Source organism: Erigeron canadensis, chromosome 3 (genome assembly GCF_010389155.1).
Source record: "Erigeron canadensis isolate Cc75 chromosome 3, C_canadensis_v1, whole genome shotgun sequence".
Taxonomy (NCBI): domain Eukaryota; kingdom Viridiplantae; phylum Streptophyta; class Magnoliopsida; order Asterales; family Asteraceae; genus Erigeron; species Erigeron canadensis.
The window spans coordinates 25,784,134-25,855,532 of NC_057763.1; the positions used below are offsets into that span (position 1 = coordinate 25,784,134).

General features: G+C 31.9%; 8 protein-coding genes, 1 long non-coding RNA gene and 1 other non-coding gene across 10 annotated transcripts; 3 read left to right on the forward strand and 7 right to left on the reverse strand.

Moving 5' to 3' along the window:
* Nucleotides 1–8,882: 8,882 nt before the first annotated feature.
* Nucleotides 8,883–14,352, reverse strand: LOC122590911 (kinesin-like protein KIN-14Q). The gene is made up of 12 exons (XM_043763087.1): nt 14,285–14,352; nt 13,819–13,923; nt 12,907–13,728; nt 12,245–12,326; nt 11,495–11,767; nt 11,278–11,384; nt 10,721–10,899; nt 10,480–10,626; nt 10,165–10,400; nt 9,625–9,836; nt 9,246–9,385; nt 8,883–9,155 (listed from the first exon to the last, which is right to left on the reverse strand). Exons 1-12 carry the CDS (start codon nt 14,333–14,335, stop codon nt 9,059–9,061), a joined length of 2,451 nt encoding a protein of 816 aa, XP_043619022.1. The 5' UTR covers nt 14,336–14,352; the 3' UTR covers nt 8,883–9,058.
* Nucleotides 14,353–15,265: 913 nt separating this feature from the next.
* Nucleotides 15,266–16,292, reverse strand: LOC122591760 (kinesin-like protein KIN-14Q). Its single transcript, XM_043764004.1, has 2 exons — nt 16,182–16,292; nt 15,266–15,444 (listed from the first exon to the last, which is right to left on the reverse strand). The coding sequence occupies exons 1-2, from the start codon at nt 16,279–16,281 to the stop codon at nt 15,266–15,268; spliced, it is 279 nt and encodes a 92-aa protein (XP_043619939.1). The 5' UTR covers nt 16,282–16,292.
* Nucleotides 16,293–23,114: 6,822 nt separating this feature from the next.
* On the forward strand, nt 23,115–27,412 carry LOC122590910. The gene is made up of 4 exons (XM_043763086.1): nt 23,115–23,175; nt 23,896–26,074; nt 26,156–26,959; nt 27,075–27,412. Exons 2-4 carry the CDS (start codon nt 23,939–23,941, stop codon nt 27,120–27,122), a joined length of 2,988 nt encoding a protein of 995 aa, XP_043619021.1. The 5' UTR covers nt 23,115–23,175; nt 23,896–23,938; the 3' UTR covers nt 27,123–27,412.
* Nucleotides 27,413–29,478: 2,066 nt separating this feature from the next.
* Nucleotides 29,479–29,640, forward strand: LOC122594722. Its single transcript, XR_006323084.1, has one exon. It is a non-coding gene; the product is annotated as a U1 spliceosomal RNA (small nuclear RNA).
* A 1,064-nt stretch (nt 29,641–30,704) lies between these two features.
* On the reverse strand, nt 30,705–33,004 carry LOC122594108 (pentatricopeptide repeat-containing protein At2g15630, mitochondrial). Its single transcript, XM_043766580.1, has one exon. It carries the CDS (start codon nt 32,962–32,964, stop codon nt 31,120–31,122), a length of 1,845 nt encoding a protein of 614 aa, XP_043622515.1. The 5' UTR covers nt 32,965–33,004; the 3' UTR covers nt 30,705–31,119.
* Nucleotides 33,005–34,142: 1,138 nt separating this feature from the next.
* LOC122593131 (protein DEHYDRATION-INDUCED 19 homolog 3) lies at nt 34,143–39,218 on the reverse strand. The gene is made up of 5 exons (XM_043765489.1): nt 38,851–39,218; nt 38,207–38,367; nt 37,488–37,565; nt 36,856–37,109; nt 34,143–34,524 (listed from the first exon to the last, which is right to left on the reverse strand). The coding sequence occupies exons 1-5, from the start codon at nt 38,933–38,935 to the stop codon at nt 34,413–34,415; spliced, it is 690 nt and encodes a 229-aa protein (XP_043621424.1). The 5' UTR covers nt 38,936–39,218; the 3' UTR covers nt 34,143–34,412.
* Nucleotides 39,219–41,684: 2,466 nt separating this feature from the next.
* On the reverse strand, nt 41,685–45,388 carry LOC122592912 (exonuclease DPD1, chloroplastic/mitochondrial). Its single transcript, XM_043765244.1, has 4 exons — nt 45,298–45,388; nt 43,329–43,969; nt 42,473–42,678; nt 41,685–42,001 (listed from the first exon to the last, which is right to left on the reverse strand). Exons 2-4 carry the CDS (start codon nt 43,898–43,900, stop codon nt 41,772–41,774), a joined length of 1,008 nt encoding a protein of 335 aa, XP_043621179.1. The 5' UTR covers nt 43,901–43,969; nt 45,298–45,388; the 3' UTR covers nt 41,685–41,771.
* Nucleotides 45,389–47,099: 1,711 nt separating this feature from the next.
* Nucleotides 47,100–48,146, forward strand: LOC122594586. Its single transcript, XR_006323038.1, has 2 exons — nt 47,100–47,357; nt 47,818–48,146. It is a non-coding gene; the product is annotated as an uncharacterized LOC122594586 (long non-coding RNA).
* A 1,593-nt stretch (nt 48,147–49,739) lies between these two features.
* Nucleotides 49,740–50,960, reverse strand: LOC122594584 (shewanella-like protein phosphatase 2). The gene has a single exon (XM_043767023.1). The coding sequence runs from the start codon at nt 50,953–50,955 to the stop codon at nt 49,810–49,812; it is 1,146 nt and encodes a 381-aa protein (XP_043622958.1). The 5' UTR covers nt 50,956–50,960; the 3' UTR covers nt 49,740–49,809.
* Nucleotides 50,961–52,921: 1,961 nt separating this feature from the next.
* LOC122594585 (GATA transcription factor 15-like) lies at nt 52,922–54,240 on the reverse strand. The gene is made up of 3 exons (XM_043767024.1): nt 54,012–54,240; nt 53,836–53,937; nt 52,922–53,530 (listed from the first exon to the last, which is right to left on the reverse strand). The coding sequence occupies exons 2-3, from the start codon at nt 53,929–53,931 to the stop codon at nt 53,168–53,170; spliced, it is 459 nt and encodes a 152-aa protein (XP_043622959.1). The 5' UTR covers nt 53,932–53,937; nt 54,012–54,240; the 3' UTR covers nt 52,922–53,167.
* Between the last annotated feature and the right edge of the window lie 17,159 nt (nt 54,241–71,399).

The following is a 71,399-nucleotide window of genomic DNA, read 5'->3' on the forward strand; positions in this document are numbered from 1 at the left end:
TTGGATTTTTCTTTTAAAAAACTAAAGTCCTTGTTATTATTAGTAGGTAAGATTGTGAGTTTGCTTAAAAAATCTTTTAAAAACAATTTTCTTTTATTTAAAAGAGACAGTTTCCGCGCGTTGCAGCGGTGAGATAGTGGGAGTGATAGGTCAAGTCATAGATTATGATAGTTAAATGCTTTAACCATACAGATTCTGTCCTCGGATTCAAAAATAGAAAGGTAAACAAAAGAATGAGCTAGAGATTATTATATTATAAAACAAGAGAATGATTATGTTTAAAAAGTGTGCTTCTAAAGTTAATGAGTTACTCGTATTATTTAGGCTCATTAACTCTTTTTTTTTTTTCAGTGTTGTAGCTTTTTGATCAATTTATTTATATAACATGTGATAGTATAATGTATAAACTTTTAGAAATATGTTAATTAATAGTAGAAGGATAGTAGCATAAATAATGAACTCCAGTTACGAATATTTAAAGTGAGTTTCAATGTGTTATAATAAACGTCTAAAGTAATGTGTAAAAGTTATTTTCTCAATTTTTATGACCATGTTTATCTGTTTTAACATTGTTGAATTGTGTGATCGTTTTGAGAAAAACAAAAAATTTTGTTTGTTGCAAAGATTGCATGATTAGAATTGATGCAATGATACATGTGAATTATATTAAATCAAACAATATGTCAGAGTCAATCCGCAAACTAAACAATTAATTAATCATAGAACAAGTCAATTGGCCGGCCAAGAAATAGGTAAAAACAACAAATTACAAATGCCAAATAATGTGACCATCAAGTCACAATTTGAGGCCAAATCAAATCATCTTTTACGAGCTATATAGAGAAGATGAGATATAAACTCTTATAGGTAAAACTATCTACATTTCAACCTGCCTGAAATTTATATTTCTAAAAGATTTATATCTCTAACAATAAAAGGTTTTTCTACTTACCCAATCCTATTTGTTTATAAATCAATTTATTAGAGTCAAACATTTGTTTCACGGAGTATTTTTGTAATTGAAATTGAAAATATTTGTATACATGGAAATGGCACAATCGTTGTGTGTTACTTTTAAATGTAGAAAATCATGAACTTGTCTACATAACCCAGTGTGTGTATCTAAGATTATCGTGACACATTCATGTTTGTTGATAATACACTTGGAGGATATTACACATGAGGGAAAAACAAAGCTATATATTAATGTTGTAGTAGTAAAGACCACCTTATTTTTATTTTTTAAAAATTTTGATGCTATAACTGTTCTAACTCAAACATAAATGATTTTAACATCAATAAATAAGAGTTGCTCAGTTGCTCTATAATTCAATCAATCAAATCACAGTGTTTATAATTTTTTAACTGATTAATCAAAAATTTAATTTATTTCAAATTGGACATTTCTAATCTTTATCTTTAATCTAAAAAAAAAACACCCTTTAAATCATGGGAAGTGATATTACTACAACAAATCCTGCATAATACAGTTGTACATTACGTAATATAATTTGTACCTTTGTTGTAGATGGCTAATTATTATTGTATAATTATCACTACCCTTAAATCATAGATAAGTGAGTTTAAACCGTCATAAAAGGTTTTTTTTTTTTAATTTGGAGATAAAAAAAAGATATGTCATCGTCATGTAATAAATTGTTAATTACATATTTAATTCTTTCATTTTTAATCTTTTTATTTACAAACCTCATGTTTAGGTCTATTTCTTATTCTTTAGAAAAAAAAAAATAATAAAATTTACTACTATGTTAGTATTCATTTAGAAAAAATAGTTAATACTGGATTTTAAATTAAAATTTATTATATAGGAAACGATTATTTAATAATAGGCAAAAAAAAAATTTAATATATTGACACGTTTTTATTTGTAGTAAAATTTAGAAATATTTAAGATTTAATCATCAGTCATGTCAAAATTTTTTCACAAGGTTTTCTTCGAAAATTTTAAAATTCTTAACGGCATTAGGTATACTAATTCTGAATTTCAAAATCATAGATTATAGGTTATTAGTGAAACATGTCTCTTACGTTTTTGATAACCCAAATACTGTAAGTGATTTATTATTTTATTTATTCGCATTTTTTCTTTTAATAAAACAGATAGTATAATGCGGTTATAAAGTTCATATAATATTTATTAACATGTCAATATGTAACTTTAAAATAAAATATTTATATATAAAAGTTTCATAAATTTTGTTAATTTTTACATTATATGTGATAGCTTTTATATAAGGGTAAATTACACAAAAAGGTATCAAAGTTTTTTGATTTTTAAATGTAAGGTATTCTACTTTTTGTTGAGCAATAAAAGGTATCTAAATTATTAAAACTTACAAAAAAAAAAACGTTTTTTTAACGGTGGTTAACTCACCTCTTGTTAACTACTAGTATATTATTACTTAATAAAATATTTTGAGTTTATTGGATCTAAACAAATCCTATCAAAACAAACTGATCAAATTTTGGGAAGGGTATGTTCTACCTATAAAAAGAGGAAACTCAGAAAGGAGTGACAAACTCAAAATGAAGATGTCAATTAAAACAAAAAATGACGTGAGACTTTCTAAAGACAAACCTTTTATGTTAGAGTGAATGGATAAGTAATGCTTTTGAAAAAAAAATTGATATTTTGATCTATTTGATTAGTTCCATCTTATTACTTTTGAAGGGTACCAGTTCTGCTACGTATATAAGGCACTTATCGCAGTTTTAATAGTGTTTAGTTTTCAATGTATGCATTCACATTGGTTTTGATGCTAGTAATATATTTGTTGCTGCTAATGTTTACTAGTTCGGCTATGTTTTGGTTTATTGTTAATATATTTGTGATTTTGTCAATGTTAATATTTTTTTTTGCAGTCAAATTGATCAGTTTGTTTAAATAAGATTATTTTAGATTTAAATTAATATCCACTATAAAGGATTATAATCTCACATTAGTAATAGTTAACGGGATTTGAGTTAACGATTGTTTAAAAAAAGTTTGTTTTTAAAGTTTCAAGAAGTTAGATACCTTTTATTGTTAAAAAAAAAAAAGTAGGATACCTTAAATTCAAAAATCAACAAACTTTGATACATTTTTGTACAATTTACCATTTATATAAATATATTATAACTTATATAAATTCACGTAAATAGTGAAGCAGATTAATAATATATTATAACCTATATAAAGTAAATTCACGTGAATAGTGAAGCAGATTAATTAGTACCTGACTCCGCAGCTTGCTTAACTGTTTAATTTTTTATTTTTTAGTTAATGTGTTGTGTAGATATCAGCTTGCTTTATGTTTTATTTGGTTTTATTTTTTTTTTGTCATTATTTTTAAAGTGGTAATGTTTTTAATGTTTTATATTTTAATTATTAGTTATTTTATACTTGATGATTCATGGTGTTACAGTTTTTGTTCTTTTTACTTTCACCATTAAATTTTTTAGCTTATTATTTTTATCTTCAAAGTTCGCATTTTTTTATTTCACCACCAAAGTTTGTGTTCTAAGATTTACGGTGTATTGTTTAACGTCGTGTGTTTTTTGTCTAATGATAATGTTTAACATGTTAAAATTGATGACCAACATTCAAGTCTATGTCTGGTTAATTATAAAACTAGTTAACTTACATATTATATTTCTCACATTTTAAAGACCTCCCTATGTATAAATTTTTTGTTATAATCATCATGCATTACGTGTATATTTAAAACAGGCTATTTAAAATTTCACTTACATATCTAAAAGACGGTTACGCATCAAACTTTAACTTAAGTTCAACCTACTTAACATTAAACTTTTTTATCCAAAAAATATTTATAATCATTGGTTTGTTGTGACTTTTTTTTTTTTTTCTGGAATGGACTTATTATTGTCTCTATTTAATAATCAATAGTGTATGAGAATACCTTTCACAATTGCGTGACCCTTTGGATTTTGATCGTTTACCGTTATTAAAAACATTGAAAATGAATAATTTTAGTTTTGGATGAAAATTGGTTATATTACGAGAAATTGAGTAGGTAAAGTGGGGTCTAAAACGATGACGTTGCCATGTTATTTGTTGGGGACCCTATAGGCTATAGCTGTAAGAAAGCTGGATCCATATATTAATGGATTATTACACTAAAATCGCTACCCCTCTAAAACCACTTTCAAATTTCAACACAAATTGGCAAAAGCAACAATGCTTTTCAATTATCTTTTCCGTTTCTTTATTATCACAAAACAAATTTATTATTTTAAAGTGTGAATTATATTACTCGTAAATATCAAAACATTTATCATATCTTATCTTAATCGAATTCATACTAAAAAAACAAAATAAATCCTCAATTTTAATCGGTCAACAAGAAACATTTATCATCCCTAAAAGAGAAAACTCATTCAGACTATTAAATGTGAAAATTAAATATTTATAGTCACCCTAATATGCATAAGATAAGACTTGAACCTGAGACTATTTATTAAAAAAACAAATCTTATTGTCTCTAGACTATTTGGTACTCACGACCATTCATGATACCCACCTACGACCTCCTATCATTACCATCAATAGTGTAAATCAATGACACGTGTCAAGCTAACTACCCACTCGTGACTAACCTATCACACTTGCAAATAGGTTAGATAAGTAACAAGTAATAAGCTAATTACCAGTATACACCTACAACCTAGCTAGTATACACCTACAACCTAGCTACTTGCTACTGACACCCACGACTTACTTACCACAACCGTAAATTAGCTAGATGGTTTAAGGATATGTTTGGCAAAAGTAGCTGATAGCTGTAACTTTTAGTTGTAGGTGTAAGTAGTAGCTTTTAAGTAAAACTGTTATTTAGAGCTTTTATTTTTTAAAAGTACTTGGTGTAGTAATTGTAGCTACAAATTTAACACTGCATTCTTGAGTTTTTGTTTTGAAATAAAAGAAAAGAAAAGGTAAGAAAGTTGATCTTTTTGCATTCTTGAGTTTTATCTCTTATAAGAAAAGAAAGTGTAAGAAAGAAAAGGTAATGGTTTTTACCCTCAAAAACTTTCTGGCCAATATGACATGATTTGGATGGAAAATATTATTTCCCTATCCTTTCTTCCACTGTCTAATCTTATTATTTCTTTTCTTTCAAAATAAAACTCAAGAATATAGCGTAAGAGGTAGTTGTGTAACTTTTAAAGATTAATAGCTTAATCGAAAAGCAATGTTAGTAAAAGTAACGTTTCATTTTGGAGCTTACTCTTTTAAATAGAAGCTAAAGTTAATTGCATCAAACCAAAGTTTTTTAACACAATAAGAATTTTTTTGTTTAAAATTAAAAGCTAAAACTCTTTAACAGTTCCTAACTTCCTACCAAATATCATCTATATGTATCATGCCAATTACTCAACCTACCACTCACCTACCCTATACTATGTAGGGTATATGCGTATGGTATAATTATAGTTTTAAAATAATAATAATAATAATTAGTTGAAAATTTACAAAAGTAATTTATTTGATATGTATATAACCTTTCAAAAAAATTAAAAAAATAATAAAAAATAACGGACAATAAGGATATCAATCCCCACATTGATTTCGTTGGAGGCTCCACATATATTTGTAGTAGCATATTATCCAAGTTAACTGCAATTTACGAGTATATGTTATTATTTTGCGGGCCATATATGAACTCATATGCATGCTTTGTATTTTATAATTTCTATTATATTTATTTTTTATTACCAATTTGATCTATATATTAATCGTGTCGTGCGGGTCATGTCTTTGTTAGTATTTCGCAAGCCACAGTTGAAAATTTAATGACCCGAAACATTTAATTTATCAGGTTAGAGTTCGTGAATTTAAACATGCAAACCTGCGAACATCTACCAATTAAAACTTCTACATACGTAGTAACATCATATGTATGTTGTATGTATGTTGAAATTTAATAACACTGTATGATCCCATTCTTAACTGCATAATTTACTGATAAAAACACGAAAGCTATATAAACTCGAACTTGAGTAAAAATTTCAACTATATGTGGTTAAACAATGTACTATAAGGTCGCGTTTGGTTCACATAATGTTTTTGGAAGGAATTGAATCTTTCAAAAGAATCGGAATTCGAAGAAATGAAATTTGACGGAATATTTTTGATTTTTTGAAAATTCAAGTGACGGAAAGAATGAAATTCCCTCATCTATCCCCAAGGAATGGAGATTCCATCAAATGATGGAATGTTTACATTATTACGGAATGAGATTCCCCCTTCTTTGAACAACCAAACGCACTAACGAATGGAATTCAATTCTAATTCCATCAAATTCTGTGAACCAAACGCGACCTAAAATTTTAAAAACATATAAAAATAGCGTCAAGCTAAAAGCAAACAAAACAGAGCGATTCGACCAGAAATTGCTAAAAAAATTTTGGACCAATGGCATTTAAAGCAATAATGTATAGATTATAGAGAGTTGGTGGCTAAATTATTAAAAACAGAAGAGTAGGACTGTAAAAGATAAAAATAAAAGCATGAGAAAAGTTTGATGGTAAACTATAAATAGTAAAATGTTGACAAGGGAGAGAGGTGTAGTCGGCAAAATGGATCGGTAAGTTCATCGGCAACCATCGGTAAATCGGCAACACTACAACCTCTTCATCGGCAATAATCGGCTCGGCTCATCGGCACATTCAATCGGCCACATTTGGTCGATGCAAGTGAACGTTGGGTGTGTGTGCATCGAGGTAAACAAAATAAAAAAAATCATATATAATATATATATACACACACATACCGGAAAAATTGGGGGTGTATATGGATAAACTCCGGCGTGCCACCGTCATTGCGTCTACATCATCACCGTCATCATCATCATCGTCGGAAGTGGCTAAACTTCGGCGTGCCACCATCTTCCTTTTTTTTTCCTGTTTCCCGGCAAGTTTTCTAGCGAGTTTATTCTTTTTTTATTCCCGCTTCCCGGCGAGATAGATATATATGTGTAGATATAGAAGAGATATAGATAGATGTAGAATTGATGGTCACAAAGAAGAAGAAAAAAAGGGACGGTCACAAAGAAGAAGAAGAAGCAGGTGGGTGGGAAGAAAGAAAAGGGGGTTGGGTGGGAGATTAAGAAACTAACCGATCGGCACTTTTTTACCAAGTATACCCATAGTTTTGGCAAATATTGGGTACTTTTTGGTAGTTTTTGGGATTGTCACATGTCAAATTGTGATTGGTTAAAAATTTGCCAATTTACCAAAAAATTGGCATTACAACTCCCCCTAAAAGACTAATGGTAGCATATTATAAAAAATAAAAGTTAACAATTATATTAAAAACGTATCTCTGTAGCATTTGTATAAAACATAAAAAAAGAACTCGTATATTATTTCAAATGATAAAAACCAAAGGTTTGTAGCTAAAATATATGGATAATTTTATAATAATTAATATGTAAGGGGAAATGATGGGAACTAAACAGTTTCTTACTTCTTCTCATATCATCTTTTCCACTTCTTTACACGTGACCTACCCTTCCTCATGTGACTGGTGAAGATGGGAATTGCCCGCATTACAAATGGTATTTCCAATATGCAGAGTAACCCAATTTCCTTTAAATAAGGTTATAATTGTAAGGTAGCGCTTTTGTAAACAATTGGGTTGGATGTTCCAGTTGGTCCTTTTATTTTTATGTATGAAATATAAAATGGGTTTAACTTTTTTTTGAAAATAATTGGGCTGGATGGCCCAGTATTTGTGATTTATAAGTTTGTTTGCTTAGCATTTGTAGTCTCATTCAACAATAGATTACATACATTTTGTAATAACGAGTTGGGTACCCATGTAATGCAGCGGCGATGGCGGTAACAGGTGATGCTAGTGACGTGGTTATTAATCTAAAAGTAATTGACGTAAATGGTACTTTAGTTATTTTATAGTTAAGAGATGTATCTTTTGTAAATAACTATATTAAGAATATTATAGAGATTTAGATGGAAATATTAAATTAATTAATAAATGAGATAGATAGTTGGATAAATATGGGTGTAAAATTTTTTAGGGATATATTGGGAAGATTTAGTGTGAGTTAGAAAATGTGTTGAAAATTAAGGATATTTTGGGTATTTTAAAGGTAGAGAGTTGAAAAGGGAAGAGTAGTTTGTTTATTAATATAACGAGATGAGTACCCGCACAATGTGGCGGCGGTGGCGGCAACGGGAGGTGCTGGTGGGGTGATGGTAACAATGTGATTATTAATCTAAAAGTGATTGATGTAAATGTTAGTGTATTTATTTTATGATTAGCTAGGGGATGCATCTTTTGCAAATAACTTTATTAAGAGTATTATAGAGATATTAGGTGAAAATATTTAAATTAATGAATAAAGAAGATAAATAGTTTGGATAAATATGGGTGTAAAATATTTTAAGGATATATTAAGTAGATTTAGTGTGTGAGTTAAGAATGTGTTGAAAATTAAGGATATTTTTGGTATTTTAAAAGTAGAGAGTTAAAAAGAGGGGAGAGGAGTTTGTTTATTAATATAATATAGATATAGATATAGATAATAATTGTTTTTCTGTACATTATCTCATTGATAATAGGGAAAAAATGAACATAGTCGAACTTTTCTTCTAGGAACATGCCCGGTATAGCTAAGCGGCCTAAGTTCCTTTTTTTCCATAGGTTGTTTAGAAGTCGTTACTGCCTTGGCACAATCGAGCTCCTTTCAGGTTTTGTCATTTGTCTTGGTTGTTTCTCACTACTTCTTCGAGTTACTTATTAGTTTGCTACTTTTATGTTATTTAATATGCCCAATATGATTGCTTTCGTATTTGTATTTTTATTGTCAAACATGTTTCTACATGTTCATTCTCTTTGCTTTTCTATAATTACAACATTTATACAACAAAAAAAATAGACATTTCTTCATCTAAAAACCTATATAACCTTCGCCAACATCCACTAATTTTGACACAGGCATAAGTCGTGATCACCAAATCACAAAGCCATGAGATGAGACACATACATTTTACATCTGCAAAAATTAACAGCACCTTACTTGCCGACCTTCTTTTTCTTATCAAGACTAGTTGATGGCTTCCCAAACTTGGTAGCTGCTAACGCACCGGCTGCAATCTTTTTTATCGGATTCCTGATGCAAAACAAAAAAGTCGGTAAATACAAATAAAAAAAAGTTCTTTTGAACTAAAAAATGAGCGACAAATGGTTATTATGATCATACTTGCTTGGTTGCTTTGAACTTGTACTCTTGGATTTTGTTGACCCACTTTCGTCTGGATCGTCTTCTAAACCACCAGTATGCTTTCCAACCAAATCCCCGAAACCAGATTCTTTTCCACTTCTTGGTGAACTCATTGCTAACTGCATTCTCAAAAAATTCAGCATTAGCATGAATCATGTGTTACTAAAAGGTCAGGAAATCAGTTCCAAACCATTCAATATAAATGGGTTAATTGGGTTGTGTGATATTTCAAAAAGACCATAAAATACAAAAATAAGCTAAAAGATGACCGAAAAGTGTCAGCAGCTCACCAGACTGGCCCCTTACAACCCATCGTGACCTGCCCTTATACATGAAAAGATTAATGGATGTTACTCACCTGTTGCCATTGAGGGTCTCCGGATTCTTTTTTAGCTAAGGCAGCCTTCAAGTAACAAATCTGCTCTTTCAGATCCCTTGCTTCTGGAGACTTTCCACATCCACCATCAAGCATTGAAAACCTTTCAACAAATTTGAATGTGCCAAGTGTGTCTCCCGCTTTATCGATATCTGGATGTACTTGAACAAACATGAGTATCTTTGCTTGCGCTCCTAGCCAACCATAAACCAAAGAGGTAACTCAATAAGATTTCATCTAAACTTCTACGTTGCGTTGTAGCTAAAAGAGGATTTGGTCAAACGGGTTGAACAGGTTGAAAGGTACTAAAGTCTCCTTGTAGTTATATTGACTTTCTACTTGTTTTTGTAACCATAGGAAAGAAGTTAAATATTTAAATCTTTTTAAATAAGGGACATTAGGATAACTGTGGGTCAACACAATCTGCCCCGACCCATTTCAACCCGAACTGTTAAGCAACTTGCCTAACCCATCCATCATGCCACCTCTAACTTTTATAAACGAGACAATAAAAATGTGTACCTAGAGCATCTTGAAGCAACTGTGTGAGTTTACAAGCCTTGTAAGGAACACGAGAACTTTTATTGGTGAGAGCTACCAAGACATCTCCTAGGTCAGAAAGTGATTTTTTTATGTACGTTACTTCATCATTAGAATCATCTAGCTTTTCATTCCCGGCAAGGTCAACTAGATGCATGCAGCCTTTCACTTTTGTCCCGGATGTCACATCTTTCCCGAAAACATACACCGTAAGGAAACTACACAAGTATAGAATATCTTTAATCACCATAGCATAAAAGCCAATATAAGATATTCAATAGATGCTAAAGTTTTCACCTGTGTGATCGACTACTATGATCATTCACTGAACGATTCTTTTTACAAAGGTTCATTAGCTTTATAACATCATCTGTTGATGAAACTGGTACAAGATGTGCATCGGGTATATTTATCCCCTTCTTTGAGCTGCTACTGACCTCTAATGTGAAAAAGTTGTTAAGAAAAAGAACCAATATAAATCGATAATAGCTAGCTACTTTTAAAAACAAACAAGTGTAAGAGTTGATAGTAAGGATATATCTTTGTACTTTCATCTTCCACGAGGAGATCCCTGATTTCATCATTGTAAATTTCAACCATAGTGATAGAAATCTCATAGTTCATGAGGTTCTTTCGCTCTTCTGAGATGAGGAACAGATCATTTAATGCCCTGTATCCTACACCCATTGTTTCTTGTGTTAGGTCATCTGGCCCATTCTACAAACACACAAGTGAATGTATATCATAGTCATCATTCCACTTCCAATAATCAAACTTAGAGAAAGAAATTGTGACCCATTTATTCGGGTTATATTTCATCTCTAAATGTTAAAACATGTAGACTCAAAAAATTAGCTTTTTAAAGAAATGGGTCAAAAGTTGCCCAATATGTATTTTTAAATCATGATACATCTTTTTCTAAAAACTAGATCATTAGTGTTTTTAATCATATCTGATACGGTATTACATAAAGTGTGCATACTCAACCTAATCCCTAACAAAAAGTAATACTTTTTTTTTATCTATACACATTTTGAGCCATTACTCATCCTGCTTATTTTGCCACTCTAATCGAATCTTCAAAGAGTTTCTTACCAATGTGTAAGTTTTTCCAGAACCCGTTTGACCACATGCAAATATGCATACATTGAATCCATCAAGAACTGAACGTATCAATGGTTGGGTGTCCGAAAAAACCTCTTCTGCAAGACCAATAGAAACAATACCCATGCCAGTTATTAATAAGTGAAAAGACCAATCATCATAAATTCATGAACAGATTAGATAACTTAAGGGACTTTAATCTTATAACCTTGAGTCGAAGTCGGACCAAAAACTCTATTAAACATAGATGCTTTTCGACCCTCTCTTCCGGATTTTGAAGGAACAATAATTGCTACAGTCTCTTCGTCCATGTAATCCACGCTTGTTACATGATTCTCTTCTCCAGGCAAAAAGGGTCTCACTCTACAATAGACCCTGATACTTCCTTTTAAGTCCTGCACTTGATTATATAGCTTTCTATTTTCTTCTAGAACCTTCTTGTACCCGGCTGCAGCTTGGCATAAAGTTCCCACATGCTTTCCTAAAAACCAATCCTATTTTTTCAATTTGAATCCTTACTAGAGCTACGTGGCAAGATTGACGGGTTGTGTTACTGTGTGACAGGTCAATATAATTTCTAGTTGAAACACATAATTTCTCGGTATAGGTCAGAAAAGAGTCACGTAGACCCACAAAAACGAAAGTTCCCCTCTCCATTTTTTTTTCATAAATAATTAATGTGTTAGTATGATTATGAAAACCAATACTTTTACATTAATAATATGAATTTCTAAACAATAATAATAAAAGAGGTTGCATTCATCAATAATAGATTTTGAGCAACTTCCAACCAGTTGGACCTATTCGAGTTGTTCCCCTTTAGGTTAGCTTTTGTTACTTGATGTATAAAGTTGTATGAGATACATCAGAACCCAAGTTGATCCTCTCTCAAGTAAATGAGTTGAAATTGTCACCTAAATACTTACTTGGAGATCTTGTTTTATAATAAACACAGTACCTAGATTTTCAGCATCGTCTTGGCAATTCTTTTGCATCGACCGCACGTCTGTTTTTGCAGTAGAAAGGGTGCCTTGCAGCTCCTGAATGACATCAAAAGCTTCTATCAGGCATGTACACATAATAACCATTAGCTATGACTTTGGAATTAGAGCATCTAAGTTGACATGGTTTGAATATATTTTTTGTATATATTTCATATATCTAATAGTTCTTGCATAAAAAAGAAAAGACTTGGATGTCAATTAGTAGTTTCAATGATGTTAACTGTTAAATATTTCATCTTGATTTAGATCATTTTCACGAAAGGAAATTTTTCTAGTATTTTCTTGAGATACCGAAATTGTTAAATAAAGTGCAATGAATGATCATATAACGAGTTTGGCTTTGAGAGGGAAAATTCAACCAACTTACATGTAAGTGTATCTATTGGGGTAAATTTTAACCTGTAGCAGATCATTCAGAAGGTAGATTATAACAAAATGGGTCTAAAGTCACCCACAATGTCCTTAAATGCATAAAAGGTTTTAAACGATATTACTCAAAAACCAGTTTCATCATATTTGGTACACTAATTTGCGGAATAACAAGTGTTACGGGTCAACTTGGTCCCACCTTTCACCCAAATCACCCGACCCACCCATTTTGCCACCTTTATTATACCTGTAATTCTTTATCCTGTTGCTCAGTTAGCTCCTTCCGCTTTGTAGGGTTTACATTTAGTTTGTTATATTCATCCATTTTTCTTTTAAATTCCTCCTTCTTTCTAGCCCTTTCTTTTTCTCTCTTTTCTTCGTTCTCTTTTTCAATCCGCTCTTGCTCCTCCTCCTCCTTTCTAATCCTTTCTTCTTCTTCTAGAAATTCTCTCTCCCTATTAATCCGTTCTAGCTCAAATGCCGAAAGTTCCTCCTGTTTAGCCTTTTCTTTTAGTGCAAGAAGTTCTTTCTGTCTTTTTATTCGTTCTTGCTCCTTTCTCTCTTTTTCTTTTTGGGCTTTTAATTCTTTCTCTTTTTTGATACGTTCTTTTTCCTTTGCACGTCTTTCTGCAGCTTCCTTTTTAGCCTTTTCTTTTTGTGCTATCAGTTCTTGTTGTCTCTTGATGCGTTCTTGCTCCCTTGCAGCTCTTTCCTCTTCTTGCTTTCTAGCCCTTTCTTTTTCTGCTAATAATTGGTTCTCTCTATTGATGCGTTCTTGCTCCTTTGCCGCTTTCTCAGCTTCCTCCTTCTCTTTATTGATACGTTCCTGTTCCTTGATGCGTTCTTGCTCCTTGATGCTCTCTTGTTCCTTGATCCGCTCCTGCTCCTTGATGCGTTCTTGCTCTTTGATGCGCTCTTGCTCCTTTGCAGCTTTATCAGCTTCCTCCTGCTTTTTAGCCTTTTCTTGTAGTGCCAGTAATTCTTTTTCTCTATTTTTTTGTTCTTGCTCCTTAACGTAATCCTCTTTCGTAATCTTTGGCATTGATTCTTCCTTTTGATCTTTGTTCTTCTGCTGCCATCCAGGTTAACCAAATGTTATCTTTGAATCACATTGTGAATCCTTAAAATCAAAATGGAGTATTTTGGATCATGAAGGTACCTTTATAGCTTCTGTACTAGTGCTAGGAGGCTCGTCTGCAATTGGATGTACAGCCAATCTACCTTCAAATTCCTCTTTGACTTTATTCAATATATTCTCAACAATCTACACAAAAATGAAAGAAAAGATTCAAAATGTTTATAACATTGTTTTGGACCAAATAAATGCTAAAAAGGTGTGAAAATGATGATAAAAGAAACGTTGTTGCCGGAAAAATGGAGAATTGTTGTCTTGAAAATGATTTGTAGCCTGAAATTTGCCAAAATCTAGTCAAAGGTACCATATATGTACAATTTTAAAAAATTCATTGGATATACAGTTCAATAAAAAAGTACATGGTTCAACCTTGTACAAATCGAAAGGTACATTTTTATTTTTAGCCTTAAACTCTACTTTTTAGAGTAACTTTTGGATATAAACAAGTGATCTATTCTAAATAGTAGTAATGAAGTCAAAGAGAACTCACAATAGGAATGTCTTCTTCCTCTTTATCCTCAAGAAGATCACAAACAATCATGTATAGTGGCCCAGAATTACTCTGCAAATAACACATTCATTAGAGTGCCAAAGGAAATTGCATGTATCCAACTCTCAAACCATCTAGTGTATGTATCAAACTTTAATTTATTTTTCTGTTGTATGTATATGACCTCTTATAACTTGTGGACCACTGATGTGGCACCGTCTTCATGACGGTTGCCAGATAAGAAAAAATTGCTTGTTACCTGATGAAGAGGTAAACAGATACATATGATAGCAATGGACTGAAAGCTTGATATGTATAATTCATGTTTTTAAAGTTTGATGCATACAGTAGTAAGTCAAGACAAGTTTGATACACTTCATGCACTTGTTAGAAAAAGTAAACCTCTTCAATAAAGTCATTTCCCTCCCCAATTGGATCCATCATATCCAGTGACTTTTCACTCATAGATTGGGTTCTTGACATGCCAGGAATGGACGAATCTGAGTTTCTGCGAATAAATGACTTCCCGCTTGCAGATAATCTCGAAGCCCATGCAAATTTACGTGCCCCCGTTTCACAATAAGCTTTCAGGCCTAGGATAGTGTTCACCACTTTTGAAAAATCTCCCCCCTAGATATATGATTTTATATATAAAACACATTAAACTACCATTATATCTATCTATATCTATATCTATACTATATTTTATAGTTTATTTTTACATGCACTCAAGGAAATTAAGTAAAGTACCTGTTCTAAATCAGAGGGAGAGAAAGTTGGAAGGCCTAAATCTTTTATGGCAACAAGAAAGTTTGTAACATTTTCCAAGTAAGCAGCTTGAGCTTCTGAATCAGGTATATGACAAACAGCCGATGGCGCTTTCACAACCTACGTACACGATTAAACTTTATATGGTCAACCGAATGAAATAACAAAAAATGAAGAAAAAATAGACCGTGAAATTAAAAGAAAATGAGGAGCTTAATTAATTACATTAGGAACCGCATTAGGCTTAATCTTATTAAGAACATTGCAGAGGATCATTCCACTTCTTAATCCTTGCCTAAAATCTAACTCGGATGGCTCAGCTGGTAAATCTCTTGCAGCCACTACACCCACTCTTTTTCTTAGCCATGTTGCTGCATCATATCTGTCTGTTGCTGCATATATATTTCATACACCCCATCACCCATATTTTAGTTATCAACAATCAATCAATAGAAAAAACTGACGCAGAAGCATCTAAATTGATGTAGAATCATCCAAAATTTTATTTTCTTTATTATTGACTCTTTAGTTTCTTTAGTACTTAATTAAAAATGTTAAGGTTTATTGTTATAAACTTATAATTCCATCTATAATTATAAATTGGGGTCTAAGTTATGTTAGTAAGAAGCTATCAAATACAGTATATGAAAAGTCATTTTCTTCCTATCACAAGTGTGTAGTGCGTGAATTTTCCTAATTATTCTTCTTGAGTCAACGAATATTAGAATAGTTGTTCCTGGTATTTTTGTGAATGAACAGATTCAATTATTAATCAAATTTTCTGTTGCATCAAAAACATATAACATTGTATATGTCAACATATGCTTAAAATACACCCTGTAGGGCGTATCGATAAAGCTTTTATGGAGCCTACAACAAATATACTAACACAGTAACACATTAATTTACTTCTACGGGCTTGAAGCTTTCGAAACATGAAGTTCTGAGATGATTTTTTTTTCTTTTATTTGTATATAGTGTATCATAACTTGATACGATTTGGGACCTAACCCGTAGCTTTATAAATTTTACATTTGAAACACGTCTAAAAACGCGTTTTTGAACTAAAATTAATCACATAAACACAAACCATTACATGCATAATTAAACAATTAACAAAATGACTTACGATCCTCGGCATCCATCATGCATTCATAGTCAGGATCATCAATCTCTTCTGCCATTTTATTTGACAAATAATTTTCCGCCACTAAGTAATCCAAACTCATATAATCATATGTTGATTCAAGAAAGGTTTTGGAAAGGAAAAAAAAAACAAGAAAACTAACGTTGTTTTTTTGTTTTTGTTTATGAGAATAATTGTTTGGATGGACCGAAGCTTGTTCCTAGCCTCTTGTTGTAATGAAAAAAACATTGGTTGGTTTATGAATTCTCTCATTTTGCATGCCATTGTTCTTCATCGTTTTCAAGCTTTTCTTGTTACTTCCATGTGTCTAAATAGAAACTTATAAATGGAAATAGAATGATTTAAGTTTAAAAAATGGTCCATAAATATATATGTCAAACTAGCATTTGATGTTTCTATAATCTTTTTAATTTATCTTTGTGATGTTAATTAATTTTTATTTAAACAGTAAATTTGGGCTCGCGTCTTTTCATGTACCCAACTATAATTAGAAGACAATTTTTAGGAAAACTTTTTCAACTTTAAATCAATTTTGTCATTTACTCAACCTAGTTGACCCAAAGCGTCTCACACATAATTATACTCCTTTATGATACAAACTGAGAGTTTCTAATTTAATATTTTTTTTTTACTCAAAATATCTTTGGACACAAACAAAACTCTACACGCACATCATTTCCCCATTTTTCCTCCTCTGAATACACACACAAATACACATATCTCATCATAACTACCCATTGTCGTCAATCACGGCATGCAATCCATTACCACAGTAGCCATAAATCCCTAAAATTATCACCATTTAGCCGTCATAACGAGCGGGCATCCATCTAATAAATATATAATAACAACAGAATAACAATAATACTTGATAACGTTTAGGTGAGACAGATATGGGGAACACATTTAGATATTTGAAACCATTGTTTGTTGTGCTGGAGATTTTTGGTTAAACACTTACGCGCTCATTGTTGATACGAGCTTACTTGCTTAATTAGCGAGCCATGTGTTCTAAATATTTTTATCTATGTATACCAACAAACTTTGTAAAAGATGACACTTCAAGGCGAAAATTGTTAGCTTATGCTTCTTTTTTTTTGAAAGCCACTGAGTAAAGAACAACAACACGTAGAGAACATTGGCATTATAAGAGTTTAAACTTTGATTGTTTGTTAGCAATTTTTTTTTACATGGTTCAATATTGTTGATCGCTAATTGATAGAGGACCGACTAGTTAAATCCTTTGTGTAGCTAGACTATGGATTTGAAACTTACATAGATAGGTGGGTTATTTTGGGACAGATGATCGGGCTCTGGGGCTCAATGGTTCTTATTTTGTATTATTAATAAATTTTGGGACAGACTTGCAAGAGATTTTTGTGGGGTTTTCAATAGGTTTTTTGAAACTGGGAAAATAAGTAGAGGCTGCAGCTCCTCTTTTATCACTCTTGTCCAAAAAGTTAAAGATCCTGAAAGCTTATATGATTACCGACCCATTGCTTTGGTTAGTATGATTAATAAGGTTATCTCCAAAGTCCATTAATGGTATATTAGGTATTTCTTATTTTTATTTGGAAGTTTTTTATTATCTTTTTTAAAGCTAAATTTCAAAATGTATTAAAAGTTAACAAATTACATAATTAAAACTAACATTTTTTTTTGTTTTTGACAAACTTTTCCAAAGTTTTAATGGTTATGCTTATGCATATTGAAATTTCATACATAAAATCACATGATTTAAAAGTTTTGAAATTTATTAATTGTGATATATTATATTCAAACTTGTTCTTTTTCTGTGTTTACTCACATATATAATTATAGTTTACTGTACGAACCCTTTTATGAAATAGATAACAATTCAGGACGTGATCGTATATATTTTTTTATTATTCATAAATAATTATGTTAAAACAAGCTAGGGAAAATATACAATTACAGGTTTTTTTTTTTTTCCAGCATTAAGTGTTAATCGTATTAAGTAGCTGAATGTATAAATAATATATGTATTACTTTAATAAAAAAAAGTAATTAACGGTTATTTTTGTTTATTAATTAAAAAAAAACATAAAGTTTGTCTGAATGCATTAAGTTATTAATTATTAAATGTATTAAGTTAGATAAAAAAAAAAAGACCTACGTCTAATATAAATTAGAAAAATGATAGAGTATCTTACACCCCCTTATATCATTAATTAAGTTATCCAATATTTAGTTAAAAAGGGTTATAATATATATGAAATAACAATAACTTTATAAGCTTTTTGTACACATCAAAAAGAAATTTTTGAAAGAGGAAGAAAATGCATACTATCATAGAAATAGCTACATTAAGACAGAATTAAAAACTAGGGGTGATTGTGATTGTATTTTACACCCGAAATTAAGAATGTAAATAAATACAAAACGAGAGAAATATAGTCGAGCGTTGCGACAATGATGGAGGTGGCGGCGGTGGTGGTGATGTGATGGTGGCGGCAGTAGTATCGGTGACGGGTGATGGTGACGAGCGGCGGTAGTGGCGGTGGTGGCAGCGGAGATTGGCGGTGGTGGCGGTGACACCGGTGAGTAGTGAAAGTTATTGATGTAATGTGAGCTATGATGTGTGGTACATCACGCATTAGAATGTGTACATTATTAAAACTTAAAATAAATATTGAAATTTTAAGTTCAATATTGAAAATCAAAAATTAATTTGCTTTATAATATAATACAGATAGATATAAATAGGTATTTGGGGATATCTTTAGGATATTAAAAAAATTGCTTAAATATCTAAAAATAGATTTGTAGTTTGTATTATAATGGATTATAAATATAAATATAGATATATGCTTCCCTTTGTAAGGGTTGTGGTTCTATTTTTTAATAAACAACATTATAGAAAAAGAATGTGTATGTATATCCTCTTTCAAAATCGCGTGACAATCGTTACATTAGGATATATTATTTTTCATACACATTTACAAAACAGCAGCTAGATATATTTTTCCATAAATTTAAATATTAAAAATATAAAAAAAAAAATAGTTAATGTAAATGTAAAAATGTAAATAAAATCAAAATTAAGTTATGTAATTTTGAAACACCATATATTTATTTCATTAATACTACATAATAAAATGAATAACCCCCATGTTGAAAGTTATATGATGAAAAATGTCTAAACTACCATCCACACAAAAACTCCACCCTTTTCATTTGTAGTCATTCACGCACACGTAACTTCATCTCAATATCCCTCTCTCTGATTCTTTCATTTGCACCCTGCTAATGGTATCCGCTGCAACGAGCAAGTACCATGCTACTATTTTGTAATAGTTCTTCGTAAAAAAAAAAATTTGGTATTTTTTTGATCTTCTATCTTTGATGCATACCAACATCTGGAATCTCATTGATTTAATTCGAGAGATTTCGATATACAATTGGCCGTATGTTAGATTCCTAATTAGTCAATTTATGTAATATTTTAACTTATTAATTCAGGGAAAGACTCCACAGACTCGTCACTCTAAGAAGACGAACCTAAGATCTATGAGTAAAACCAGGGATCCATCAAGCAGTTAATTTTTTTATTTTTTGTAGAACAACAATTGTTAAATATGAATGACTCAAACTATAACAGTAACATATAAAATGGAATGGTGAACGGTGTTAAAAAAATTGGAACTTGTGCAATATTTTAGATAAATTTCAATTTTACTCTTTCATTTAATTCTTTATTTACATTTATTGTAATATCAATTAGTCAAAAGAATATAAAATTAACCAAATTAAATTTTCAATAATATTATTATAAATCAACAGTCAACATTATAATAATTAGTAATGTTTTACAGCTATCTCTATTACACAATTATTACGGACGTAGAATGTCGCCAACTTTAATTTTTTAACCTTGTATGTGCTAAATTATATTAAAAATTAAAAATATATATATATATACATATATATCTACCAATCTATACTCTATATTAAAGAAAATACCCCCATGTTGAAAGTTATATGGGAAAAATGTCTAAAATGCCCTCCTATGTAATATTTTCACCTACAAGGCTACAACCCTTTAAAATATTTTCACATGCACTATTCTCTTAACATTAATAATTAAATTACACTATCAATCCTTTATTTTTCTAAAATATCTTCATTAACCTTTTAAATCAATTACTTTTATATGAATTATCTACGGCACTCGACGTCGCATCCACCACCAACACTCGCCTCCACCATCACACCGTCGTCGTCACTACCACCGCCGCATCGCGCGGGTACAATGCTAGTAAACTAAAACAGGATTAACGCATTCTTTTATCAACACATGACACATTTTTTAAACGACAAGTGTCCGTTTTAGTATCCTTAATTAAATCAAATAAAAACTCTTATTTTTTTACTTAACTTAGAATATTTGTTAACTACCAATAAACATAAACATTAATTCACCTGATAATAATAAGTCATCTTAAGTCGGGGTCGGTCGGGAGTTTCGACTATGAAGTCGTTTACGTTGTGAGTTCTCATAAATTTAGATGTGTTTCAAGTTTTTTTTTTTTTTTTAAAAAACCTAAAAGATTGACATTTGTTTATTATGAAATCTTTTTACGTGCGAACTATACAGGTTTCAAGCCCAAAAAGTTTCTAATCAAATTACATAAACAAAAAATCTACTTAGTTTGTCCAAATTATTAATAATGCTAACATATATTAATCAATTTATACATCGTAGACGTATTAAATAATTCCTCCCAATGGAGGTACAATTCTTTCAAGAGGTACAATTCTTCGATCAATTTCGAAAATCACTACTTTTTAGGGTTTTAAATATGTAAAATAAACGGAGGTACAACTTTTCGATCAATTGTGAAAATCACTATTTCTTGGATTTCAAAGAGGTAAAACAATTATACTTATGTTTGATGTTAATCTACCAATAAACTAAAACTGGATTGAGATATTCTTGAAACGACACGTGGCGTAATCCTTGATCGACACATGTCCTTTTAGTTTATTTACTTTATTAAAGTAGTTTTTTTAATTGTATATAAATTCAATTTTCTTATTAGACTTAAAATTAAACTATAACTCTTAACTTATAGATACAAAACACATTATAATCTTATTTGATTGATCGTTTTCGCATTAATAAAATTGTCTCATTTTATTTCTCAATTATTCAACTCCTATCACTTATATTACTCATCTTTTATTATAATAAAACACAGTTGCTCTAGTAACTTATCGACTAATCACAACTCTCGATTTCTTAATGTTGACTTTTGTTTTCAATTTTGACTTTAATTTATCCTTTTTTTGTTTTTCATAACAAATTTACATTTTTTACCCAATAACTTCTATATAATAAATAAATAATAATAACTAATATGTATACGATACACTAATGGCTATAATTTATCCAATAAAATAATAAAAAAATTTACACTTTTTTGTTTTCCATCACAAATTTATATTTTTTACCCAATAATTTTAATACAATAAATAAATAATAATAGCTAATATATATCGGATAGAATAATAGCTAATTGTTCTATCATATATATATAGGAAAGGGGAATATAAAACTGTCCGACATCTAAGCTTAGGTGTGGAACCCCTCACATACTAATATTTTATTATTTAATGAATAAATGTATGGCCCCCATTGATTTTTATGGTTTAAAAAATTAATATGTGAGTGTCCAACGTCTAAGCTTAGGTACCTAATAGCCTTATTCCCATCCCATATATATATATATATATAATATTAGTTAAAAATAAATTAAATTTAATGTAATTATATTAAGATTTTAATAGTAATTATTGTTCTATTTTAATTTTAATATACACTAAAACATAGTTGAACTAAAAACTTATTAATCAATCATATTGATCGATTGCATTAAATTGACTCTCGCTGATATTATCATTTAGTTTTTTAGATAATTTTATTTAACTAATAAAAAGCAAATAACTAAAATATTTTTACAGTGTTATTAAAGTTGGTTTCTATCTACAAAGCCCGGTTTCATACATGAACAATTGTACGTTGGTGTATCTCGAGTTAAGTCGAGAGGGGCTTTAAGGTGTTAATACGTGACAAAGATGATAAGACAAAAAATACTACAACAAATTTCGTCTATAAATAAGTCTTTCAAATGATGAAGTATGGTATGTGTTTCCAATGTTCTTTTATTACATTTATTTTCCTTCTATTAGCTTAACATTTTTGCATTTGAATTGAACACTTAGTATCTGCTTATATCTTTAACTTTAAACTTATAAGCTTTTATGAGTTACATGTAATAATGTCTAATATTAATAATATCGTAAGTCTTGTGTCCAGTGTTTGACACAAGTCTAAAATCTAGTAATAAGTTAAAAACATGAAAACCTCAAAAAATTGAGTTTACAGTCCGAAATCACAAGGCTATTTGCCATCATCCTTTATGCTTACAAGTTACGATTTTGATGTGATTTTAAAATTTTAAAGTAAATCCAAAACTATAACTAAACATGTATTATATTTATCATTACTGTTTATTATAACTTCGCTACGATCATCAGTATACATTAACCACATTTCATACTCCCAAATCGTGCATGCATTCGAATTTCTTTACGATACAATCTATATGTCTACCGTACATCGTATGGGTATTAGGACTAATATATATATATATATATATAATATATATATATATATATATATATATTGTCGTGCAAAGTACAATTATATTCGTAATAAAATATATGTGATCATTAATTTTTTTTTAAAAACATAAATAGATAATTACTTTAGAAGAAGACAATGTTTTTGGAAGTGTGGGAAATATGTTATGCAGTTACAAATTACAAGTTGGCGTGTATATCTATGTATCTTATAAATGTATATGTATGTATATAAAGCACAACTGAAACTCATTTTCTCCCTTTCTCTGCACTTTTCTTTCATCTCTTGTTCCTCTTCTTGTTTCTGCAGGTATTATCTCCTCCTTTTTTTTTCTCTCTCTCTTTCTTTCAAACACTCACAAATTTTATTAATACTCAATCCCTAGTGTTAATTTATTTACTTATTCTGTCCCTAATTTATTGTTTATTGATCCCCTTTTCCCAATTTCCATCATTTCATTGCAAGATTCGTCCTTTTTTGTTTAAAGTTTTTCAATTTTGTTAATTTACATATGCAAGCCTCATTAATACTATTGAATTTCATTTTAGTATTGGTTAATTGGATTATAATTTGGTTTTTTATGATCTAGGGTTTTGAATTGAAATTTAGATATATTATGTTATTGCTTAAGTTTTATTGTCTTTATTCTTGATTTTGATTAATAATATATGATTGGTAATTTTTTTTTATAAAAAATAAAATTTAATTTAATGCTTATATGGTAAAAAATTTTTATAATATTGATCAAAACTGAGTTATGATATAAAAGTTTTGATTTTTTGAGCTTGGTTTATATAAAGTTTTAACCTTTTATAGAGGATTTTTTTATTTTAAAGAATACCATAAATGTGTTTCCTTTTTTTGAAGATTGGTGTGCTAATATATGTAAATTAGAGATCTTTGACAAGTATGGTGTGAATTTTTAATTTCATATGATTGCATTTACTTAATAAGAGGCTAGATCTTATATGTATATATATATATATGCTGTTATACAAATTGTGATGCATCTCTTATTGTGTTATTCAGAGTGAGAGTTGTTGGTTTGTGTTTATTTCGGGTGAAAGGTCCGATGGCAAGAGGGAGTAGGGGTGGGAATAACCGGAGAAGGGTTGAGAAAAGAGAAGAAGATTCAGAGGATTCGGATGAGGAATATAAGGTGACTGAAGATGAAGAGTCTGATGAGTCGGATGAGTGTTATTCCTTTGATGGCGAGGAATCGGAAGAGGATATATTGGATGATTTTGAAGTGTCGAGGAGAGCTGTTAGATCAAGAAATACGCGGAGGACTAGTTCAGGTAGGAAGGGGAACAGGACGGTTAAGCCTAGGAAAAAGAGAAGGATTGCTTATAAAGAAGATGATGATGATGATGATTATGATGAGGAGGAGGAGGGGGAGGAGGTTGGTGATGCAGGATTTGTGTCTTCAGGTAGGAAAGTTAACCTGGTAAAGAAGCCTACTGAAAAAAAGAGGGTTTCATATATAGAAGCAGATAATGATGATGAGGAGGAGTTGGAGGAGGAGGAGGGGGAGGAGGAAGAGGAAGATGAACATGCAGAATTTGTGTCTGCGGGTAGGAAGAGAAGTCGTAGAAATGCCCGAGAAAAGAAGAGGATTGTATATACAGAAGATGATGATGAGGAGGAGAAGGATGGTGATGAGGATGATGCAGAATTTATGTGTTTGGGTAAAAAGAGAAACCATAGAAAGAACCCCCAAGAAAAGAAGACGGCTGTATATACGGACAATGATGACAGAGATGATTATGAGGATGATGTGGAATTTGTGTGTCCTCGTAGAAAGAGAAACCATAGAAAGAATCCACGGGAAAAGAAAGTTTTATACACAGAAGATGATGAGGAGGATGACAAGGGTGGTGCAGAATTTATGTCTTTGGGTAGCAAGGGAAACCATATAACAAATGCCCCGGAAAAGAATATAGTATATGCAGATGATGATGATGATGAGGATGATGTGGAATTTATGCCTTCGGGTATACAAAGGGATGTGTATGCAGAAGATGATGATGAGGATGCCGCAGAATTTATATCTTCAGGTAGCACAAGAAACCATATAAAAAATCTGCCAGAAAATAAAAGGGTTGTATATTCAGAAGATGAGGAGGAAGAGGTGGAGGTAGAAGAGGATGCCGATGACGATGATGCAGAATTCATGTATACGGGTAGGAAGGCAGACCTGAAAAAGAATCTTCGAAAGAAGAGGAAAGTTTCGTACATGGAAGATGATGACGATGAAGATTCTGAGCTTATGACTACTATTGATAAAGAAAACCAGATGCAAGAGCCTGGAGAACAGATGATGGTTTCATATAAAGAGGAGAACCAAGAAGATGCGGATGAAAAGGATGCAGAATTTAGGTTGACTGAGAGTGATTATGTTGATGATGAAGATGATTCTGAGTTTGTGTCTACAAGTAGGAATGGAAACAGGATACCAGAACCTATAGTAACACAGATGGTTTCAGATAACGAAGATTATCAGGAAGAGGAGGAAGATGAAAAAGATGCTGAATTTAAATTAAGTGAGAGCGATTTTGTTGATGATGAAGATGAAACTCCTAAGATGAAGAAGAATGAGAAAATTAGTAGGTCTTATCCACAGAAGAAGAATGTTCGAAGAGGACAGAAAAAGAGCAAAAAGTCAAAGATTAAAAAGCCAACAAAGTCAAAACAAAGCAATTATTTGGAAAACAAACAGGCAGAAAACAAGAGACGCACACAGAGGGTAATGGCAGGATCTGATTCGGATTTTGTTAGTTCTGCATCATCGGATCACGAGTACACTATATCAGAGGAAGAAAGAGAACAGATAAGAGAAGCCGTGGTATACTGTCCAACTTTAAGACCTAAGTTAAGAAGCTCTTCTAATGGAATGCAAGAAGAACAGCCAGCACATGAACAAAGATATCCAAAAAGGAAAGGTAAAGAAAAGGTAGAAGATATGAAAGATGAAGTAGGAAAGCAAGTTTGTGGAATTTGTTTATCAGAAGAAGCAAAGAGAACTGTCAGAGGGGTGCTAAATTGTTGTCGGCATTATTTTTGTTTCTCGTGCATCATGGAATGGTCAAAGGTGGAATCCCGTTGTCCTTTATGCAAGCAACGATTTGCAACAATAACAAAAGCTGCAAAATCAGATACCGGGTTTGATTTGAGGACCGTGGTTATCTCTGTTCCCGAGTGTGATCAGGTTTGTAATATAAACGTCATCTTGCATTACTAATCTTTTTTTTTTTTTGGTACTTATATACTTTTGTATGTTTTTTTTCAGGTTTATCAACCGTCCGAAGAAGAACTAAGGGGTTACCTTGATCCATATGAAAGTGTGAGGTGTACCGAATGCCAGAATGGCGGGGATGATGCATTGATGCTTTTATGTGATATATGTGATTCGTCTGCACATACTTATTGTGTTGGTCTTGGGCGTGAGGTACCTGAAGGAAATTGGTATTGTGAGGGATGTAGACCAACTGTTTTCGGAACTCTAAGTTCACAACGTCCAACACCTCCATCAGATCGAAGATTAAGTGGTAATGCGTCAGATCTATCATCTCCGATTGCTGGAGGCTTTGATCTTAATGAGATGTATGTACCTGAAACACCATTAATACAACAAACTTATGTTCTTCCCGAGCCTATGCCTGCTCCTACCGGAACTGCAGCAACTACATTAAGGGATAGACGCAGGATACATCGCCATATACAAGATAGAATTCTAAATAATAATAGAATGAGTGATTTAGTTGCTAGATCTAGTGGAACATCGGCTGCTTCTTCTTCTTCGGGAATCAGACTATTTGGGTCTCAACTTGATCAAACTAGGGTCTCAACTCCTCAAAATGCCCATATTATGCCTTCAATGCATGATACGAGTATCATCTCTCCAAGAATGGATCAATTTGGTGTACAATTGCAGAGTTCAAATTTCGCAACTATGGATATGTCATTGCAAGATGAACATGGTGGGTCGGGTATGGGTTTTGAATCAAGATTAGGATTTCCGCAACTCCACCCGTGCACCAACAGATCAAGCATCGGGTCTGATCCATGCCCATCTCCATATGCTTGCAGAGATGTGAGTCACTTTACCTCGGTAGAGATTCATTGAAAATTTTTTACATTAATCTCATTTTAGCTTAACTTTTTCTATGTTCATCATTAATTGAGAATGAAGTTTCGTTTTCACGCAGGTTATAGGACCCTCAAGAACATCACAAGGCGGTCTTCAGGCCCCATGATAACTGCAGGCAGCTAACAACGTGCAGTGACAGTTAAATTTATGTCAATCATGAATGTCATTTTTTTTCTCATATCGGTTAGGGTTTTAGATATTTGATTGGTATTGATACAATTGGATTACCCTCCTCAACAACCCCCATAAATTCATTCTTCTGTTTATCATATAAACAAACCCCCTTTATACAGGTCAACCATTTTTATAATTTTGATGTGCAAGTCATGCAATGTAATTTGTACATTGTACCGGTTTTTGATATAATTATCATCATTATTAGTTTTATTATGGAAAGTTTGTAGTCCTAGCTCAGAAAGTAGTGGTTGTTGCAACCTTTTGGCAAAAGTTTTGTTTATTCTTACTTTATTTATTTATATTTTTTTACTTGTTGGTTGGCCATAATTGAGCAGTTGCAACAAATAATGAAATCTGTGTATAAAAATGGTTGGTTGGAATGGAAGTGACTTGTGAATGTAACAATGATTGGTGGTGAGTCTTGTATGGTCATGTTTTTAAGTTATTCTGTGCAATTGGATCTGGCATTTTGTAATGAATTATTTGTGGCCATTTGTTATATGCCTATTTGTCTATTTGCACTCAAATTCCACTGCAAGTTTAGTTGACCTTTTCCATTAGATTTTTGGCCTTCATTCCTGCCATATACTGTGGATAACTGGATATGCTAAATGTATGTAAATTCTTACACTGTAAACATCATTTCTGTATAATTTGTATAACAATGCATACTTTTAGTCAATCCAAATTCGATTTAAGTTACATCAAGTCTAGAAAATGGATTCATTGGAATAAAAATGTATTTGAGTATACAACAGTTACTTAAAATCACAAAGTAGCAAAAATCAAAAAGTAGCAAAAATGAACTATCTAAAGGATCACTTTGGTTTGAAGTTGGAATTTCCAAATCTTAAGCTTTATACCTTTCTTGATGTTTAAAATTTAGAAGAATCTTATACAAGTATGGTGTTAGGCTAGCAATAAATATAGAATATCACTAGATGATCTTTACTTCGAAGTGGGTCATATGGGTTGTCAATTCGAAATGGGTCACATGGGTAACGAGTTGTTTCGATCCAAAACCATTTTTTGACCTATTACCAAATCTGCCAACAAGTATCGTATCAAGATAAAACAATGCGATTACTGATATACAAACAACTACAATACAAATCAACTCTTATGTACTGTCATTTGGAGATAAAAGGTAACATGTATGAATAATAGGAAAGCAACATACACATGGCCACATTATTCCAAGATTGGTAGGAGGAATAACCTTCCACGAGACCACGACCCGACCAGCACATTTTGCCACCTCTACCTTCAAGTAAACTCCGGCAGTACTGGTCCTAAAACATTCTTACAAGTAACATTGCTTGTACTAGGAGCCATAATAAAACCAATCATCTGAAAATTATCGAATCCACTTGACTCGTTTAAAAACTGCTTTCATACGATGGCTGATGAGTATTTGTTTTAGTAGAGGTTTCAATGTTGGGTTCATTGTTTGTTTGAGTAGACCTTATGCCACGTTGGTGTTGGTGACATTAATGTGTAGTTGTATCGTCTCTTTTTTGCTTTTTCGGTAAACAGACAAAGTAATGTCATTGTTAAAGAGTTGAGAATTTTTAAGCTACCAATGAAATGCATAAAAGCTGAGAACGAATTAAAAAGGTAAAGAAAGGAGAAATGACATGAAACCGAGTGTTGGATAATATATCTTTCCGCCAAGCATTCCCAAAAGTGGAACATGGCTCAAATGGATTCCTCAAAACTTAAACTAAATGTGGGTGGTTCTGCCGTCGACTTAATGATATGCTATTCTTTTTGGTTCTTACTTAGATTAGATAGTAACTCAGTTTGGCAAAATCCAATTGTTACCCGACCTCATGTTTCCCCTATGCCAGTTTTGATATATCGCATGCTAAACTGACGATTTTTAATCAAGTCCGTCTATCCCAACATCATATTTTAACGTGTAAACGAACATATGTTTTAGTATTAACTGAGAGAAAATCTTTGAGAAGCAGTTTTGTCCAACAAAGTTTTAACTCTATTGAGACAAAGACAAAAGTTAGTCAAGTTTATCGTCCAAGATAGCATGGTAAAAAAAAATAATCAAGACATATTCATTCTAAAGTTTGTTGTGTAAGATAACGGGTTCAAAACGTATGATATTATTAAGTCAAAAACGAAGCACAATGATCAAAAAGAAAGAATGATGAAGTTAGGAAGAGAATGAGAAAAAAAAAAAAAGACAAGGCAGATATCCCACATCGGTAGAAGAAGTAAAGGGAAGGAAAAGAGAGTATTATAAAAAGGGAAAGAAGGGAATGGATCAAGTACTTACCTGGATGGGGTCGATGGGTGATCAAGAAGGCCCATGGCCTAGGTCAGTGACCTCCATTGCACTTAAGGAGGGGTGCTGTCCTAAGGTCGGCCCAAGTGGTCGAGCCTACATCAGAATTTGTGGCAGTGGGGGCCTGCGTTCGCGCGGCCCCTGCCCAATACTCTAGTTCAATTGTTTATTATTTGACCCATAATATCGATTTGACTAATTTTTCAAATTTCCATGATATATAGTTGGTTGCTTTTAGCTTTAAATTATCTTTTAAATACAAGAAGTATCTATATCTGATCCGTATACTAATACCCGATTAAATAGTATTTATACCAGCACAGCGGAGTTCAGTAAACATGGTCTTTTTATTTTTCTTTTATAAAAGCTGATGTTTTATTTTATAAGCTAATGACTTGAATAGTTATGCATTAAAGTTATAACGAAAGACCATATGCCCTGACAGTCTAAAAAGGGAGGAAACAGAATGTGATACACTTGATCAACCACCAACAGTAGCAGGTGACAGTAATGAAGAACAAGGACAGATAGGTAATTCATATTGTTGCCATTGATGGTTGGAAGAACTCTCCACAATCCAAAGCGAGAAGACATTGAGAGTGAAATCGTTTTAAAGATGAAACAACCGTCTATAACTCATAACGAAGGTCTACTTTCTCTCCATTGAATTTTCTGAGGTCATTAAAACTCTGTGAAACAACATACTCGCATTCCTTTTCCATATATATAAGCAGATATTTCAGTGAACTTCACTGACTTGAGAACTGAGACACCAAGATGGTGTGTCAAAAGCAAGGATGATCAGCATTAGTAAAGAGCCAACAAGGTAGATCTACTTAGGATACAACGCAGACCTGAATGAACCAATGGGTGCTGACCAAGATGGTGTGTCAAATGCAAGAAATTTTCATGCTTACACCTACCCAACTATACGATATATCCATACTTGTGCAAGTTCTAGGTAGAAATACCATCAACAAGTAGAGATTTTAAAACTTAATAGCATTGAACCATGTATCAAATGATCATTATATCATGTAACGTGTACAGTCACATTATGAAATCCATCGAACAAGATATACTGATATAGACTGAACTACAAAAGTAGTTCATGATTAAAAAAGAAAAATGTTCGATGAGCGTCAACTTATAGCAAGAACATCTTAACAAGACACAATTCTGCTAAAAAAATTGTAACTCTACCCTGAGACTTACAAGTTTACCTTAGTAAACAAATTCTTCTGCAAGGTAATAATCTTGCAGTCATGCTTTCTTTACATTCTCTTTTAAGTTTCGTACAAAAATTGCAATAACTAAAAACAAGCTAAAAATTGATTGAAATGATGATTGTTTTTTTGTCGAATATGAACTATTAACTTAAGAAAGATGGTAAGTGTTTCTACTATCTCAACATTCTCCAGCTAAATAGCTAGCAATCCTTCAGCAAGGAACATGAATGACAACTCGAATCATACATATAGTCGCTTCATCCCAAAATGTCCTCTACCCTCACCAAATTTATACCATGTAAAACATAGATATTTATTCTATACTCTAAGCTTCTTTGAAGGAAAAAAACTATCCTCCTTTTACATTTCGGGTAGTACTTATGATTCAATTATGATCAAAGATCATTTTCCAAAAACTCTTCAACATTCTGTATCCCTTCAATCAAAGGATAAAGGGTACGGTCATCAGGACTAATGCCTTCATTGACCATTTCTTTGAGGAGCGCTTGCGCACGAGGCCCCTCCTCATTATCGCAGAAACCTTGAATCAGAGCATTGTAGGTCAGTCTCGTGGGACTGAAACCTGAACTTCGCATTACATCCCTAACCATTAAGGCCTCTTCCATATCACCTCTCCTACTATACCCACTAATAAGAGTATTAAAGCTGATATAATCAGGCTTAATCCCTCTTTGTTTCATCTCATCGAAAAGCTTAATAGCTTCTTCAACTCTACCCTCCCTACAATGTCCCTGCATTAAAGTATTGTATGTCACTTCATCAGGAAAAACCTTCAGCTTATCCATCTCTTTTAAAAGTAAGACAGCCCGTTCCATATTTTTATTGGCGCAATGGCCATCGATCAATGCATTAAACATCACGATATCAGGAACAACCCCTCTTTCAATGATCTTGGCAAACAAGTTATCTGCTTCTTTCATTCTATTTCTCTTGTTCAATACGTTTATAAGAGAAGTGTAAGTTACATGTGTAGGATGAATTCCTTTACTTATCATCTCATCATGGATCTTGAAAGCCTTAATTGTATTACCCGACCTACAATATCCATTGATCAATATGTTATACGTAATGTCATCAGGAACCAATTGTTCCTTTACCATTTCTTCCATCATATCCTCAGCTGCCAACTCGTTACCTTCAAAAACTAAAGAATGAATTATAGAATTATACGTAGATACAGACGGACGTATACCCTTATTAACCATCTCATCCTTATAATGAAACGCCATTTCAAGATTCCCTTTATTACAATACCCATCTATCAAAGCGTTATAAGTCACCACACTTGGTACTAACCCGTACTCCTCCATCTTACCTAAAAGTTCCAATGCATCCTCAAATCGTCCCTCTTTACACATACCACTAACAAGTGATCCAAAACTATATGTATCCGGCTTAACACCTTTCTTTTTCATCACATCAAATACCCTCTTAGCACCATCTACATCCCTCTTCATACAATACCCATTAATTATCGTATTATAAGTAACAGCATTGGGTCTCAACCCTAACCTTTCCATATCCCCAACAAAGTCTTTCGCTTTCTTTAACTTCCCTTCTTTACACAACAAGTTAATCATTATATTATACGTAGACAAACTCAAACGTATCTCCAATTTAAACATCTCTGCAAACAAAACCCAAGCATTATCCGTAGAATCCAACCTAACAAACAAACTCAACATACTATTAAAACTCTCAATCTTCGGCACAATCCCTTTTCGTTTCATCAAGTAAAACCACTTAAACGCCTCGTCCCCTTTTTTCAACTCACACAAACCCTTAATCCACATATCAAACACTACATAACTCGATACACCTAACCGTTTACGGGCATTAACTAAACCTTCAAACATATCATTACAACTAAACCTATTTAAACTAATCACATTTTTAACAAAATCTAAAGATGGCTTAACGGAAGGTGACTTACATAAAATGACAATAGATAGACAGTAGCATTCGATATCGGTGTTATTCTGGTTGAAATATTCAGTAAGTTTGAGGACTAAGGCAGGGGATTTGTGAAGATTTTGAAGAGTGGTGCAAATTGTGGTGGGTTTCAGAGTGTCTGAAAGGTGTTTGATGAAATGCCACTGAGAAGAAATGATGGATTTGTGTAGAGATTGTGGGGTCATAAGTGGGAGGTTTTGGGGTTTGGTTTTGTGTGGTGAAAGTGAGGAAAAGAGTCTGAGATTTTGAATCTTGCAGGGTCTCATGACTGTGATATATATATAGTTATAGTTATATAGATATAGATATATAGAGACAGGAAGAGTGTTAATAAACTCTTTGTATTTTTGTTTGTTTTGGAGGGCTTCAATGGCAACTATGTTTGGATGCAAGGAAACAAGTTTTAGTTTAAGCCCTCAAAAGTAGAGTTGTAACACTTTAACTCCCTGTAACTTATGACTTTTTTATTTTATTTAAACGGAGTGTGATCTAAACCACTCGAGAAAATTGAAGTTTTTGCTAGGAGGGCAGTAATTTTGAATACCAAATGAAGTTCGTATCTAACGCGACCAAAAACAAAATTTTAAAATCAGTTTGGTTTTATTCCAATTATTATGCCACATACTGGATTTGTTAAAGCCAAATATCGTGTAAAGCTTCATTATTATATGATAAGGTTTATATGGTTAGATTTCTCTGATGTTATATCTCGACTAAATGTTCGAAAAAAACTTTGAATGTTGACCATAACACCGACAATTAATTGGAGGTGTTAGTGAACGCAATATAACTTTCAATGGCTTTGAGGCAGGTTTTCTGTGTTGTGATGCGTACAAGTAGATTTTAATACATGCATCAATCTTCCATTATTTGCAGCTACGAAATTAAAATTTACTCACTAACATGAATTTGTATTCAACTTGAAAAATCTATAATTCATGGTGAAACAAATTACGCACTATCATATTTACATCTTAACATTCAAAATATCGGTTAAGATTTAAAACAAGATGTTTAAAATAAAACAATAAAAGTGAAGTGTTTGTTTAAAATTTAAATGGGTTAACTTAGATTTAGTTAGGATGTCTCTCCCTCTATATGGCCTAATCTAAATATCTAGGCTAAAACCTGCAAGTAAAATGAATCATAGTTCACAAAAAAAGTGTCTCAACTTGATGATATGTCCTTGTTAAATTGTCAATTGTCATCATACTTGGGTGCATAAATTATTTTTGATACATTTTACATGAACAAAAAGCACCAAATGGTCAACACATACTTCTCAGAGGCTTTTCAATCCGTTCTTAAAAAAATCGATCTTAACTCGAACCTGTGTTAACACATTAACAGTTGTTCCGTCTCATGACTTAGCCCGTCCACCTCATCCATAACTCGATAGAAGCAATGCAATGACAGCCAAATTATGAAATGTGAAGATAAGAAATGAAGAAAAACATAATTTCATTCATTGTCATGAGATGAAGCAACTAAAGTATATAAATATGTATCATCAACTTACAAACGCCATCGCACCTATTATTTCTATTACTTATTTCTTTTTTTCTTTTTTTGAATAGCAATACAAGCGACTACAATTCGCAGACATAAATTACACATTTTATTGCTACATTTCACTCTCCTGATTACATGAACATATAGAACCCTCCCCCATCACAACCTTGCCTGGAAACAAGAAATCCAGTAACATCTTTCTTTACAAGCAGCCATCATCAAAAATCGTTGACAGCAACATTCCTTGCACAAATTCTGATCTTTTACTCCTCTCTTCCTTGTCTTCAATTGATAACGGAGGTGACTGAGGCTTCCTGCAACACATTTTCGCATGTTTGTTAAAAATCATATATAAAATAGCCCCGATAAAAAACCAGTAAACAATCAGATTGAAAATATCTTGCAAAAAGTCAACAATAAACAGAATACAATGATATAACAAGAAAAAAGCATAAATTTGGGGGGGAAAATTGCATCCTGCATGGTCATATCGAGCACATGAAGCCTAGAACCGGCATTAGAACTGGCATCACAGTTAATCACTCCTTGATTAATATGTTTACAGTCGATACTAACCTAGGATAACTAATAACCACAAGGCACTTTAAATTCATTTATAGGACACCCAGACATAGAATTTGTAGAATTGAGCAGTAAATTGACTAGCAAACAATCATCAATAGGAAGATAACTAACAAGATAATAATAGCCTATACTCCACCTTTCCACATAGAAGAAGATAAAGAACCATATGCACAGATAAACTCTTTTAGACATTGATTTACAGCTTACGAAAAGCGAACTACATAAAATAGCTGCAAAAGTCATGTATGGTTCACTCAATAGGAAAAAAAAAAATTTTAACCCAATACAACTAGCCAATATTAAGATACCAAAGCTAAGGTACCTAATTCTTATTTCCATGCTTCTCCAAAGCCAAAACTATCCTTCACGGGCTACTTGTTCATTAACATACATCAAGGATTTGCAATTGATCACTTACAAAATGGCTAGACTCTTTTCTATAGATGGTGTCTCTTTAAGGCTCAAAACGACAACCTATAAGGCTATAACGTATGCTAACTCTCTCAGTCATACTCTATTACGCATATGTTCAGCAAGATATTTACAAAAAAAATAAAAAATAAAAAAAAAATAACTTCAAGCATCTATTTCAGCAGGGATCCTTGTCAATCTCACTGTATTAGCAAAGCCATTAACAAAACCAACACTTCTTAGCTACTGTTACTATTTCTCTATTCAAAACACCATACCAATTAATTGCGCTTGTAAGATCTTTTAAAGGGTGCATTTAAAGACATGTAACAACATAAATGGCAATCATTTTTGGGCATACGGGTATTGAGACTCGTTTAACATTAACTCAAGAAGATGCAAATCTTTACCCTTCTTTACTTAATTGCTTATTAGAAGTCATTAATATATTGGTAACACAATATAGAGACTTAAAAAAACAGTTTAATCTAAATCCAAGTTCAAACATAGAAAAAGTAACTAAAATTGTTAAAATTCTTTCTGTTCCTTATTTCTTTTCATTTGTTGGATCGTGTTTTGCACTTAAAATTCTTTTATGCCCTTCAAAAAAAAGAAAAAAAGAAAAAGAAGCTAAGACTAATCTTCAATAGCTGAGGTACATTAATCCTATTTATCCCATATGTGATCAAGAGTTGCAAATTACATATGTCCACCTTTAAAAGATCTACCAGTGTCTACAGAACCAGCATTGTTCAATCAAACAAGGCATGAAGGTTTGCAGCACCCTAGACACAAGTATTTAATAAATAATGAACATCCCTTGCATAAATAGTTTCAAATCACAACACATTACATCATACACATGTATCTGCATGTATGATGTATACACATATATCAATTTATACATGTGTTTGCATCAGTACATATGCGTGTGTATGTATAACTATATGTATGTACATATGCACATGTTTATAATATAAATGTATATATATCTATAGCTTTCTGTATAATGCATATACACATACACAGAAGCAAACCAGTCTGATTCTAGTTAAAAGCAAAATAGAAATGATAGTACTAAGGCCTAAGGAATACAAAAATCTAGCTACAGTTATAAGTTAAGAGCATGCCTATAATTTCAGAAAGGATCCCATGTTGCCTGTTATGTCCAAAGGCTTGCACAGCTAAATTTCAACAAGGAACAAAAAAGTTTAAAAAAATAACCAAATTCCTTGACCAGTGAAACCACATGATAGTCCTCCTGGGATAATACATTCCTATTGGGTTACAATAAAAATTGTACCAACATAAATTCAATTATATCAATCATTAAACAATGTATGATATTGCTTTTCATACTAGTCTACTTTCAGAATACAAAAAAGGCCCTCACTTTCCCGTAGTATGCAAGCACAAAAAGAGAGAAGACAATCAGGTCCTACATATCTATTTAAGCAAACAGCTATCTATTTAGAGCACATCAGTTTATCGACTTAAAAAACCTCACCTCTTTATTTTATTTATTTGTTGAGAAGCAAGTGTTGCAAAGTTCAGTTCACATACACTTATAGCATAAAATAAAAAAAGATACTTAATCCCTAAAGACTGCATACATCTATAGCAAACGTGCAAAGTATCAAGTACCATACCTTTCAGATGCCTGCTCACTTGTGCTTTTAGCTACAGCAACCGATTCGGCTGAAGACTTAGACTGGGCGCTCTCCAAATCATTACCAATTGGCAAAATAAAAGATGACAGCAATGGGTCAGGTGTCGCATTCGTTGGCTGAGATAAATAAGAGGATCCTCCAAAAAGAGACTGCAAATTTCCTTCTCGTAGTTCCCTCCTTAGTAATGAAAGTGTTGATACAGAACCTTTTCGACTTTTCCTCTTTTGTTGCATGTAGGTTTCAGTTAAGGATTTCACAATTCAAAATTTCAAATTTCAAATCAGAATGCATTCTAATATAAAAACAGAAACTACACAAAATAATAGTTTTCCCACTTTTGTTGCACGCAAGTACGCAACTTTCAATCAAGGATTTTAGAATCTAAACTTCAAACGCGATATAGCATACTAATATACAGACTGAAGCTAAGAGCCTACGACAAAAAAAAAAGAAAGACTTTTCCAGACATAAAAATTAGGAAATAATTATGTTCGTCATTTCCACTTAAGTTCACCTTTTATTATCATAATTCTAACTACTTTTAGTATAAGTTAAACTACTTTAAAAAATTCTACTTAGATATGAACATAACATAAAATAGGAAAGGATATCTTAAATATGTTTCCATGCTGCAAGGTTAAATGGGCTACCATGTCTACCCCCACCCTCACCGCACAAATTGGACATACCTGCAAAATAAAGCATATGATCCACAAAAATCAGTAATTCAGTATCACAATAATATATTCTCCTGATCATAGAGGGTGTTTCGGAGTGCCTATTTCAGGTGCACATAGATCATTGCACTTTTAAAAAGCCAAAACGCAATTCGTAGTGTTTGGCTATTAGGTGAGTGATATTTGTGCTGAGTATGGATACTATGCTATAAACACTTAAAGTTATGACCACCAAAAGACCCTCATAATCAATTTCAGAATAAGGTAATTGTAGTGTAAAATATCTTTAGTCAAATATCTTTACCAAATACGGGTGCAACAAGGCAACCTTACATGGTTCAAGTTCAAGTATAAATAATGTAGAACTGCTATCGTTGGACTAATTAGCAAAGTATGTTATCATTTCAATCGAAGCTTCCCAAATAAACAATTATGATAAAAAAAAAATGAAACTTTTAACAAAGTAAAGATTTTGCTATTTTAATATGTTAGAATAAACATAAAAGCACTGTATCTAAATATTAATCTTTATTCTTACAAGGCGGTTGTTTTCATTTCTACGTGCGTTGAACATATTATACATAGCCCTTGAATAGTATAGCAAAGCACAATACATAAATAACTAAAAGAAAAGGTGTTGGTAGGTTATTTACCCCATTTTTGGAGTCAAGATGATGTTGATCATCGATATGACAACATAATCCGACAATATCGAAATAACAAGTACAAAATGGGCACGGAAATTCCTCCCTCAGCTGCTGCTGTATCTGTATATCATCATCCATCTCTACATCTTCAAACCCTAAAAACATATCTGCACATCATTTCACACCACAATTATATATTATACAGAAAAACATAATAAAGCAAAAACCTTTTAGACTTCAAATGAAAAACCCATTCAAAAACATAAAAAGCAATGATTTTTTATTATGAAAATTGAGAAACTCATGAATAAAAACATAAAAAGCAATGGTTTTTAAAACTAAAATGAAAAACCCAGAATTAAAAAGATAAAAAGCAATGATTTTTGCGACTAAAATGAATAAAAAACATATATTAAAGCATAAAAAGCAATGGTTTTTATACTTAATTCAGAGATTCATGAACAAAAACATAAAAAGTAATGATTTTTATGAATGAAACGAAAAACCCAAAAATAAAAACATAAAAAGTAATGATTTTTATGAATAAAATGAAAAACCCAAAAATAAAAAGAAATGATTTTTATGATTGAAAACATAACCAAAGATAAAGGAACGATTATTATAATTGAAAATGAAAAAGAAGAAAATACCAGATGATGATCTGTGGGATTGAAGAGCATATTGATAACGTTTGGATGTTGAAGAAAGACGAGCAGCCCATGAATCACCATCCATAATTCTTGTTTATGAATAATCAATAAAATAAATATAAAGATCGAAAGTGGGTTTTAGGGTTTTTGATTTGGGGAAAATAGGAATTAATTTTATGATATAGAATTAGAATTGGAATTGGAATTGGATTCAGGTGTTGGGCGGATGATGATTGAGAGAGAGAGAGAAAGAGGGCGGTTTTGGGTATTGGTTTTGGTTGGTTGATACAGTACAATAAACAACAACAACAGCCAGGAGGAGGTGTGAGGTGAGTGTGTGTCTGATTGATGGTTTCACCTAAAAAGGGAAACACCCAAGTCGGCCACTATTTATATATCTTCTACCACTTGTTTTGCTTATTTTATTATATTTTATTTATATTTTTATTATTTTTCTTTTTAGTTTAATAAAAATAAAAATATTTTACATAAAACTAAAAATATAGACCCAATAAAAAATAATAGCTCTGATATTCTTGACTTGAAATTGAAATTTTTAGTAATTTAGTTTATAAAGTACTAGTTTTATTTTAATTCTTGTCATGAAAGAAAAATAAAGATTATAGATAAAATAAAATTTTGGAATACATATTAATTGATAAGGTAAATAATATGTATGTGTTAATTCATTTTAAATTTAGAGAATGAGTGTGTAAATATTGTGAATTTTTTCTTTTACATCTAACGAAAATTTATCTCCAATTATTTAGAATTGTTTAATAACAAAAGACATCTCATATAGACTAGAATGACAGATAGTCTTTGGTAGCCAAATCCCACTAAAGACGTCAATATTAAAGAAAATTACCCCACCTAAATACCTTCTGCAATAAAACCCGTCATAAATCGAATTTGAACTTGAGACCTATCGTATCAGATCCACCAACTTAGATAGTTAATGTCACAAGCTAAACTAGTTGGGATATGTGATTTTTATTCATAAGGTTGTAATTTTGATTTTTTGGAGTGATATTCTTTGTGGGAGCTTTCTTAAACTAAAGGGAGTGGGAGGTTTATGAGAGATGAGCGATTTGTGCCATATGACATGTGGGGTAGGAAGGGTTACTTATGCCATACGACTCTTCTAATGATTGATTTTTTAAAATTTTTCTTTTTTATATTTAAAACAAAAATCACAATTAACAAATAAACTAAAAAACACATTTCATCAATAAAAATCATTTCGTTAATTAAAATTTAAAAACTATAAAACTAGAAAATAAACATGAACCAAAGTTTTAGTTTTTTTTAAAAAGTTATATATACCATTTGTAATATACAATACTTTTAAAGTGGAAAACTTATAATAATACAGAAAAAAAAAACTGACAAAAGGACAACTTTTATTATCAATCAAACCATAAACAATTGAATAAAGTTACTCTCCTCCTTCTTCATTTCAACCGCCGAACACTCCAACAAAACCCATCGGAATTTTTTTTTAAAAATATCATCAACTAACAAGAAAAAAATAATATAATAGTATAAAAGTACCGTTGCTATGTGGGAGAGTGTGTAAAATGCGTGGAAAAAGGAGCCGGTCAAAGCCCCCATGAGCGAACCTCGGAAGTCGTCAGACACCAAGTTCGCCCCTCGGGGCCGGTGTTCCGGGCGACTTTGGGCGGAAAAGGCATAGTTCGCCTAATTCCTCGCCCACTCCGCTCAGTCTTATAGATATTAACTTAGAATAGTGGGACAAGGTTAAAAGACTCAAGTCTATCTTATAATAGTTTGTTTGAAATGCATTGTTCTAAAAATAAAAACTTAAATTGTTAATGTTAATTGAAGTACTTAATATGCATATTCACACATGTATTTAACTCTTTTTAATTCACTTTTGCTTTGAAACTTTAAAGTTAGATCTTCAAATTAACAAGCAAGCTAATGTTTGAGCATGAAATGACACGCTCAATGACGATACTTGTTTACCCACAACAACCATCACATCTTTGAATACATAGTATAAACCTAACAAGCCCTCACGAACCTAAAGTCACAATGGTTGTCCCATGATTGGAATATAGCACTTTCGTTATCACCGAAGGACCTGTCTTGCTTGTTGATGGATTGTTAAGACACGAAGATCATTTTGGGTCTCACGGATGGCACCAAAGGGGTTGTCTTGCCGTTTCGTTGGGCCTTGTTGATATTAATGTTAATACATACACGATCAGAAATATTAGTACTAATTTGAAGAATCTTCATGCTAATAAAGATAACTTTTCTTGTTTTTCTTTAGAATTTCTCAAAACTTTCAATTCAATACATATTATTATACATAATTCTCTCATTTTGATTCTCAATATGACGTTTGAAGTGATGCAAAATTCTTCATCAAAACTTTATCCGTTTAATCCTACTACATTTAACCAAATATCGTACCTCCCCAAACCATCCCAACCTAAATGCAAAGAGGAAAATATCATGTGTGTTAAATTTTCGTACCTACATGCTATAAGCAATACAAATACAAGAATCATTTGCATTCTTTTTTAGCACACCATGATTTCTGTGTGGTTTACTTGCACAACATGGACATACCTAATGTAAGATAACTATGAACGTGCCGTACCTATAATGGATATCAGACAGAAGTCAGTTACCTTTCCGTGCTTGTCCTGGCAGATTACGAAGAAGTTGCAAACATTATTCTTATGATAAACTATCCATATCTACTTGTCTTATATTGCATGAAGTTAGAATCTCCGTTAAAAGGTGCGGTCAGGAAGTTTGGAACAATAAATACAACATATAAAATTATAAGACCAGAAGGCTTATGGGTTATGACCAAAGATTTCATTAATTGGTTAATAAATAGAACACCAGTTACAACAATACTATGTAAAGACTACAACATAATCTTAACTTGTATTCTTCTTCTTCTTTGAGTTATTGCTGCTGCTTGTTTCTGGGGCTGTAAATGTATAATTTTGAAGAAGACAAGAAACAGTGAGTTTCAGGTCATGAGTCATCTTCTGTAAAACCAATGCAAGAACGTTGACATCTGACATAGCTCTGTGAGCTCTACCAGTTAGTGTGATGCCGTAGTATTCTCTAAGGGCTTGGAGAGACTTTGAGGAAAGTTTTGTTCCTGCCAATATGATCAAAGCCAAATCAATATCATTTGCTATCTCTTTGTACATATAAACACAGTAGCTATATGGATGTGCACTTTGAAAGTGATTATCTAAAATTGAATAAACAGAAAAATCTGTTGTGATAAAAACTGAACGCAAAAAGTAATGTTTGAATGTACTTGATGTTGCTGTGTTTGAGATATGTTTATTATTTACCGAATGAATAGGTAAATGACCAAAAAAGAGGTTTTTATATAAAGGAAGAGACATTTTAAGTCCAGTTATTTTGTTAAACAGGGGGGTAAATATGTAACTTAACCCTTAAACGAGTAAGTACGAGATGAAACTTGCAAAATTGATGATCTTACCCTAAATAATAAGATAATATGGGTCTCATAATAAGCACTATTAGAAACCATAAAGAAACAGATAATTAGTTCTAGAATGCAAATGCAGATACCTCTAGGAAAAGAAAATAGACTGACCTTCGGCTTTTATTAGGTCACGAGCAAGAGACATGGTGTCCATGAAAAGCCAATCCGGTGGGATTTCATAGCCGCAACGGTTGAACTCGTTGATGAGAAAAGGGACATCAAAAGACTTTCCATTATGAGCAGTTAATATTGTTTTACCACCAGGTTTTTGGCGGCTCTTGACATACTGAACTAAGATGGGTATCAACTCTTTCATCCTGCATAAGTTCATGTCTATAAGATTCTTTTTGAAAGTGATTATGTGATGTTGAATTAGTGAAACCAAATGTCAGTTCTACAAAAAGAAGGCGGGAGAAATTAGTTCTTGGAAGTGCCTATGTTATTTAAAGTTGTAATAATCGTTCATTTATACATGTGATAGATCAAACAACCGCAAACGGCAATTTTGTAACGAAAAGGAGTGTGAAATGGGCATAACGGCCTTCCAAAAAGAAGGGATACCATTAAATGATTAGTATTGTTGTAGGTGGTATAAAACTAACTACACAAAACTGACCATTTTTTCCCTGGTCGATTAGATAACCAGAAGCACAATATATATGTGATATGTCCAGACATTAAAAACTGAACATTACAACTTGAAACCCCAAAGGTCAGATAATCAGTTCACCAATGTCATTTTATCAGTAGCAAAAATCCATACATCCAGATAAAGTCGTGCTTGTCTGCTCGACAATGGTTCAACTAACTTGTAAAGCAACCCATTATGGTGCACACTGCTACAAGCTTGTAATAATGATCCAAAACTTAATCGACTTTTATGTCGTTATATCCACTATCCAATATGTAAGAACTATTAGAAAATAACAAACACGAAGCGTGATTAGTAAAAGATTAAGGATGGTACCTTGGGACACCTGGTTTGCTGACCATATATGATGAAATTCCATGAACATATGTATTCACCACAGATTTATCAGGATTTACAAGTGTCTGAAAGGTACTATTATCCCCCCCACTAAGATCCCGTGATGCAAACTCAATAATCCGATCGTCAACTCTACTAAATCCAGTGGTCTCGATATCAAAGCAGATAATGGTTGGGAGAACATATAAATGTTTTTCCTCCAAGATCTTCTGTTCAATATGAACACTTTTGCATTCACTGATTTCTACGCTACTTGTATTTAAATTGGTAAGTGTTGAACTAGCTACATCGGCTACTTGTTGGCCAATTGGGTTTGTCCTTCTGCTGATTATGCTCTTTCCTTGTGTATTTGTAGAGAACGATTTATTGGTCAATCTTCTACTTTCATCTCCCCGTTGAAGGCCATAAATATTGGGACCAAGTAACTGAAACTTATATGTACTTTCTGCTTTTCTGCTTAAATTGTGGACCTTTTTCCACCAAGAACCGGATAAGGTGTGAATTTGGCATCTAGGAAGTTGAAAATGTGTAAAGCACATTGCTGTTCTCATTTGAGTTTATGAAATACAACACACTTTAGAGTGCTGGAAATGTATGAAAGAATAATCACTTAATTTAACCTGCAACACCATATGAGGACTACCATTAGACCAATGCTGCTCTCATTTGACCCATGGCACGTGTTTCAAATTCAACACTTTAACGAATAAATCATCCATTTAGGAAACTTTTAAAATAGCTTTTTGAAACTATTATTCATGTCAAAATTAGGACTTTAAACAATGAAAATTTCCATTGTTTAATCAAGCATCATAGTAATCAAACAAAGAACTCAGAGAAATGATTGAATAAGCTAGCGGTGTGAAATGATAGCCTTGGATCTTGACAACCTAGAACTGTCCTCTTGAATAATCGAATTGAAGTGGCAATAACTAGTTCTTCATGCTTTGACAAGCATATTCTTTGGGTTATCTGACAGTTTTGGATAATCTCAGAGCAAATTCAACACGTAAAACAAAATTCGTTACCCATCATATTATTAATTTAACTTTCAAAAAACTTTACTCTCTTTTCATAAAAACATCTCCCCTCTTTTCACAAACAAAGAATACACAACCAAACACTATCTTTTACAAACAATATTGCTACAGTTGGTTATATGATTGTAACTAATTTTATACATATAATCCCCAAGTGGACCATAACTCAAATGTGTCACTACTACGGTAAAACATGTCCTGTGGTTGATATATGTAGATAAAAAGAAAGTAAATGAACATATAATAACGCACAATAACTAGTGAACCAAGTTATGGAAAACTACATATTAAAAATCAGATAGAGCCCACTAGATAACATTTTTTTGCTCAAGATTGTTTTCTTAATTCATTATCATTACATCAAATTCTTAGCAATCCAACTTCTTTTCTCAAGATATCCTAAAAAACTAATCTTTGTTTTCGATACAAAAGGGCGGTTGTCCCCCTACCCCTCACCCCATATGTGGAATCCATTATCATGTTAATCTAAGGTAAAAAGGTGATAACTTTGATCATGATTAGACCATTGTTACTCAATACCCAATTCCATGAAGAAGCAATGTTACTCAAACACCATTCTTTTAACATAGATTCAAGAAAATATAAATATTTGAAAATAACAGATATTGATTCTGAAAAATAAAGAAAACCCATGAAGGAAAAGACATATATATTCATAAAGATTGAATCTTTATACACACAACATTTCGAGTTTACATATTTATCCATGAGTTCTTATGCAAAATGACATTTTGAAAAAAATTAAGAAAAATTACCAATCAATTTAATCAAATACCCAAATGGTAAAATGTTGGTTAGTCTCAAATTAACTTTAATTAACAATTAATTAACAAAAACTAAAAAAGATTGAAGCTTTGAAAGAATGGAACAGAGGAAGAGCAATATACCTGGCTCCAAATGCAAAGCTGCATTTATTCAAAATCCCAAAATATAATAACGGATTCAAATTTGTAATTGAATTTATATATAGATAAATAAATGGATGGAATTAGAGAAAAGAAATCGTGAAGAAATGGAGAAGAATGAAGGAATGAAAAGAGTATAAAACTGTCATTCCAAAATATCAAAGAAAGCAAAGCCCTTTAAATGCGGATCTTTTTTGGGCCACGATCCACTTCTTTCGGGCTAATACACCCCCTCCGACCACTTGTGCACTACTTTTAAATTGGTTTTCTTATTAGGATTTAGCTATGTAAAAGATTTAGCATTGACGGAGGTGGTGATGACGGTGGTGAGAGTGGTAGTGAGGACGGCAATGAGGACGGTGGTGGGGGCGACGATGATGGTGAATATAAAATTAATTGATGTAAAATGTGGCACTGTAGTTATTTTAAGTGTTGGAGGTCTATATCTTAAATTATTTCATTAAGAATATTATAGGTATTCTCAATGAAGATATTTAAATTAGTGAATAAAAGGAAAAAGAATAATATTTTTGGTTTTTTAAAGACAGAAAGTTTAAGGGAAAAAAAGGATGGTTTGTTTTATTAGATACGAGGGAAAGTGTCGCGCGTTGCAGCGGTGAAATGGTGGGAGTGATAAGTCATAGGAGGTGGTAAGTCATAAAGTGTGATAGCCAAATGTTTTAGCCGTAGGGGCTCCGCTCTCGGATTTAAAAATCCGTCGAAAGTATATCAAATGACATCTCTAATGAAAGAGAATAAAATTTTAAGGACACCAATACAATTTTTATAATCGATAAATGGTTTTCGAGATAAACGATTTTGAATAAATTAGAGGAATAAAATGATTTATGGAGAAAAGATAAAAAAAAAATGAGTGATTATGATTTGAGGAGAGAAAAGAAAATGAGTGGTTGAGATTTAATGGTATTATAGGTATATTAGGTAGGAATGTTTAAATTAGTGGGAAAAAAAAGATAAAGTAATTTAGGTAGTTTAAATCAGTTTTTAATATTTTAAAAAAGGGTAAAATACTTTATAAGATAATATAGATTATAGATATTGATAATCTTTATACCTTCGGGTAGGTATGACTGTTTAACCTCGTCATACCATATTTTTTACGACTTGTCCTTTTTTTTGTTGTTACGAAAAAATAGTATACCTATAAGGGTTATGTTAGGAAAAACAAATGTATTTTAATAACAAATCTTAATTTGAAGATTAATATTGATTAGGCCCTTCCTAACGCCCTTTTTCTCATTTTTTCTGGGCCTTTTTCTGAGAAAAAAGGTTCAAACTTTTTCTCAATAGAAAACAATAGAAAGTAGAGAGAGAGAGAAAGTAAGTAGAGAGAGAGAGACTAATGTGAGTATAAGATTGTTTTTTTTTTGAGAAAAAAGGATGAGAAAGAGGTATGGTTGGTAGTAGTATTTTCTGGAATATAAAATGAGAAAAGAGATGATGTGGTGCTGACGTGGCAGTGAGAAAGAGGTTATGATTGGGTAAGGCCTTAGTTTCACCTTTTGGTTCAATTTACGTCTAACAAAGTAACAAATTGTCCAATGTGTAGATAAACTTCAGAACACCATCATTATAATTTTTTGGTATTTTATATCTCATTAGCTGACACACAAATTCATGGACTCTATGACCATCATTTCTTCATTCGAATGGACTGAAACGGACAACCATTGCGAATGGGTTTGCAAGTATTCTCTTTAATTTGGCGTTTGTTACTTAGGGAGTGCTTGGTAAGGGTTTTTAGGAGTGGGTAATGGGTAATATAATGATTGATGATGCTTGTTTTAAAAAAATATGGTTAATGAAAACTAAAACTAAGTAATAAAACATTATAGAGTAAATTGGGGGATTGGTTATCATTACCCTTATTTTACCCCGCCTTATATTCCTCACAGGTTCCATCTTTTATTTTTCTTTTTATCTCTCATCTTCTCATATACCCCTCCATCAAAAAGAAGATTAATCACATACATCATCAGGAATCAAGAACATTGTACAGCCGCTCAAAAATCATCAGTAAGGTAAATAATAAATAATGGATGGATGAAAATAACAACTCAAATTCTTGAAAGAGTAATACGCTGAATCTATTTATATTTTTCATTATTGTGTTTGTCACCAATTGATGATGCTTCATTATTACGAGTATTATTATCATCATTAGTTTCTGAAAAAGGTATTGGACAAGTATGTAATGATGCAAGTTTCGAACAAAAATTTAACGATGTAGCATCTGTAAATCGTGATTACTTCTATATTTTTTTATCCTTGATATGTCCATTATTAAAAGGTATTGTATAATTGTTTATGAAATATAACTGCAATTTCGATATATATATCCAATCTCTTTATTGTTAGCACCAATTATTCTAGGAATAATAGTTATTGAAGTATGTATAATATTTTTATCTGTAGTTTTTATATCAAATTCCAATCAAATTGATACGACTAATATTTTTATCCTTCATGTGGTGATCGTAGATGCTTTGATGTTGCTGCTAATGCTTTGATTGTATACGGTAATAAATCTGAATCGGTGAGTGAAGAAAAAATGCAAGAGGTAATGAACGAACTTTTCAACATCGTATTTCCCATTTAGATGTTGGTAAGGTTGTCAAAGCTTGTTACAACGATCCCATTAAAGTGAAGACCTTGTTTACCTTGCCGTTGTATATGAGGAAAGCTTATGTTATAGGGCTCTTACATCCTCAAGTCTAGTTCACGAGTTGTACTGTATTTTTTGTTTCCTGGCATAAAAGAAACCTCCTGGTTTTTGGTAGTTATGACAATGTCATAACATTGGTATTTTATGTTGAAGTCTGTTTTTTAGTCTTGTAAGTTGTATTATGACTGTTGCTTTTATTTTTTGTTAAGCTTTGGGATCTTTGTGTCTTGCGTATGAGGTGGTGAGCATTAAGTGAGAATGATACTGCTTTTACAATTGGTAGATGTTACTGAAATGGGATAAGGTTGTGTTGCTATTTGGGGATTAAAGGAGAACCCTGCTATTGATTATGATGCGGTGCTAAAATTATTTTTTTTATGATATGAATGTGTAAAATTTATGATTTGTCGGAGATAATTGAGAAAAAAATATATATACTATAAAGTATTTTTAAGAACCAAGCGGGATCAATGACAATGATAATGATTGTTTTGCATATACCAAGCAACACTAATGCAATGATAGTATTCCCTAGTATTTCATTGCATTCCCTTTCCCATTCCCTTTCTCATTCCATAGTTTAAACCAGGCACACCCTTAGACTATTTTGTTGTAAAAAGTCAAACTGCTCATTTTGGTTTCAAAGTGTTTAAAAGATGATCTTGTAAACAGGGATATGGTCGTTTTGAAATAGTAGCAGAAATGATCTTGTGGTTTTTGCAAGTTGTGATGTCAATGTGAAGACGTTTGGCTCTATTTTTGTCAAACTTAGCTTAGTACTTCTAGTCAGGTAATCTCGCCAGTTTTGTCATTTTATTTGGATAGAATTGAAGTGGAAGTGCTCCATATGTTATATCAACTGAATTATGCAAGTTTGGTGTATTGAAAGTGATACTAGCTTACCGAGACAGGCTGGGCTACAAAAGTTGCAGAAACGGGTTGGCTGACAACTTGGGCAAAAAGCAGAAATGGCTTTGGGCAGTTTTTCAGTGGCAGTAACTTTTGTGTATAATGATTTGGTAAAAACTGAATATAGGTAATGAAAGTATGGTTGAAGGTCTTTCAATTAGTATAAAATTTTTAGAAAACGAATGTGTCTAGATGGTTCAAATATCGCAAAACATCCCGTTAAAGCTGTTTTTATTTTTGAATGGCGCCCGTTAAAGCTGTTTGCTCAGTGTCCAACAGCCTAAAGAAGGTTTATGGCAGTGTTTGAGGGGCTGTAACTTTTTGTGCGTATTGTTTTGGTAAAACCTTAAGATAACTAAATAAGTAATGAAGTCATATGTCTTTCAAATGGTATAAGAATTGCAGAAAATAAATGTGTCCAGATGGTTCAAGTATGGTCGCAAAACAGTTGGAGCTGTTTGCTGAGTCTCGAGCAGCCAAAAATAACTTTTGGCAGTTTTAAGTGGACAAGGTTTGATGTACATGGTCAACTTTTACATTGGTCAAGATTGTAGAGAAGCACAAGGTGTCTATCAAGGTGCAGTCTTAATCAAGCATATTCTGCACGGATGGTTAAGATGTTTAGGTCATTTTGCCCATTACTTAGTTATGGGTGAAAATGGTCGCTTTGTATTATCTAATATCTCTGACCCATTCCTTAAGCTGGTAGGTTATGTTCTGCTTTAGGTAATGGGTATTAACTTTGTCAACAAGAATACTCAAAACCAAAATCAAAACTACTTAACCATTAAACTTAAAAAGAAAAGAAAGATATGAACAACAAATCCAAACTGTGTTTATTTCTGCAAAGTAATATTTTCATCTTGATTCAAATTCAATAGTAGTACCAAAAAAAAGTACTAAGCCTCAACTTGCACTTCTTGAGTTCCATGCTTCTCAGGGATTACAAAATCATGCCTTTTTAGCTGATCAGCTGCTTTTGATGTCAAGATTCGCAAATTAGAATTCTCTGTAATCTCTAGAACCTCAGGCAGCCCGTTAATGCACCCTTTCGACATACCCACATCAATCCTTATGGCTCTATTATCACAAGCCCCATTTATACCACCCTTTTGAATAGTATGCCCCATGATCAGCCTTCTTGCACCAGGAATCGTTGCAAGTGCATGTTCAAGCATGCTACAATCGCAATCTTCAGGCACTTTAGTAGAATACTTTCTCAACGAAACAACCGAGCCCCTAGATCTAACTAAATCTGCAGATACATTATCTTTCAAACCCATAATCCAATCTCTTACGTTGTTATTAATCTGTTCCAAACCATAAGCAACATGATGAGGTAAAATCCCACCATGAACAAATACTGATTCACCAACAACAAGCACAGTTAAGTTCTTTGACAAGAATCTAGTTGCTATAGGACCTCGAGGTCTCAATGCAGCTATTCTAGCTCTAAATCCATTCACATATTCTTGTTTAACACCTGGAAAACTCAAAGGAATTCCCTTGTATAAATCAGTTGGATTTTCTAACCCTTTGCATAATCGTTTCATGTTGTTACCTATACAAAACCAATCAGCCCAATGTTGAAACTCATCCAATCCAGATGGGAGAGTACAATAAAAATTCCCATCAAGATTCATAATTTCATGATTCCCATTCATGGTGATCACATTACCACCTATCTTAACCGCTTGTCGTTTAAGTTTTTCAAACAAGTAAAGAATTTTGAGTTCCTCGCCACCACGATCAAGTCCATCCCCAACTTGTACTAGTGTCGATGACCCACCCGACCAGTTGTCATTAGCGTCTATCAGGCCTGCAAGATTAAGAGCTTGTTTGGCCTTGTCTAAGTCGCCATGGAGATCACCCACTGCAACTAGACGGGCTGGGGCCAGGTAAGTTGTTTGGGTGAAGGGCGGAGATGGTGGGTCGGGCAGAAAGATACTGGAGACCGTGAAGTCAACGAATGTGTCTATGAATGATGATACAATATTTGGTAGGTTTGTGCATATTGTCATGTCATCCATATTTGTTATGTACATTTGTTTGAAAGGTTTAACCTTTGCTTTTATAAGACTAAAGTGGTGACTACTTTATAGACATCTTCTTTGACTCTAGTAAATTGGTCGTCTGCAAGTCATTTAAAAGTATTTGTTCTACCAAAATCACTAGCTTAAGTTTCTATGTCATTGTTGGTCATGCCCTACATAAGAAAAGAAACTTCCTAGATGCATCAAAATCTAAAAAAGGTTAAGATTTTATTAAAAAAAAAGTGAATAATGACATAATTTGGAAGCAACACGTCCCATGATGCTTAGTTAAATTTTGGATTTTGCTATTTGTAACAGTACTTTCATGCATTTCTTTTCAAAATATGTTTTCTAATATACACAATATTACACATGATACTTCTTTTGCTATGTCAATGTCATTGCGTGGAAATGGTCTGTCAGCTTCGTTATTAAGGCAAGCAACATAACCACTGCTAGACTTTGGTATATTCAAGTAGACTATTGTTTGATAAGACCTTTTCTGAATTAGGAAATCTACTTACTATTTCAGAATTTAGCTTTTGTATACCCCGAAGAGTGAACCCTTTTTTTTGGTAGCCAAAGTACGACTCCTAAGGGGCAGAGGTGTAGTCGGCAAAAAAGAATCGGCAAGTGATTTTGGCAAGTTTGGCAACCTATACCATATGTATTGGCAAGTTTTGACAAAAACCATTGGCAAGTAGAATCGGCTAGTTTTGGCCGATGGTGGCAAAGAATTGACAAGATTTTATAGAAGAAGATTCCCATTTTTTTTGTTTGTATTTGTTTTTTCTTTTTATGTGGCAAGTTTTGGCAAAAAAAAAATACTACTACACCATTAGTTTTGGCAAGGATTGGCTAGTTATTGGCAAAAAATTGCTTGGACAAATGTCAACTTTTTATTGGTTCAAAATTTGTCAATTTATCAAACTATTGGCATTACACCCTTGTCCTAAGACTCCTCTGCTTTGCTGCTAATAATTTGATTGTTTAACATATTTAATCGTAATAATGTAATTTATAATAAGCATGACCCATTGATGCTTACAGCTTACTTGAGTAGTTGAGTTAGAGTCTTAAAGATATGACAATGCTAAAAGTAGTACATTGATCTTCTACTTGAGTCTTTCTTATTATGATACAATGAACATACAAATTGATACGTATAATGTGTTAACAAAGAACCCTAAATATTATACTTGCATGATACTTTTTTTTTAATTTATTCTAAGACTATCTGCAATGCTAAGAATGCCTTTAGGCGTCCTTGAGTTGACACATCATATCCTTACAAATCCTTATATATCTTTAGTTCCTTACAAATCATTCAAATCTTATAATTTTATTTTCAACCTTACAAACATCCTTACATATCCTTTTACCTACATTAAAAACAAAAATATACTAGGTACGGACAAGTAAGGGCATGCCCTTAGGTAAGGACATCCTTCAAAAAATCCTTAATTTTGGAAAAACTTTAACGCAAAAGATATCCAAAGGCACACAAAGGCGTCCCCACCGAAGATAGCCTAATGGGATTCAATGTGTCCTTTTGGAATTATGACACCATATGTGTCTAATCAAGTCTTTTTGATGATACCATATTGGGTCTTTTGGAAATTTGACTGCGAAATAACCAACTTGACAAACAAAGTAGTTGGTGAACCCAACATACTCGTCTGTTTGCTCGACCTTTCTCACCCAAAATAGACACCTAAAGTCGTGTCTCGTCGCTTAGTTCGTCGGTTCTCATCGCCGCTTCACCAACGAGCGACTAGCGACCGGAACCTTATATGGGATCCACCTTATCCACCGTTAGTTTTTGTTTTCAATTAAATAAATAATAAAACAAATAGTCATGAAAGTATAACAAGGGAGGGGACTATTGACTGGACTGTGTTGACACTCAATGAGTCAATGACATACATGACCACTGGAATTGTGACTAGCAAATCAAATCAACCAAACATCACAAAAATTCCAAAAACTGTAAAATTAAAAGCACAAAAAGGACATTTCATTTCATTCTATTCTATTCATTTGATATATATATCTATATACACAATTCCATCCCTTATCCTACCACAACATGATCCACTTATCCTAAACATCACCATTTCTACAACTTAAAAAAAAACCCACTAAGATTCCATTTTTAAACACTTAGCAAAAATAGTAGTAGCCATGATATAGGGAAGGATATAATAGTAATAACACTAATTAATTAACCAAAAACAGAGCCACAAGATAAAGACATCAACAGAAAAGCAGCTTGTTCAACTTCACCATAATACCGAAAATTCTTAAAATCCATTTTTCGCCTTTTAACCTTTTTCATTGGTGATCTTTGGCGTTGTAACATCCCTACTTCTTTACCAAATGTCACCAATTTTATCCGCAACTCGCCCCCTTTTTTATTCTTGATCGGTGACCCTTCACAATCGGTTTTGTTGTTGTTTTTATCGATGTTTGTCGATGACGAAGAAGACGACACGGGTGACGGCGGCTGTTTTATGTTGTTGTCGTTGTTTGTTTCGACTGTTGTTTTCTTCTTTCGAAATCGGATTCCACATGCATTACAAAGCGACTGCAAAATCAAACACATCAAAAACATAAATTAAAAAGTTCGATGATAGAATAATCATTCCGTAAATGTTTGGTGGGGCCGCTACAAAAGACTGATTAAAAAAAAAAATTTACCGGTTCAAATCCATTTCTAATTTCACATAAAAATGTGATCGGGATGGGTCAAATCAAGTCTAATGGACTATTGGGTCAGGGTTTCTCTCGATCTATTATTCTAAACCTTTTTATTAGTCTAAGATAATTAATATATATATAGTAATAAAAATGCACAAAAATGAAGGTAGATTTATAGAATTGGAGATTGACCTTAGGCCCAGCAGGGCCGTTTCTCCATAAGGGAGTTTTAGATGTTTTGCAATCGTCACATATCTTTTCATCATTTTTACTTTCTTCACACTTCATTGTGCCCTGTTAATTAAAATATATATAAATATTTGATTATCATATATATATAAACAAGAATTTTTTTTTGCAAATAATACCTTTTTTTTGGTTGATCAGGAACAGAAAATATGAGGATCAGCTGAGCTGAAGAATCAAATCAGAAAGAAATGAAAATAATAATCATGATAATAATGATGTTTTATTTTTGGGGGGGATTGGAGTAATGGCGGCGGAAGTGAGCGGTGGCACGATCATATGAAAAAGAAATTTTGGCCGACAGTGACAGAGAGAGATAAACAGTGGCTATATAAATTGGTGAGTGTGTATATTGGGAATACTATGATGTTGTTGATAATGAAAATGATGATTGATCGGACGGTTGATATATTTTGGGGAAAAAACCCTACTTTTATGGATTGGTGTTTGTTTTTTAATTATATTTTTATTTTTATAATTGAAATATGACGGAAGTGGCCTCGGGCTGCTTGCCTGCTTCATCAATAAATAAATAAAACCAAAAATAAAATCAAGATAAATATAAGGAAAATGATTGGTCTTTTTTCTAACATTTTAACTTAATAATCCTTCTAATAGTGTAAAAATTTAACATGTATAATCCACTAAGTATCTTTTCTCATCATCCTCTTTTCATGTGGCTTGATCAAAGAATTATTAGGTTGATTAATTAAGAAGATTCATCATTTTCTTAAATATAAAAAAAATGATTAATCCTTCTAATAAAATAGCCTAAAAATTATTTTAACACTCTAAAAAGGTGACATATGGTATCCATTAATTCTCTTTCCCAATCTCGTCCTCTGATTTTTTCATATGTCATCATCTAATAGTTAATATGATTTTTTATGCTATTCTAATAGTTAATATGATTTTTTATGCTATTTTGTTATAAGAATTAATCATTTCCCTAAATATAATCTTGGAATAGTTTTTCTGAAATACCACGTGTCAATGTTTGGCGTTAAAAGTGTACTGCGACACTCATGTCATCATAGATTGACAGATTGTATGTAAAATATGTATCCTATGTATTCTTTTCAACGAAAATCGCATCCACAAGAAAGTTAAATGTGTAATCGTTGTGTTTTCATAATTTTTCTATCGGCACACTTAATTAGCATCCCGGTTTTTTAACATTCCATGTTTCGACATAAAACAACAAGTATCATTAGTTCGTTATATATACCGACTCTATAATGTCGATCATTGTTTACGTTGCAAACATGTTATGTAATTTAATTTATTTTTTTATCATTATAGTGCCAAGTTACTGTATACGTCGGAATCCTAATTTTTAATTGGTAGTCCTTTTCAATTTTGAGCCTAATATTGTATTTTTCTTGTATTTTATTATCGGAATTCAAGCTAGAAACCAATGTGTCGATGCTCCCAAACATTCACCCTTATTATTCCTCCGAGTTTGAAACCTCTTTTATTTTACCGGCAATCTTTGTTTTCTCCATTTGGGGGTTTTCCCGCCACTTCTATTGTTTCAAGTAGCTAGTAATTTGATTTTCCGGCCATAACAAGTTTTGCATATCACTCCCTTCATTTTAATTTATTTATTTTTGTAATTTCTGGCAAGTATTTAGGTTTACATGTTTCGCTTTCTTATTCAATAATTTTCTTTGTTAAGATGTGCATTTTGGTAAGTTTTGACCTTACATCCTTAATCGTAGAATCACTTTTTCGATTGATAGTGTTAAATTTTACCCGTTAATACATGTGTCGACTTTTTTTAATTTTCGTCAAAAAAAACATATATATGTTGCTATGTTAGACGTTGGCCGGGGTTATACTTATGTGGTCAAATAGCCAAATCTCAAAAGAAATGCATTTCATTTCAGAAAACAAATTTTACATATATGTCTTCTTATTGGGTGATGCGGTCAAACACCCAAAGTGTGATGATGTTTTTCATGTCTTTAACAATATAATATTTTTTTTTTTATCTATTTTTTCTGTTGATAAATATTAGTTGTTAATAGTTAGTTTTCTTACGTTAATTTTTAATGTCAATAACGGGTTTTTATCTAGGACTTTCGGATAGATAAAACCTTATATCTCTCTTTAAATCGCTAGATCAAGAATCTATTGGTATTTTTTTAAATAAATATATCATACTGATAATAATAGATGACCTTGTCTTACTCGAACATCATATGTTAACTAACTCGAATCTTTTAATTAAGCTTAGGTAGACCAAGGCGACTTGTTTATTAATTTTATTCTGTATAAAATAGACGACAATGATTTGAGGACAATGCATGGTCAACACAAGCTTTTTCATGTTAAAACAAATTTAGTTGAAAAAGGAGACCACTAAAGACTTCTTCCTAATCATAAGACAAGAATAATTGATAAGGATTTGTACCCATTCTTATCATGGCAACCACCTCTGACTCCTGTTTAACTTCTCGTTTATTAATTAGTAAAATACAATTTTTCCAATCTTGTGAACGTGTAACAATTAAAAAAATTGATTAATCTTTTTAAAAATTTTCTATCATCGAAAACATGACATATAAATTCCAATAACTAATTAAAAGAGTTAATGGCTAAAATAATAGTCACAAATTTTTCTATGTATTTATATACAATTATATGTATTCTTTTGACCTACATATCATTAAACTTTCTCTTCACTTTTATAACATAAACTATTATCTGTAATATTGTTTTTTATCAGTAAGCTAATCGATCTATTATCTATCTCTATTCTTATTCCTGGACCAGAATTCAGAACTCTCGTATAACTCCCACAATAATATCCCTTACAAATTTAGGAAAGTGTGACTCGAAATTTGGTGAATTTGCTTAATTAGGAAAAACCTTACCAATAGACCACCAATCTATAGGCTACTATGTAACATTCTATTATCGAATGGTTTCCAAAGATAATACTAGGTCTTATAAGTGAAACTTCAATAGAAATTTATCAAAAAATGTTATAGCTTAGCAAGTTAGCAGTATATGTGTTCATCTTTATTATTTGTAGGCCAGTTTAAGTCTCGTAATAAACAAATCTGTAGATCATTATGTATGGTTTTGATATTTGTATATCTAAATATAAATAATAAAATGAAATTAAGTTCAATCGGATGTTAAGTGAAATTTATCATTTTTTGAAGTAAGTGAATTATATATTCTTTAACATAAATTTGTTTATTTAGTAGAGAAAAAAGCAAGGTTTTTGTTCCAAAGCGTAATGAAAGACAAACATTTAAATCTTCTTTTTTTGGTTTACGATTGTAAGCATTTCGGTATGTAATTACTTGAGGTTTATTTATAGTAATGTATGACTTTTATATAGTTTGTTTGCAAATTGTTTACTTGGATCTTAGTACCGGTTTTGTCTGATTGTTTGTTATAATCTAAATTAATTTTGTAAGTTTTGTTTGATTATATGTTCACACCCTTCATTTGGTTTTATATATGTTTGTTTGGCGTCTACCAAACAAAAATAAAACTAACACAAGCAATCGTGATTCCTTAATAATGATGTAAATGATATACATATATAGTTCCGGGATTGAAAATTATACATGGAATCACAACCCTTAAATATAGATCGAAACCCAAATTTGTAGGTAAAAAAAAAAATATATTATCCTATCTCCAACTCATTTATTCATGTAATAACGTGTTAAACATAAAAATATAATTATTACAAGAAAAAATATTTTTTGCGACGAACTTTTTTGCAACAAAAACGTGTTTTTCGCAACGAAAAAATTCATTGCAAAAGGTTATTTTTCTTGTAGTGAGTACTCATTTATCCATTTGTTTTCGTTTGTTTTTAGGGCTAAACATAAACAAGAGAGAACAGAATTTGGTCATACCCCGTTCTCTTGGACCCTAAGATCTTGCGCTAATCATGTTAAACCATGACCAGATTATGAAACTTCAAGTCAAGCAAACATTATTGAACATGTTTTTCAGGCAAGGCAACTAACAAAATGCCACATTAGATTTGAATTTGTTTCTATTAATTTTAACTAGCTTTATCCAGCCACGCGTTCGGAGGCTTCGATTATTACGATTATGTTTGTTACTGACTCGAAAAAGCTTTTATGCATTTATGATTAAAGTATTTCCTTCGTCCCATAGTGTTACACTTTGAATATTCAAAATCTTTGATTTTTAACTTTGACTTTAAATATATATATTTTTGTGTTTATAATACTAGCTTAAATGAAAATTATACCCAATGAAAATATATCTAAAACCACTACTACAAATTTTTAACAATAGAGACCTATTAATTGAATAGAGACCGGTTATTTTCTAAAAATGTGGTCTCTAAACTTATGCAACCAGTCTCTATTTGCGAGACCACTAGTTATAGAGACCGGTTGTATAACAGGTCTCTATACCCATTATAACCGGTCTTTATGTGTGTTTTTTGTGCTAGTGAACTCAAATAATTTATATAATTTTAGTTAAATATTATGTACAGAAACAAAAATATTTAAAGTTAAAGTTGAAAAATAAAGACTTTGAAAGATACTCGTATGAGATAATAGATGACCATATAAGCTGACAATCAGTGTCAATAATGATTTTTATTTTTGTGACGGTTTGTAGCTTTAGACTTTCTATTCTTTGATTGTAGACGCCATGGTGTGTAGATAAATGTCTAAAAGTTAAAACCCGGATGATTTTATGTTTATGATTGCCTTCTGTAGATGTACACTTTATATATGTAATCTAATCTAGTCATCAATTTGGTATATAGATATTCTTCGACTGTTGAATGGCGGTAATTTAGAAGTCAGCAAAAATTCGAGTATGTTTTAATGCTGGCAAAGTGATGGGGTGGGTGGGTTGTTACAGGCTGTTTTAGAGAAAATAGCATATTGGCTTGGGTGAAAAACAAAAAAATCTTTTTCAGAAAAATGTATCAACTAATAAACTGCCAAAGATATCGAGTACGTAAAATGGACGACTTTGCCTCGTTGATATAAGGCTTTGACCATAGCTCCAGCTCCCACGTATATATCAGGAGGCAATTGTCCACTACAAGAATCGAATAATTGTACACAATGAGCTCCCGATTTTCACTTGATATACAAACCACGTACTCGGCTATAGCCTTAGTTAAATGTGAGAGATTATAGAGGAGGCTGTAACACATGAGGTGTTGTATGACACATGATTTTTATTTTTATATTTGTATATGTACGAGTTGTGCCACCTTCTAACGATATACGTGGCGATTGTCCAAAGAGCACTGCACCCATCAAACCCAAAACTGCATGTGAGCTAGCTTTCTCATCAATCAACCTATATATAGATAATGAAAGACAATGAAATTTAAATTCATTCATCAGGAGTTAACGTTAGACGTACTTCCAAGCTAGTCACAACGCATTCGTTCATGGTCGTTCGAGAGCTCGTTCGTTGATGGAGGACGAGTGCAAACTGTTAGGTGTGACTCGTCCTCGTCTTCGTTCTCCTGCGTCCGTCCCTACACAAACGAGTGTTAATCGACTATTTTTTTTCCTTGTTTCAATGTAACGGACAAATTTCAAAACTTCAAAAAAATTTACACTTTTGGTCCCTATTGATCAGATATATATATATATATACAACCATTTACCGTACAAATCATTTTTCTATTTAAAAACACACTCTCTTCTACACAAATAACACACATTCATAAAAGAACCATGGCAAATAACATACCAACATGACCGTTCACGCTGCAAAAATGGGCATGCAGGATCACATATTTCAAGATGATACAAACAGATCTGCAGTTAACAATATCATTGACAACTTAACTTCCAACAAAGCGGCACTCATAGCCGGAATTGAACGACTTGAAGCTGCAAAACATGCTCGTAACGCCGTCGAAGTTGAGTACATTATTTATTTTCGGCAGCACATCGACTGGCTCAATCAAGCTGTTTTCCAGCTTACCGCTGCTACTACCACTTTAAACGCCACTCTAGACCACGCATTATACTAGCAAGGCGCTATCGGTGGTGGTCGTCCTGATGATTATCTGGCTGCCCTGGGGAGGAGTACGCATCTTCGCAACCCGACGACGCTGACGGGTCTTCTGAACCATATCGGTACATTCATTGCAATGACGACGACAGTACTGTGGACTCGGACTACTCCGAGTGTTAGTCTTATGTATGCTTTAGACCATGTGTTAGTATTATGTGTGTTTATTAGTAATGTGTTAGTGTTAAGTGTGTTTATGTTTTTATTAATGTGTTAGTATTATGTCGGTTTGTACCCCAACTAATAGCGCAGTGGTCGCTAGGATGTACACCCTTTCAGCCGCCAATTCTTGGGGGGAATACCCCGGGTTCGAGTCTTAAAACTTGAGATATTCTGGGGAATATTAATTGGTTGGGAATCACCTGGACACTAGTCCAGTTGGAGGATTAGTGGGTACCAATACGATACATGGCATTGGGGGGTTGCCATCCAATTACCCTTTTTTTTAGTATTATGTTTGTTTTATTTTATTGTATTGTATGTTATTTATTAATGAAATTTTCAAGTGTGTTTTTATTGAAAAAATTGAAGTTTTATAAGTTAGAGGGTTAAAAGTGTATAATTAAATAGATGGTAGAATATTGGGTTAAAAAGGTAAAAATAAATAGGGATAAGTATACTGGAATATAACAAACTTTAGACGAATGTCTATAGTAGGAAATAACTAAAGTTGTGTATATTGTATGTAAACAACTCAAAAAAATGTTTATTGTATGTAAGAAAACATACGTAGCAACCATATAGGTGTCATTTGTTAGATTTTAATTGGTTGAATACATTTTCTTACATACAATGAACTTTATCTCGAGTTGTTTACATATAATACACACAACTTTAGTTATTTCCTACTATAGACATTCGTTCAAAGTTTTTTACATTCCAAGATACTTATCCCAAATAAATAAATGGTGGGTCCTAGACTAGTACTGTCATTGTGGATATTTTGGGGAATTAGTCCTTGATTAATCCTCAGGCTGATGTTAAGCTGACAGAAACTAGTACTTGAAGGATGAGTCTATGAAACTGTGAGTGTTCTTAGTTGCTAATGGTTAAACATGATATTAAAAAGTAGTTAAAAAAGCATGCCAAATTTCGTCTAACATGTATTCAAATGCTTAGAATGTTTAAAACATTAAAAACTAATCGTTCTTGCTTAGAAATCTAAATATTGTACTTTAAAAAAAAATCTTTATTGATCAATCTAAATATTTAAAAAAAATTTTGAACAACGAATTAATTGTAAAGTATTACTACCCTATTTAAATACACAAAATACACAACATTGTTAAGGTTTGAACCATCTTGGTCTTCCCAAGAGACAAAAGCTTGTGCCACCCCACCTAAGTATTATTGCAATTTCGATTGTATCTGGATGGACAAGTTGTCCTTAGTGTTTGAGTCAGTCGGAGAACAAAGAAGACGATAACGAGAATAAGCTCAAATCGATACAGGGGCCGGTAAAAAGCTACTCAGTAATACCTAAAACCATCAAGCCAGAGAAATGCATATACCCACCAATAGAAGACGAAGTGTGCAAGGTAATCTATCTTTTACATCTATCATGTTTTTAGTTAAAAAAATCTGCTGAGAAATGTTATTGAAAATTGACAAGTTACAAAGATAACACTGACGAATAGATGATAATACTGGTATCACAAGTTATGAGTTTATAGGTAAAGAAAGCAAAAAAATTCCTTACGAGTAAAGTCACTACTTTTAATACTAGTATTGTCATATGTCGTCGGTTCAATCCAGTGGCGAACCAAGATTAATACTTTGGGCGGGCCAAAATTAAATAACGACAAGGATCAAACTTCAACAAGCTGACCATCTAACAAAATCAACACAAACACAGGTCGAAATTAATATATTAAACATGAATGACACAATAGAAACACATATATATTTATACAGATGACACACATGAAAAAGGTTTATGTGAGAACCATTTGAATTAGAAGAACCATAAGAACCTCTAAATTAAAACTTGATGTTCATATGTGAATATTATATATATATATATGTGTGTGGACAACTTTTTTAACATATGAACAAATCAAGCTATATTTAACACTAAGTATGTTTATATGTAAATAGTTTTCACATGAACCTATGTGACTGTGTATGTAATAGATTCAAAAGGCTAAAGAACGCAATTGAATGATCATGAAAATAATACGAGTATACCTTTGTTAGATAGAGTTACGAACTAAGAAGGTCAGAATGAAAAGTGGATTAAACTTTCAGGAAAAAAAAAACTATAAATCCTTATTAATTAAGTAACATACAAAACAAATAAGATATTTAATTTGTTTACTAGGTGACTATCTGGCATTCTAAATACATAAATGGGCCAATCATCAAATACAAGTTTTGTATGGGGCGGGCCAAATACACTAAGAACCAAAAATTTATGAAATTATACATATAAGAATGGTATTAGTAAGTATGAATGGGGTGGGCCTTGGCCCTTCCTCCTTCTAACATGTCTTCGCCACTGGACTTCAATCTTTGTTACCAGTCAATTTTCAACAAAAATTCCCAGTAATTTTTTTTATTAAAAACGTTAAAAATTGTAAAGGATAGATAACCTTAGACACTTTGTTTTTCATCCTCAGGTATATGTAATTCTCTGTTTGATTGTTTATGTTATTACCGGCCCTCTGGATGTCGATTCAAGCTGAATCTGATTTTCCTCTTCCTTATTCTTTGATTCCGACAAAAGCACTAAAGACAACTTCACATCTTGATGCAATAAAGATTGAAATAATATTTAGATTAAACATGAGATATTTTTTCAAAAAAAATAAAAATAAAAATTTAGATTTCTAAGAAAGGACCACCAATTTCTTATGTTAGAAAAACCTACTTGTAAATCTTATGCAATGCAAACACCATACTAACTATAAGCCAAGGCCTAAAACCCTATTTCATTCACCTCATTTTATTACTATAACTTCACATTTAAAAACATATTCAAACCTAAATGTTAAAAAAGTTAAAAATTCCAGATAAACAATCATAATCAACCCACCAAATTCTAATATTATAGCAATGAAGGTTATGTATATGGAGGCCTAGAGGGTACGGATAATGAGTGTATAAACTTGGTTGAGATTGATAAACCATTTGTGGGCTGTAAATATTTACGGGTGGTTGAGATTGAAGTTGAAGACGAGATTAAGAAGGGTGCCGTGCTCCCCCCAGAGTACTTTTTGACACTCATTTGGTATTTTGTGGATCCATTTATTTGAAAGATCGAGTCTGTGAAATTTGGTTGGGATTTGTTTGATAATTTTTGAATATATGGTGTAAAGTTTAATTGGACATTTACTTGTTTCGTGTCAAATGTGGTTAAACATTTATTTGTTATGAGTAAAATGTGATTGAACATTTATTTGTTATGAGTAAAATGTGGTTGGACATATATTTGTTGTGAGTAAAATATGGTTGGAAATTTAGTTGTTGAAAGTAAAATGTGACTGGTTATTTAATTATTGTAAGTAATTAAATAGTCTATACTTATAGTCTATACTTAAATAAGACTAGACTCATTTTTTATAATTATGTACACATCATCTTTTATTAGAAGAGGCTATTCTCATCTTTTAGTCCGGCCATATAGCATAGGCTTTGTCAGCCCATTAAATAAAAAATAGGTTTAAACAATTAGGAGTAGTAATGAATTCATATGGTTATTCTATTTTTTTTTTCCTTACGGATGTTTTCGAATCGCAACACAAAATTTTTAACGAAATTCACCTTTCAGGAAAAATTTATCTATTAAGTTTTTTTTATAAGAATGACAGAAATATATTATATAAAAATCCTACTAGCCACAAGCTTAAAAAACAAGTAAATGATTGTTGATCCAAATGTCTCGTAGTCTTCTTGCGTATATAACGGAACCAAAATTAGGAGAGGCTAATTATGGTTTCAACTAGTACGTTGTTCTTTCTTGTAGATTGATTAAATACAACATCATTCCTAAATTTCCAAAACTCTCACCATATAATACCCGAAAAAAAAATTGTTTCTTTTAAAATAATGAGAATATTTATTTTAACTAATACATAGTTACTACTTTATGTAGGATTATGAATATGATACAATTTAATAATAACAATGCTTATAAAGTTTTGTTATATTTGACAAGCTCTTTAAATATTTTACTTGAATACGTTAAAAGTCATATTAAATGAAATATATTTAAATACAACCTTAAATATCTTAATCTTAATATATACTATAAGACAGTTGAACTAATGACTAATTAACCAATCACATCGTTCGATTTCATCAAATTGACTTTTGATGATGTCACCATTTAGATAAACTACAAATTAAAAATCTTAATAATCATTATCCAAATATATTATTATATTTAATATTTATATTAATTTGTAGAAAAAGTCTCATTAATTTACACTTTTTTGTTTTCCATCAATAACTTACATTTTTTAGCCCTGAATACTTAATTTATATATATTTTTAGTATTTATATTAATTTGTAGAAAAAGTCTTATTAATTTACACTTTTTTGTTTTGCATCAATAATTTACACTTTTTAGCCATGAACACTTAATTTATATATATTTTTAGCCATCAACTTGACAGAATTTTTTAAAATTTACAATCATTTAGTTAAATAAAAAAAATTTAACATATGAAATATTTTCTACAAAAAAGTTATTTGAAAACCTAATGACTTATTAACAAATATTAGATAGTCCTAATTGTTATCAAAGAATATAATAACAATCCTAATTGTTTTCATATTATCATAGAACAAGTGATTGAAAATAAACATATGCATGTTATGAACGCGCATCATGATTAAATACATATACTTGAATGTCAAGTTCGGGATCACAAATATGTTTATATTTTAATTCTTAATTATTTTTCCTAATAATATCACATTATGAGTACACCTGTTTCAAAATATATTATAATGGAGAAATTATTATATATAGCATGTGCCTTGTGGAATGACTACGGCAAACAATTCCATCAATATGTCTAGGCTAATAATGACAGTGAGAAACCTATGATTATTGTACTACAATTTGCAAAATATAACACTTAAAACCGTGTTTTTTTTAAAATTGTAAGCTTTTATGACTTAAATGTATGAAGATCTGATATTGTTAATATTGTAAATCCCGTGTCCAGTGTTGGACACGGGTCTAAAATCACACGGGTCTAAAATCTAATACTTAACTATATGGATAAATTATTATTGTGGTATGTCATTTTAGTGTGGTTCAATTTAATTAGAATAAAAATACGCAACATATTGATAAGCATATATTTGTGATATTCTAGTATGCCTCAAATTAAGCATAGCAATTAACAGATTGTTTGGAAACTGTTTTGATAGGCTATTTGGATTTTATTATTATAGAAGATATATCACATTTAGTGATAGTGTTGTTGTAGGAATCTAAATGAGTTATTATTAGTTAATATATATATATATACACATATTTGCCGTCAAAAATTAAAAACAAATGCATATAGCCGGAGATAAAGCCACACAAAATCAATAAATTAAGAAGTAGATGTTTAGCTAGTATATGGAGATCAACCCATCGAGTTAAAGAAAGCAGGGAACAAAATTAAGGTGTTGAACTATTGTGTATGCAAGCAAAGCGAGGCGGTTTCGACGGGTTACATTAGGCTTAATTGAATATACGAGCTTCAAGAATATAAGATTGTGTAGATGACGTGGGGGATCATTACGGCTTTAAAGTTTTAGACGTTTGTTTGATGTACGGATTCCTATTTTAAACTATGTTCGTTAAACATAATAGTACGGATTTCTGTTTTAAAGTTGTACGTGTATGTATATATCAAAACTATGATTGGTTACGGCGTCTCCGTTTGTAGGTGTGCTATAAACGCATTTTATGTTGTTTTGGGAGGCGTATGAGTCGACTCTAGTTTGTAGGTTCTGTTCTGGTAGGGTGGATGGTTGTGTTGTGCCTGACGCACCATTTCACATTTGTAGGGTACATTTGGATCTGCAGGTCCATTGTACATATGACATTTGTTTTGTCGGTCCATGGGATTCGATATGCAAATGTATGCTTTTTTGTTTTGTTAATTTGTAGAAGCTCGGTTGGCTTTGAAAATATGGAATTTTGAAATATAAGTATTTTGACAATGTTGGATTTACTTTGTAGGCTTTTTGATTATGTTGGATATCGATATGTATGTTTGATAAGGTGAAAAATGTTGATTAGATATTATGACTATATTGTTTCGAATTAATATTATTTATTTAAAGTTTGTCTATAATACTTTGGTTTGTTAAAAATATCTTTTAAATTTTTGTAAAGCAATTGGAATTCAAAGGAATTAAAATTGGAAAGTTTAAAAATATGTATTGTGTTTGGTTGACCGAATTTAATGGAGTTTTATTAAAAGAATTAGAAAGTGAATAATAGAAAATCACTATATTACCCTAAGAATATATCATTTTCCATTTACTTTTTTTAAGCATCACTTTTTTTTTATAACCGTTTCCTTTTGATCAAATATAAAAGAGAAATAAAAAAATATATACTAAACAACAACAACAGTGTTAGGTCGGTGGTTCTTGGCGTAATCGAACAGTTAGCGGCGGAGGTTGACGGAGTAGTTGAACAAGTGGTGACGGTGGTTGGTGGCACAGTCGAATAGTTGGCGGCAGTGGTTGGCGTAATCTTACACTCGGTGTCTTGGGTGTCGAGTCTGGTCCAACAACGATTGAGGTTAGTGGTTCGGTTTCATCGCCGACAGTGGCTACCATGGAGGACAATAAGTGGTTGGTGGTGGACAACAATGGACGTAGCAAGAAATACAATACAAAGCTAAAGAAGAAATATGTTTGTATATTTTGTCAGTTTGGGTTTTTTTTTTTTGTCAAATTGATTGAATTCCATAGGAATTGTAAACATTCCATTGATATATTGATGGAATTCTAAATTCCCTGTTTTAAAGAATTCATTGGAAAGTTTTAAATTCCAATTTCTTCTTTTTGTCCAACCAAACACACTCATGATGGAATTCAACATTCTAATTCCTATGAATTCCATAGGATTCCTACCAACCAAACTTTTGTTTATTAATTGGTGGTGACAGACTGACAAAGCAATTATGTAGTACAGGGGTTCTTAAATCAATTCATCAACGGTTTGTCGACCAAAATTTTGTATCCGCTGGGTCATTATAATTTCATTTAATACGCTTTGCAATCAAATCAATTTAATTTTCTTGTGTCATATAAGGGGCATGAGTGTAGTGTAAAACTTTGTCAAATTGGCAAGTTTGACAAACTATCGACCAATGACAAGTCAACACGTGTCGTTGCAAAAAACTAGCCAAATTACATGATGTAACAAACAAAACTAGCCAAAACTTGTCAATTTACTAATGCCGGAAAACATATAAAAAGTAACCAGAAATTAAAAGAAGTTGCCGGAAAACATAAAAAGTGACCGTTTTTTTATAAAATAGAAACTTGGGCTCAAAATTTGGGGTCGGGAATTCCAGAAGTCGGAGACGCCATGGCTGCTTCAATGGAACAAAATCCGGCAACGCTGCCAAGGAATCCGACAACGCTGCCAAGGAATCCGACAACGCTGCCGCTAAGTTAACACTACCAAGCTAATCATAAACATGGAATTAACGACAATGTAAAAAGATAAATATACATATATATACATATAAGAAGCAACAACAGTTCACCGTAAAACCCAAGAAAGGGCTCACTTGAAAACTACAGTCGTCGTAAGCAGCAGCAGCAGTTAACCATAAACCCAAGAAAGGGCTCGCCGGAAAACCACAACTGCCTTATGCAGCAACAGCAGTAGTTAACCGGAAAATCCAAGAAAGGGCTTGCTGGAAAATCGAAGCAACATGCAACACCACCAACAGTTTACCAGAAACCCAAAAGGGCTCGTCGGAAAGCCGAACCAACAAAGCAACCGGAAAACCCAATCGATTAAACCGGAAACCCCAAAAAAGGGGTCGTCGGAAAACCGAACCAACAAGTAGTCAAATAGCCAACTACACCCTTGCACAAGCCAAACAAAGTTTTGGTCATTAAAAAAGTGAACGTTTTTGGCCGACAACCACCGTAACCCCAAAAAGGGGTTTCCGATCTCACCGGAAAGGGTGTTATATAAAGTTAGGAGCAACGGCCAAGTTTTATCGGCATGTATTCTGGCAATAGAAGCCAAGAAAAATATAGATCTAGCCTCAAAATCGAAAACTCCCAAATCAATTTTTTAGGTTTCCGATGATAAATGAAGTTTTGGCACAAGAACAAAAAAAAACGGTCACAAAAGCACGCTCCCAACGTTCACAAGGATCTGTCAAAACATGCCGATATATATAACCAAAACTAGCCGACTAAACTTGTCAAAATTAACCGATGCATGTGCTATAAGGTTGCCAAAGAGCCGATATTTTTTGCCGAAAGAACTAGCCAACTACACCCTTACCTTTAAAAAGCTTACTAGAATAGATCATTTCAGGTACAAGGTTTACAACCATAGCTTCATTCTATTTTTTTTGAACATTCCATAGCTTCATTCTATCTCTTGGAATTATCCTCACTTTTACTACAAACTATATTATACATGGAAAGATACGTTATATGTGTGGGATTATTCTCACTATATATCTTAATTTATAAATTTAAAACTTTGACGACTTTTAAAATAAATATGATTTCTACAAACGACTATTCACATCAAAGTTTTGCTACGAAAACACACTATCAAGTTTTTAGCATCATTTAAAGGGTTTAATATTTGTGAATGTAAATAACTATAGACAAATGTTTATAGTGTGAAAAATCTAAAGTTGTGTTTATTGTATGAAATATAAATTTCAAATCTTGTCTATTGTATGTATTCGGTTATATGTGACAACCATATAAGGTGTCACTTATAAATTTTTGATTTGTCGGATATATATAATAGACAAGATTTGAAAGTTATTGCATACAATAAACACAACTTTAGTTTTTTTCACACTATAAATATTTGTACATAATTGGTTACATTCACAAATATTGATCTCTATCATTTAAATGTCAATAATCACCATTCAGTATTGTTATATTTATATAAATTGTATATATATAGTTGTGAATATCATATAATTTGTAAGTTCTTTGGTATGCTGTTTGTGAATTACTTTATAAGTTGTTTATACTTAGTAGTTTATACATATAATATACTATAAGAGTATACAAACAAACTAATATTATATCTAAGGAAAATAATTACTCATTATAATTTATATGCCTTAAAATCAAATTAAAACATTAAGAATTTGACACGTGAATTTAATTAAGTCTTTTTCTTAATTTTATTCTTTAATATTTTCATATATTATCATCTTATGATTAGGTTGATTTTTAGACATAAAGTTAAGTTAATATATCATTATTTTATATTTAATTTATAAAAGCATTTCTAATCTTTAGAAATGATTGTGTTTTAAATTTTTGATATTTATTTATTATAAATTTAATCATTAAAAGTATTTTAGACAATTTTCTCATGTGACTTTCAACATGTAGCTAACTTTTTTATAATACGAGCATGGTACCCGCAATGCAGCGGAGATGACACAATGATGTGGTGACATCGACTGATGGTGACGGCGACGACGACTGTTGGTGGCGGCAGATGCATTTAGGTATTTGATCTAAAGATATTTGATTTAAAAGGGTAGTGAATTTCTTTTAGAAGATAATGGAATGATTGTGTAAATTAATTTATTAAGGGTAAAATGGTAATTTCACATGTCCAAAAAATCTTAACTTTTCAACATGAAGTATAATTTTTATATAGTAATATAAATATGATTACGTTATTAGATGGAAAAAGCATAAAATGTCAAGAGCAATTTTGGTAATTGAAAGACAGAAATTATTAAAAATAAAAAGGGGTCTTTTACTTTATAAGAGAGTAGAAATAATATAGATTAATGAAGTTGAAAACTTCAAAACTCAAGATCCATACTCATCCATAGGGCTGTAAACGAACTGAACAGTTCATGAATCATTCGGCGTGAAGTTCATTCGTGTTCGTTCGTTTAGCTAAATGAACGAACATGAAGAAATCCCACGTTCGTTCATTTACGTTCGTTAATCTGTTCGTGAACATTCGTTTGTTTATGTTCATTTACATATATATATATATTTATATACACACATAATCAACTATACTATAAAAAACTAGCTAATTTACCCAAGTTCAACCCGGGCTTATCAATAAAAGTTTATAATATTAAGTTACGTCTAATGACTATGAGATAGTTCAACCAAACTCATAATCTAGAAATAATATATCTTATATTTCGAATGTATATAATTAGCTTATTAACCCGCATAATATGCGGATAATTTAAAAATCTATTATGATAAAACTATTTAGATGAAAATTTAAAAGACCATGCTTAAAATATTAGAGTTTACAAAAGTAAATAAAAACTTTTTTTTATAGAAAAGAAAAAAGTAAAGTAAAGTAAAGTAACTCCCAATGCCGTCTTCCACGGGTTTTGGGTCTCAATACCGTCTTCGATGGTGTATGGGGGAGGTTGATATGTAGACAGCCTTACCCCTACCAAAGATAGAGAGACTGCTTCCAGGTTCTACCATAGGTAGAAAAGGACCTCCAATCTTGCTGGGCATGAGGATCGAACTTATAACCTCTGTTTCTAGAGGCATGAGCTCCAACCACTAATTCAACCCAATTGTGTGTTTTTTTTTTTTTTTTTTAAGAAAAGGACATCATAAATAACAAAAATAAAAATTAAATAAATGTACTTAAAGAATGAAAGTGCTTTATAATATCATAAGAAAACTAAACAAAAAAAATTAGCTTAAAAAGAATTAAGAGATGACAATTAAGCTATTTTTATAAAATGATGATTTTATAACAATTGTTTTTTTATTTAATATACACAGGCTAATTGATAATAATAAAATGAAAGAAAGATGGTGATACTATTTTTGAAAATTGACATATAGTCGTGTAAAGAAAAAAAATAAATTAGATAATTACATTTTAATTTATATTGAAATTAGGCTAAAAATGAAATAAATCATAAATCAATTACATTTTAATTTACATTAAACACAGCTCCCGTTCGTTCACTTATGTTCGTGAATGTTCGATAATAGGCTCGTGAACATCCGTTCATTTATGTTCATGACATCCAATCGTTTATGTTAGTGAACATTTCATTTTGCTATATGTATTAATATTAATACTAGTATTAACATTAATATCTAATCATTTATATACTATATATAAATTAAAAAGATAAATACTCATTTTATATCAAAATGTAAGATATTTTTACTTTCTAAAGTATGAAAGTTTCGTAAAACTTTTAGTCGATTAATTATTTGTAAACTTGAATATGGTGTTTGTGTTCGTTCAATG

What these genes read in the sequence shown, in the direction of transcription:
- LOC122593131 (XM_043765489.1), bottom strand. Translation starts at nt 38,935, where the DNA reads ATGGATGGTGATTCATGGGCTGCTCGTCTTTCTTCAACATCCAAACGT. An exon ending in AGCATGGAAACATATTTAAG is followed by an intron (nt 37,110 to 37,487) that starts ATATCCTTTCCT and finishes ACTGAAACCTAC; the next exon opens with ATGCAACAAAAGAGGAAAAG. An exon ending in AGTGAGCAGGCATCTGAAAG is followed by an intron (nt 34,525 to 36,855) that starts GTATGGTACTTG and finishes AATGTGTTGCAG; the next exon opens with GAAGCCTCAGTCACCTCCGT.
- LOC122590911 (XM_043763087.1), bottom strand. Translation starts at nt 14,335, where the DNA reads ATGATTGTTTGTGATCTTCTTGAGGATAAAGAGGAAGAAGACATTCCT. An exon ending in CATAGTAGTCGATCACACAG is followed by an intron (nt 10,401 to 10,479) that starts GTGAAAACTTTA and finishes ATACTTGTGTAG; the next exon opens with TTTCCTTACGGTGTATGTTT. An exon ending in GAGACCCTCAATGGCAACAG is followed by an intron (nt 9,386 to 9,624) that starts GTGAGTAACATC and finishes TTGAGAATGCAG; the next exon opens with TTAGCAATGAGTTCACCAAG.
- LOC122594585 (XM_043767024.1), bottom strand. Translation starts at nt 53,931, where the DNA reads ATGAAGTGTGAAGAAAGTAAAAATGATGAAAAGATATGTGACGATTGC. An exon ending in ACGGCCCTGCTGGGCCTAAG is followed by an intron (nt 53,531 to 53,835) that starts GTCAATCTCCAA and finishes TTGATTTTGCAG; the next exon opens with TCGCTTTGTAATGCATGTGG.
- LOC122594584 (XM_043767023.1), bottom strand. Translation starts at nt 50,955, where the DNA reads ATGTACATAACAAATATGGATGACATGACAATATGCACAAACCTACCA.
- LOC122590910 (XM_043763086.1), top strand. Translation starts at nt 23,939, where the DNA reads ATGGCAAGAGGGAGTAGGGGTGGGAATAACCGGAGAAGGGTTGAGAAA. An exon ending in CTGTTCCCGAGTGTGATCAG is followed by an intron (nt 26,075 to 26,155) that starts GTTTGTAATATA and finishes GTTTTTTTTCAG; the next exon opens with GTTTATCAACCGTCCGAAGA. An exon ending in CTCCATATGCTTGCAGAGAT is followed by an intron (nt 26,960 to 27,074) that starts GTGAGTCACTTT and finishes GTTTTCACGCAG; the next exon opens with GTTATAGGACCCTCAAGAAC.
- LOC122591760 (XM_043764004.1), bottom strand. Translation starts at nt 16,281, where the DNA reads ATGAGTTTGGATTACTTAGTGGCGGAAAATTATTTGTCAAATAAAATG. An exon ending in CATGATGGATGCCGAGGATC is followed by an intron (nt 15,445 to 16,181) that starts GTAAGTCATTTT and finishes ATATATATGCAG; the next exon opens with CAACAGACAGATATGATGCA.
- LOC122594108 (XM_043766580.1), bottom strand. Translation starts at nt 32,964, where the DNA reads ATGAGACCCTGCAAGATTCAAAATCTCAGACTCTTTTCCTCACTTTCA.
- LOC122592912 (XM_043765244.1), bottom strand. Translation starts at nt 43,900, where the DNA reads ATGAGAACAGCAATGTGCTTTACACATTTTCAACTTCCTAGATGCCAA. An exon ending in AGCAAACCAGGTGTCCCAAG is followed by an intron (nt 42,679 to 43,328) that starts GTACCATCCTTA and finishes GAACTTATGCAG; the next exon opens with GATGAAAGAGTTGATACCCA. An exon ending in TGACCTAATAAAAGCCGAAG is followed by an intron (nt 42,002 to 42,472) that starts GTCAGTCTATTT and finishes TCATATTGGCAG; the next exon opens with GAACAAAACTTTCCTCAAAG.